General features: G+C 47.7%; 3 protein-coding genes and 1 long non-coding RNA gene across 5 annotated transcripts; 3 read left to right on the top strand and 1 right to left on the bottom strand.

Annotated features, from left to right (window-relative positions):
- Positions 1–12173: 12173 nt before the first annotated feature.
- Positions 12174–14579, top strand: LOC141040604 (uncharacterized). The gene has a single exon (XM_073506715.1). It carries the CDS (start codon positions 12174–12176, stop codon positions 14577–14579), a length of 2406 nt encoding a protein of 801 aa, XP_073362816.1.
- A 4979-nt stretch (positions 14580–19558) lies between these two features.
- Positions 19559–23241, bottom strand: LOC109776321 (uncharacterized). Of its 2 annotated transcripts, none has more exons than XR_012201594.1 (5): positions 22912–23241; positions 22676–22836; positions 21460–21560; positions 20551–20678; positions 19559–19733 (listed from the first exon to the last, which is right to left on the bottom strand). It is a non-coding gene; the product is annotated as an uncharacterized lncRNA (long non-coding RNA). The 2 variants fall into 2 exon arrangements; XR_002236054.4 differs by having other exon boundaries at positions 20574–20678; positions 22912–23239.
- A 7659-nt stretch (positions 23242–30900) lies between these two features.
- On the top strand, positions 30901–38409 carry LOC109776320 (uncharacterized). Its single transcript, XM_020334964.3, has 2 exons — positions 30901–31033; positions 36137–38409. Exon 2 carries the CDS (start codon positions 36167–36169, stop codon positions 38237–38239), a length of 2073 nt encoding a protein of 690 aa, XP_020190553.1. The 5' UTR covers positions 30901–31033; positions 36137–36166; the 3' UTR covers positions 38240–38409.
- A 29755-nt stretch (positions 38410–68164) lies between these two features.
- On the top strand, positions 68165–69445 carry LOC141040603 (uncharacterized). The gene is made up of 2 exons (XM_073506714.1): positions 68165–68532; positions 69079–69445. Exons 1-2 carry the CDS (start codon positions 68165–68167, stop codon positions 69443–69445), a joined length of 735 nt encoding a protein of 244 aa, XP_073362815.1.
- The last annotated feature ends 2644 nt before the right edge of the window (positions 69446–72089 follow it).

Here is a 72089-nt window from a genome sequence, read left to right as displayed (position 1 = left end):
ATGGCGGCGCAGGTTGATGTGTTTGGAGAAGCAGCGCCAGACCTGCGCGTGGAAGTCATCACCCATGGCGTCGCCAACTCCAAGGGCCACACGCAAGGCCCTGGAGGTGGGGGAGTCGTGCCATGAGATGGGGTCGTGGAAGGAGGCCGGAGCAGGGAGTTTGGGTGGTGGTTGAGGAGAGGGGGCGGCGGCCACGACGGCCGGAGTTGTGGGTTTGGTGGTGGTTGGAGGGGCTGAGAGGCCGGAGGGGAGGAGGAGCCATCTTCTCTTCACTGCTTGTAACTGAGTTACATCAATTATGCCATGTGTGACGATTTGTTTCATTTCAGTGCACTACAAGAAATATGTCAACTTGTGACCTGGACTATTGGTCACTGAATGGTCATTATTTTCCATTTGTGACCTTTTTGTGACAAAAAAACAGATGGTCAAAAGCTGGCAGTCGCAAACTGAAATTAACGACCTTCTCACAGAGAAGGTCATAGACGTTTACGACTAAAATATGCCAACTGTTCTGTTTTGGTCACTAGCTGTCTGCCCAGGCCACGTCGGATCCGACGTGGCAATCTGACGTGGCAAATTTGCGACCGATTGAAAAGGTCACTGATAAGATTCAGCACGGTCCGATTTGTTGTTTTACATGGGCCGAGCCCAATAATTCGGCCTTTTTGTTCCCTAAGCTTTGTTCGGTGTTTTTGGGCCTTAGCCTTTCTACGGTCCATTTCTTTTTTGGGTCTCATCTATTTTTCTTTTGGGCCTCGGCCTTTTTTCAGTCAATTTCCTTAATTTTCAGCCTTTCCTGTGAATATTATTTGGTAACTGGCATTTCTGATGCCAAATACTACTAGGTCCCACTTCTCAGGTTCTAATTAACAACGGCCCAGGTTTCAACTTCCACAATTTGAAACAATTATTTCAATGAGAACAGTAAACAAGTGAAAATTATCAAAACACATGCCAATTAGCCAAAATACTACAAATATACTTCTCAGGTTGTCTCAGGTTAGAGCTCTTGTAATAGCACAATCTTTACATCATTCATTTCACCAAGATACTATGATACTACAAATATACTTCTGACTTCTTCACTTCCAGGCTAGAGCTCTTGTAAATGTTCGTAGAGGCTGAACGAAGCAGCATCACCTTGTTGAGCAGCAGATCATCAGCATCATCCCAGGTTGGATCAGCTCAGCAGAGCATCCCCGGTCGTCGCCATGACTTGAGCAGCAACATCTCAGGTTGATAACCAGATCCTATAGCGAGCGAGCAGCAGCTGATCCAGCATTACTGCAATAGCAACAGCAGATCCGATTAGCAACAGTACAACATATAATATCAACAACATTAACTACTCCAAATCAACAGCAACTACAGCATATCAGATCAACAACTACTACAGCAGATCAGATCAAATCCAAGTACAACATATAATATCAGCAACATTAACTACTCCAAATCAACAGCAACTACAGCAAATCAGATCAACAACTACTACAGCAGATCAGATCAGACCAGATCAACAACTACTACTACAGCAAGATCAACATCACCTACTATAGCAGATCAGATCAACACATTCGTTTGAATGGAGTAACTTGGAGAATCAGTGCAACAGATCAGTAACTTAAGAGTACTCCAAAATGGATTTTGATTTAAATTGTACTCCAGCTGGTGAAGAGGACGTACCTGGAGGAAGTCATGATGACCCAAATGGTGATTTCAACATGGAAGAAGATCCCATTCAAGATTCAGGCTGCGAGTACTCGAAGAACATGCATTCAAATAGAGATCATGAGCATGTTCACTGTGATATTGTAGTCCAGTTACAATCTTATGAGTATGCATTCAAATGGAGATCATGCAATCAAATGGAGTAGTTACAGTCTTAACTAAGAAGATCATGAGCATGTGCATGAGTAAAATGAGCATCAGCATGTGTTAACAGGATCATAAGCATGTGTATGAGTAAAATGACAGAGATAAGAAGATATGTTTAGTTACAATCTTACAATTGATGCTTTGTAACTATAGATAACTGAAAAATGAGTACAGTAGATGTACAGAATTTGTAGGCTCCATTTGTAACTACAGTACTCCTCTCATTTGTTTGAAATTTTTAGTACATGTCACTGTAGCATGATAAAAATTCCAGTTGGAACTAAAGATGCAGTACACTAAATTACTCAAGTCGTGCTAAATAGCAAGGCTTATAGTAAACAACTGGAGTTAATTACTTACTCTACTACTAACAGCAAACCTCTACACTAAATTACTTACTCTATTACTACAGTAAACAACAAGATTAACCGAAAAGGTTTCCATTAGTTTTAATTAAACTAAAACCCTTCTTTAATTATAATTAAAGGAAAGGTTTCAATGTAATTTAATTAAACAAATAAATTTAGTTAATTAATTAGAGTTACTGGATTGAATTATGTTAACAAGACTATCAAGAAGAGATACTGGACTGAAACAAGCTAGCAGCATCATGACATACAGGGGATATCAATCTTGACAACAAACCACCAAGAGCATCTCAGAGCACCACATGGACCTCACTCGGTATGACTTTGTTGCACTAAAATATTACAGATCAAGAAGAGATTCTGGAAATTTTAATTGAATTCAATTAAATTTGTGCTACTACTGCTGTTATAAAACTACTAAAACTAATCATGCAACAATTAGCATGAGATACAAGCAGCACTAAGCACCAAGATTACTACACCAAGTCAAATTTAAGCTACTGAAAAATGGTGGAAGATTCATGACAAGAATAACAGTAGCAGAAGCTTCATGTGCGAAAATACTGAAGCTTCATGTGCAAAATTACTCAAGCTTTATGTGCAAAATTAACAGTAGGTGCTGGAGCTATTCCAAAATTATCACAAAATTTAAGCTATCATCCCGCTGCAGAAATAAATTCAGTCCAGGCCCCCGTCATCTATCAGGCTGCCGCCAAGCTCCAGCCCCTCCAGCAGCGACCACAAGGTAAACAACCATACCTGCAGATTACAGGTAAACAGTTAAGCTCTGTTTATGACATGTCATTGCGTGTACGCAAAGAGGATCACTGAGTTTATTTACATGATGGAGGTTGGACTTGTGCTTGAACCAGCGCAAGTTCACTGAGTCCCCCCCCATGTCGCTCGTGAACCCCACATGCATGAGCCAGAACAAGCTAGTAAGACACTAGCAGTAGAGCAACCATAATATGAAGCAAACAGAGGAACCACAAGGTAATTCTACTAATTTTATTAAAACAACAGTGGCAATTTTAGGCAGTGTGCTTGATCTCTTTATTTGATTGCTTTATTAGAACACGCCTTGCTGTTCTCTGAATCTCTGAATCATTTGATTGCTTAGTCTCTTTATTGCTTCCTCAATATTAATAGCAGGAGCAACCCATTTCAAAGAGAAGGGTTTCAGAGTAGCTTTGTTAGAGGCTGACCAAATGGCCCTGATATGTCTAAACTGGTGTTTATCAGAATCAAACTGTGCAGTGTAAATCATTGTGAGCACCATGCGTGCCATTCAGAACATGATGGGCAGTGGCAAATTGCCAACAAGCAAACATTAGGGGTAAATCACAGATTGAATTTCAGGTAGAAATACTACTATGAAGAACTGCACGTGCTTTCTGAAAGTAAATGCATGAAGAATTCAGGATTAACCTAAAGCGAGAGCTCCATTCCAGATACACGCAGCAGTTCACTCCTTCTGCCCCGCGTGGATGTGGTCGAGGAGGACGTTGCTGCAGTTGTGGTGGAACTGCGGACGTACTGCACACCCCAGGACGTAAATCTAGTCCATTTGAGCACTGTGAAGGCAGAGGCCGGATCAGGCCGGGGGCAAGAAGAGGGGTGGGAGACAAGATCGGGATGGGACGCAAGGAAGTACCATGACGAGGTCGTCGCTAAGCGCGAGCACGGAGTCGAGCGTGCCGGGACGCAAGGAGGGAGTGAGCCCCCCGGCCCCGACGGCGTAGAAGAGGTCGGCGCCCTGCCAGACGGCGTCGCCGACCGTGTTCGCCTCGGGCAGGAACGCCCCCGAGGTGGCCACCAGGACGGACGCGGCGGCCGTGACCAGCCCGGCCCGGTACAGCAGCAACTCGCACACGTCCGCGTCGTCCACGGACCGTGGCCGTGAGCAGCCGAGCAGGAGCTCCCAAATCTCTGTCTGTGTGTGCGTATGGATCGGGATGCGGAGCGAGGTGAGAGGGAGGGAGTTCCTGCCGGATCTGGCCACGACATGAGTAGCCCGAGTGGATCTAGGAGGAGAGGGAAGGGGCTGCCGGTGATGAGGTTGGAGGTCGCCGATGCGACTGGAGAAGAGGACGGCGGCGGATTGGGTTGGGCTACGTGGGGGTAGGGATTGGGTTGGGGCGGCGGCGGATTGAGATCTGAGGGAGGGAGAGGGCTAGGTTTGGCAGCCGTGGGTGCGTGGGAGAGAAGGGGCAGGTCGGCGTCGGTGGGTGAGGAGGACGACGAGGTCGGCGGTGGGTGGGAGAGGACGAGGAGGAGGTGGATCAGGAGGGGCCGGGGACGGGGAGGAGGAGGTGGCGGCGGCGGCGAGGAGATTGGGAGGAGGGAGGAGGGATGCGATGGGGGGAGGGGTTTGATCTAGGGTTGGGGTGCGTGGGGTATCTCTTTTTCTTTTTCTATTTTTCTGTAGATAGATGGATGGATGGATGTGGGATGGAGAGATGGATGGATGGATGGACGCCATGTCATCGATCCGTGGGAAGAGCCCTGATTGGTACGGAAAATCAGTGATTTAAAAGAGTTTCTAAGTACTAAAAATTGGGGAATTTTGTGAAGCAACTATCAAAATATTTTGCAAAACGGCACAACTAAATTTTTCACTCAAGTTAGACCCCATTTTTATGGATGATCACCGATTTGCATGCATTTTTATCCTTCTAGATATTTTTAATCATTTTCTTGTGGCAAAAATGGTTTTTTTGTGACGAACCTACCAAATATTTGTTGTAAAATTGGACCAAATAAATTTTCTAAAATACTAGGCCATATTTAATGCACAATTGACCAAATGGCTGGGTGTCAAACGTTTTGATCCACCTCTGGTGAAAAAGACAAATTCCCGCCGATTCAGCAATAAGCGGGTCGGATTTGAACTGTAGCTGCCTCATAGTTTGCTCTTTATTTTTTCCAAAAATCATTTCTAAGTACATAACTATCTATTTAATCAGAGAAACATCAAAATGTTTCCAAGATTCAACAACTAGCTAGGAACGGTCAAGCCCGCCGTTTTGACCGCATTTTGAAACGGGCATAAAAAATTCAAAAAAAAATCAAATAATTGGAAAACCTTCGCATTGTGTCATCATATGTGACCAAGTTTCCAGGAAAAATAACAAACTTGTAATACGGCAATTATTTTAAAAAAGTGTTCTCAGAAATGAGCTATCATGCGTGAAGATTCATGGCTTTCAAGCCAAATGATCAATCTTATGGCCATATCCATGGCATAGTTTGTTCAAATGATCTCATATTGTGCACAATGGTGCATCTTGGAATTCCAAACAATGTTGCCTATGGGGGTTTTCATTTTCTTTGCACGGAAAATTCATTTTCCATTTTTCGAGTGCCCGAAATGAGGTTTTTTTGTGAAGGAACTACCAAATAATTGTTGAAAAAATGGACCAAATCAATTTTATAAAATACTAGGCCATGTTTAATGCACAATTTACCAAGTGGTTAGGTGTAAAAAATTTTGGTCCACCTCTGGTGAAAAAGACAAATTCCCGCCGATTCAGTAGGAAGCGGGTCAAATTTGAACTGCAGCTGCCTCATAGTTTGCTATTTATTTTTTCCAAAAATCATTTCTAGTTACATAAGTACCTATTTAATCATAAATACATGGTTTGGTGGCGATAGGTCGAGGTTTGGACGGTGGCCGAGGGCCCCAACTCTAGAGCGCGTAAACTCGCATGCCCGCCGCGTGGTCACCGCGTGACCATGGCGTTGCCATGTGTTCTGGGCGGCCTAGGCATGTCTAGTGGGTTGGGCACTCCCCAGGTAGGTGCTATGAAGAAAATCATAACATAAGATTCTCACGAGGAGACCGATCGATGCTCAAACATGAATAAGCAGGTTTGATTAGCGGTACAGGAAATGCACATGGCTAATGGGCGTGAGTTTTGGCTGAGGATGATCAGTTACTAAGAAGACCGTCTTCACAAATTTTCAGCTCAAAAGGACGAGCCTAGGTGGTACTTGCTTTGCAAAGTACCACACTGGACATAAATACGAATGTTGAAGCTGGGCTCAAAATAATGAATGGATTGAGCTGGAATTTGGTGGAGGATGGTTATTTGGGCATAGGAAAGCACTTTAGAAAATGGATACCATTTGAACATGCTAAAGTGGTACTTCCTTCACAAAGTGTTTTTCTGAACAGAATAGGAAAATGAATATTTTTGAATTTTTTTTGAACTAGGCAAGGAAGGTTTTTTACATATTTGATGAAGGTATGACCCAAAGAATTTATGAGATTTTTTTGGAAATTTTGGGAATGACTGAAATATAGGTTGCTTCACAACCTAGGGCAAAAACTGCCACATGGACATGACACATAGGCAAAACTGATGAGGTGTCACCTAGTCATAGCAACCCACCACAATTTACAAGGTTATGACCATCTATATTGGTCATGATCAGCTAGAAATAAGGCAGCGGACCAGTTCTATCTGCTTTATGACCATTTCGTGTAAGGAAATTACGACCTTTCTGACCAAAATGGTCGTTATAGTTTAGGGTTTGGAGCCCCCCGAATAGCTTTTGACCAATTGGTCTGAAATGGTCATAGATCTATGACCAATTCTTCCAGGGTCACTGACAGAAGGTCACTAGTTGATATATTTCTTGTAGTGGTGAAGATGGAACCAGGCAGAGAGCCTGTTGATCTAAACAAAAAGACTAACAAAATTACAACGAGAAGCAGATCATAGCAAATCCCAAGTACCTTTGCTTATCCCAGAAGAAATGGAATCGTATGGTCCCTGAAATTCAGATAGTACTGGATTGTGGGAAACTCACTGAAGCGCCGCGGCGTGAGCGGCGTGGTCGGCCCTCCTCCGGCCGCGTGGTGTTCCAAGGCGGCTCATCGGAGAGGCGCCGAGGTACTCGGAGTCGACCCAGTCGCTCCTCTCCCATCCCATCCCACCCTTGCGTTGCATGCCCACGGCGACCAATCACAGCCGCGAGCATGGGACGGGGATGCTATGCGCCCAGAATACGGGCAGCTCGCTCGGCGACACGGTGGCCGGTCCGAGCGACGGCGGCGAGGCGCCGAGGATTGGTCGCCAGTCGGCCTCCGCCATCGCCATGGGAGGTTCGGGAAGGAGGAGATTGGGGATCGATTCCTACTGAGAGGCTCCGACGACTGGGCCCCACGAATCAGCCCCAATTTCAAAGTATGTTTATTATCACCTAAAAAAGTACTTATTTTTATTATCAAAAAACCATAGTACTAGGAGTAATAGGTAGTACATCATGAAATGAAATATGTTTTCAGAGTATGTTTATTTCGGATGTTGATACTATTCGTATAAATTTAGTCAAAGTTTTAAAAAATTGACTTGAACACGGTCCAAATAGTACTATATGATTTATTGACAGAGGGAGTATTCAAGCATGTAGGAATGCACGATTGTGAATCCTTAGGATTCTCGGCCAACATCTATATTACTTATTTAGATACATTATAACTAAGCACTTTTTCAGCCCTCTCAGCCATTAGCATTTACTAGTAGAACGCCCATGCGTTGCTACGGGCTATAATGCATATAATAAATCAAACAAATAATTAAGGTCGTCTCGAAGCATCTCTCACTCTCTCTATCTCTCTCATATATCTGGTTGTGTACACACACCAAACAGGCACCCAGTGGGCTCCTCAAAATCTAACCGTCCGGATAGACCATCGATTTTGAGCATTTTTTACCGTCAGATTTGCTATGAACCGTTACTAACCACTCGCTATCAACGACCGCGTCCCGTCCTGGGCCGCTGCTCTGGTGGCTTTTTTGGGCGTCTCGGGTTAATTGGGCCGAATGAGCCCGTTGCAGCCTCCGCTACGTGGTGAAGCCATCGTTCGCCTCCCACCCTTCCCCTCGCGTGGCGGCTCTTCGCATGGACGGCCGACCTAGGTCGCGACTAAAGTCGGAGCCACGGATCCCATGGCGACCGCACTGGGTTCGGACAGGGCCTCGCCGGGCGACGGCATGGGGTCACCTCAATTGCCTCGTCCGGTTCGGTCGAGCGGCGCGGCGGGATCGTGTGCGGTGAAAGGCCGGTAGATCGATGCAATCTCCAGCAAGGGAACGGGAAGCGGTGGTGCGGCTGTTCAGCGCGAGAGACGCCCCGCCGCGACTCGCTATTGCATGCAGGATTGGTAGAATCAGCGTCTTGCGCTTCTACTTTCCCTCCATCGCCCCCCTCTTATGCAGATGCCTACAGTTTTGAGGGAGGTCTCGTACTCTCATATCGTATCTTGATTTCAGTTTCACAACCCGTCCGCCCATGCATTTGAGACCATGTATGATGACCTTATTCTAGTTCGATGGCCAGCCATTGATGCATTTGACAGCCGCCAGCAGGGAGAAGGACAACGACTAAGGTGTATCGCGGAACTCTGCCCTGCCCACCTAATTCCAGTTCATGACCAAGGCTGCTAACGCTGATTCTGACTTCAACAGCGACCAAGCGTTAGGATTATCCCTCCGGTTCTACCAATTTTTGCAGTTGTTGTGTTCACGTTGCGTTTGTTGCTCGGTGATCAGTAAGCATCCATGTTTCCCTTCCCCTTTCATGTCAGATGTAAGATTTTTGGTACAAGGTACTGTGGTTGAGTTTCTAAATTACAATACTAATTTTCAGGTCAGTTATGCAACTAATTTTCTAATGCCGTGCAGATTCAGTTTCAAATATGGAGATTCTAATGTGGATATTTGATTGAAAAGAAAGGAACATGGAATGCCGAGATAGAGGGTACCGGGGAGCTCGGCCTACACTGCAACTTTCCGTAATGAAAATCATGATTACTTTCCTTTATCCAACAGGTTTATTCAGATGACACTATTTCTGATGGCGGCTTTTCTTTATGGGGAATTGGTGGAAAGGTTTATTCTGATGACACTATTTCCCATGAGACATAGACTCCGATACAAATCAACCTGTGATCACGCTTAGTGCTGTTGGAGCTGTCTTTTCGCTACTGAGTAGCTAGATATGTAACAGTAGTGAGTGACTGGTCCATATCTTAATTAATCAAGCCACTATGACATTACTTTTTGTTAAGTATGGTTGAAGGCTTCCATGCGCACCCCTTTCTTTCCTTTTTGTTTTCTAATGAAGGAAAAAGGTGCATAATATATATTCCAATCTGGCACACCTACTACAATCCACTTTCTAGTGCCATCCACCTCGTACAGCAGCAGTTGCATGATCTGGAATTAAAGCATTAGTTGTTTGGATAGAACCTTCAAAGTACACACATATCCTATTGTTGAGTGATCTCGTATGGTCCTAGTAATAACAAATGTTCATGACAATCATGATTTCTTCCACGCCAGAGTGAATAATTATATTTCCAAGGGGGACTGGTTTGCCAATATAAATAAATAGAGGAGGGCAAGGTTGTTCTTTGTGAAATTATTTCTGATGGTAGATTCGTAATTTCTTTTGGTTCTTGCGGGTGCATATTGAATTCATGCTCCACCCAACTCATCGAAATGTCCGAACTGATGGAGCGAGGTGTGCAAAATATTTCAACACTCCCCTCATGTCTAGCCTATTTTAGTCCTTAGATGTAGGCCGCAGAATCTTTTTTTTTATATTGCGATGGCAGGTCAAACCTCATAACTATGATACCATTTTTAATTCATGCTCCAGTCAACTAATCCAAAAGTCCGAACTGATGGAGAGAAGTGGGCAATATATTTCAACAGCTGAGTATTCTGTGGTGAAACACTGAAACTAGAGATAGAAGGCAATTGAAGAGGTTTTTCTTTAGAGGAAATTGCGGAGTTTTTTACGAGGATGAGATTTTCTAGACTCTGATGCAGACCAAGGTATCCTAATGCTTGAGATCATAACCTACTGCTGCTGCTGGAGCCATCTTCTATACTGAGTAGGTAGATATGTAGCAATCATGAGTGATTGGTACATGTTTTAATATACTAAACCACTGACATCACATTGTACATTGAACTAGCACATCGCTTTTTTTTTTTGTAATAAAGAAGAAATGGGTGCATATTATTCCAATTGGGAATTCTCGTACTTAAGAACCAGCCAGGCACTGTCCTAAATGCCACCATCTCTCTCTGCTGCGACTTCATGCTTGGACTTTGGTACTAGCTAGTGTTTCCGTTACAGGTATCGCCACTTCCTCTCGTCACATTTCACTGCACTCTATATTCATTTCGATTATTGATTGTACCTATGCCACTTACTTTGGCCTGTCTTACCAGCATATAGTTTCTTATGAGTCATTAAAACATTGCGGTAAATCCATTAGCTTATACTGATCTTCATGGGACCCAGTGTTGAGCTCCTGTTACCAGAAATAAATTCCCAATTTCCCATTGCAGCTACGCTCCTGCTCCAGGCCGCAGAGGGGGGATTCACCCTCCTGGCCTCCCTGCCGTTGGTCTGACCTGGCCAGGTGTATACAATGTAAAAATAATATAAAAAATAGAATCCCTGTAGCAAAATATACAGAATTGCACACCTGTCTTCTTACCAAAGGGATTTGTTGGTGCTTTCTTTGCTAGCTTGGCATCACTTATGACTGTAGTGCACTCCTGTTCATTTGCCATCTCTTCAGAATTGCCATGCATCTGTTTTTCGTTTTTCAGTCCTGTCACCAAAGTTGTTGCAAGCAGTGCGACTAGAATCAAGGATGCCATAGCCGTCGACACGAAGATGCCAATAAATTTTGACTGCTGTTGTCTGCTCCCTGTAGCAAAGGCTCCCATAGGTACTTGTTTGCCAGAGTGATACAATAGTTCAAACAATTTTGCTAATTCTCAGACAACCCAATATTATTGCAATCTCAGTGGCTAGGTGCACGGGTTGACACAAGTTAACATAATCACGACAGTGGTTGCTTCTCAGCCATGCAAAGTGTTACTCCCTCCGTTCCAAAATATAGTGCTTCCTCTATTCCCGTGCTTCAACTTTGATCATAAATTTATCCAACGAGACCGACTGCGGCGGGAGCAAAAGTTATACCAATGAATTCGTGTTTAAAATAAGTTTTCAATTAAATAATTTTTTCTCCCGACGCAGTCGGTCTCGTTGGTTAAATTTATGGTCAAAGTTGGACCTCGAAAAGCGCGGGCGCACTATATTTTGGAATGGAGGGAGTACTATCTTCTAACCATGGCGCCGAAAAACCCAAGACGATACAAATACAATTACTTTGATACTGGTGAATGTAACCCTAAATAGTATAATCCTTGTAGCAAAAAGGAAAACATACATAATTCCAAACAAGTCATTTTTTTTATTAAGGTACTCCCTCTGTAAAAAAATATAAGACCTTTTAGATTACTACATGTTTAGAAAATGTGGACTTGTAGTAAAAAGATCTGAAATCGTGTCTTCTGTAAGAGGTTTATTACAATTGTGTTTTTCATAGTACGGTAGATGTGCGGCTCATAGTGGCTTAAATTACAGTTCTGTATGAGGATAAGGATAAATATTCTGATACCCCTACTATAACAACCAAGATTGGAGCACAGAATCCTAGGGAGTATGCACATATCTCTATGAAATCTGCACATGCTTGCACAGTTGACTAGCCAGCCAGTGGATGCTACACAGCTAGTTGAACAGTATAAAAATTAGCCAAACCGTTTTCATGGGACAGCTTCCTTGTTTACGGTAGCTGCTATCATGATCACATTGTACATATTCCTTTCTAAACGAGCTTAACTCATCAACTCGTGGACCATCCAACCTGCACGCCGGCCTGTATGTTATCTTGGACCATAGCTCGTCCTGATCTCTCAAGCATGCAACATTCATCATCTAGCTAGTTGTAGATGCATTGGGTACGTGCCTAGTTAGATTGCATATGCGATATGTAATCATATATATGATTTTGATTGCAGCGCAGGAGATTGATCGTGCCACCGATTAATGGAAGAACCGGGATGGGAGAATCGGGTGGCCCAGTTGCTCAATTTATGGGAGATCCGGGTCGCGGTCCTTTCGAGCTTCGTCGCACATCTTCTACTCGTGCTCCTCTCCAGCATCCGTCGGCGTAAAGCCTCTGGAGTGCTGATGCTCATCCTTTGGCTGGCGTACCAGTTCTCCAGCTGGGTCGCTCCATACACTCTCAGCAACCTGTCCCTCAGCAACACTTCGTCGCGGAGGCAGCAGCTGGTGGCCTTCTGGACGACGTTCCTCCTGCACCATCTCGGCGGCGCTGATAACATCAGCGCCTTCTCCCTGGAGGACAATAAGCTCTCTGCACGCGAAGCACTTAATGTCATCTCCCTGGTTGCTGGAGCCAGCTATGTGCTATACAAGCATGTGTACATTGGTGGTGGAGGCGGGACTTTGATCCAGGTGTCCATCATCATTTTCGCCATGGGTGCTGCCAAGTACGTGGAGAGGGCATGGGCGCTGTGGCAAGGCAACTTGGGCAACATCTGGAGGTCCAGCAAAAAGAAGCAAGGAAGTAGATTCTTCACTAGTGACTCGGTGATCAGAAGAGGAACGGATTGTAACTTGGACGATGAGGATGCCCTTATGGTAGCACATGACATGCTCCCGCTTTGCAAGCGTGCCATGTCTGATTCTTCCGTCGACACAGAGTCACCTGACAATCATAACCTTGATACAAGCAGGAAAATATTCACTATGAGGTGGGATAACATGTGCAAGGTGGTGGAGATGGAGCTCTCACTCATGTATGACATCCTCTACACCAAGGCGGCCGTCGTCCACACTCCGTTTGGATACAGTATCCGTATTGCCTCCCCTCTCGCCATTGGCGCCGCAACTGTGCTCTTTGGTTTCTACTACAACAAAGAAGGCCAGACCATACCGGATGTGATTATCACCTATGCTTTGCTGCTAGTTACTCTCCTCCTGGATACTAGATGGCTGTTGGGGGCACTTGGGTCAACCTGGACCCACTCATTCTTGCATGCTAGGCCACATTCCTGGCTTCACCATGTGGTTTTGTGCTCTGGGAGATGGCGCCGGCACCGTCATTTCATTGTTTCTTTGGATCTTGGGAGGCTATGCCTCACGGGCCCTCCAAGGAGCCCGAGCAGCTATAGAAGGTGGTCCGGCACTATTGGGCAGTACAACTTGCTGCAAGAGTGCACACGGAAGATCGGTGTTTGTAGCAGAGCAGCGAAGGCGATTGGAGTGGAAGATGTTTGGAATGAATACCAGCACTCCAAAGGACACAAGTTTTCACGGGATGTCAAGCGAGTGGTGTTCACAAGGGTAAACAAAGTTCTGAGGTCAACATATGAGGATGACAAGGATGGCCGCTATTCCATGGAGAACATCACGATGTTCTGGGGTCAATTGACAACCAAGATGCGCCCGAAGGAACTGAAAAGATTTCGTCTGGCATTTGGTCGTGAGTTCCAGGAGGACATCCTTGTCTGGCACATTGCCACCCAAATTTTCCTCGTCTGTCGCAGCGATGAGCAGTTGGTGATCCATGACAAGAATGCAGTTACACATGCAAAGGCAATTGAGGCAATGTCTCAGCACCTCATGTTCCTGACGGTTGTGCGCCCATACATGCTACCCGGTTTTACACTCCGCAGCCTGGACGAGGTAACCCTCAAAGCTTTAAGAGACGTATGGAACAAGTCTGAGATGTCAGACATTGGTTCTAGTTGGACCACTGGAGAGAAGAAGCTTTCTAGGACCCTTGTCAATAGGAAGGAAGACGACGAGTGGGGTTTCGGAAATAGGGGAACTCGTCTGGTCTCAGACGGGGTTAATATTGCAGTGAAGCTGCTTACGGCTGATCGTTCAGAGATGCCGAAACTGCTGGAGCTTGTCTTCAACATTTGGGTGGATAAGCTGCTGTATGCAGCCACCCGATGCAGCAGGGAATCGCATGCCAGGCAGCTCGGCCATGGCGGTGGCCTCACGACCATCGTGTGGATTATGGCAGAGCATGCTGGCCCGTTTCAGATTGGCCAAGATGGTCCAGATGAAAAAGAGGAATCCGGTGGCATTGGAGATTTGGTTGGTGGCATTGGAGATTTGGTCGGACTGGCGTTTGACCTCCCCAAGCCATCACCGCCAGACCCTGAACGAGCCAAGGAGATGCCCCAGCCACACAAACCTATGTGGCCTCAACCGCCATCACCATGGGATCCGATGTATAGGCCAATGTTTGGAGACGGCGGACATATGATGCCGCCACCAAAAAAGGAGGAGCCTAAGCCCCCTCCCCCTAAACCCATGCCACCACCGAAGGGTCTGCCCCGGCCGGAGTCCGGTGAACGTGAAGACACCAAACCTACACGGGCTGGAAGGTATTCTACGCTCTATCCAGTGGACTGACGCCGTTCATCTCTCACGGGAAAACAATTGTGTCTCCTCCCTTAATTGCCTATAAGCTATCCACTCCAAAAAATATTGTAGTCATTTAACTATTTTTACGGGCTGGGCACCCAGGCAATTGTCTGCCTTATCTTGAACTTAATTATGATGTATTTTAGTATTTCGTCCATTCCAAAATATGAGGTGTATTAATTTTTCAAAAAGTGTTTTTTTATTACTGTAACTTTTTATAGAAGGTTGTGGATTCATTAACTGGTGATCATGTGTTTCCATTTGCAGTTTCTAAGTGGTACATACCTTTGTTGGTTCTTGCAGGTTAGGTGTATGGCAGATTGATTATTTGGTAACCAATTATGCGGCTGTGGCATAAAACGCTACCACCAGTGTTGGTAGTTTATTTGCGTGCGCGCAGTATATTGAATGAAACACGAATATCTTTGCTTTCTCTATACCGTAAACATGTCTCTCTTCAGTTCAGCACCCTTTGTTCTTACTCAACTTTTGGTCTCTTAACGTTAACTGCCCATTACTGTGGAATTTCCTGTTGTTTTCATGGCCGGAAGACATGAGGGCGTATATCCTCTCCTTGTACTTTGGTAACATCCACAACTTGACCAGAGTTGAAGCTGATTGTAGGCTTTTCTTGGATCATGGAAATGTTCATCATCTATATCTTGTGCCAGTGGTGGCTACCAGGTTATGGAGTCACTTGTCTGATACTACTTAATGTAGCGTTTGTTAGTTATGAAGCCCGACATAGCAGGCTTTGGTCGAATGACAAAAATGGCGGGCCGGCGACTCGGTGCGCGGCAACGCTGCTCCCTGGTTGGTGGCGAGGAGGCGGTGGTCTGCGGGCGGTGGAGGCTTAGTCGGCCGGCGAGCTGCAGCGTGACGGCAGGGGCTGTCTGGACCCTTTTGGGTCTAGCCGGGCCTCGGCGCCCGGTAGGCCCCTTGTCCGTGCGTCCGGTCGGCTCCGCGGCGGCGGCGGTGGTTGTCCCCTCACGTCGGCGATGTTGCGGATGCCCCCGAACCCACTATCTCTTCTCCCATCCTCCAGGTCTCATGCCGGTGACCTCAGGGAGACGGCGAAGTTGATTCGGTGACCGTGGTGGCACATGTTGGTGGGCGGCGTGATGGACGGTGCACTATGGTTCGTCTGGGGTCTTGGTGGGGGTTTGGGTTGGGAGAAATCTCGGGCGGTTCATCCGGCCCCGACGCGGCGACGCATGTGGGTGCTGCCGGACCTTCCTGAAGGGCGTCGTGTAAACCCTCCCCCCACTGCCCCCCGCGTACCGGGGGAAACCCTAGGACTAGTCCGGGCAGCAGCGCCGTCGTCGTCGCCTCCTTGTTGAAGGTGTTGCTTGGTACGCGGCGCTTCAGAGTGCTAGGAGCGTGGTGGTTCTTCTCCGGAGGGTGCAGCGGTTGCCGGTCATCTTCGTTTCGTTGATCTGCCGTTGTTGGCATTTGTTTCTCTTTCTTTTTTCTCTGTTTTTTCCTTCGTTTCGTTGATCTGCCGTTGTTGGCATTTGTTTCTCTTTCTTTTTTCTCTGTTTTTTCCTTGGGCTTGTTTGTGCTGCGGCCCCAGCACCTATTGTTGGTTGTATCGGTGGTTGCTTTGTAATACAAAGTGGGGGAAACCCTTTTTCGTATAATGACAAAAATGGCATGCAGTTCTAATTACTATTTCTTCTGTAGTGACATTTAGTTGCACAGTGAATGCAATGGACTTGGACCAACTGGGTATGTTTGCTTCAAAATGAGGAGTCTAGCAGTGTCATGCCAATAGTAAGGAGCTCGAGGTGGCACCAGATTACGTGTGTTCATGGCTCCTTTTGCAGCCACTGCAGCAGCAACATCAGAGTGACAATAACGGATGCCGCGAACGAGTGAAGTTGCTGCAAAAGAAGGCAAGGTAACCCCTTCCTTCCGCCGCGTTCCGTCGCGGGGCGGCACGATTCCGGGGGGTGTGCCTAGGCGGCAGCGGTCCGGCGCGGCGGCGTGCGGGAGATCTGCTGGACGTCAGGGTGGCGTGGCGGTGGGGACTGGCGGCGCTCGCTCGGCCCTGTTCTGGGCCCTTAGGGCCCCATCTGGGTTGGGTCGGGGTGGCGGCAGGGTGCGGCATCGACGTGACTCTCGGGAGGCAGAGGACGTCTATCGGGCCCCATATGGGTCGGGTCGGGGTGGCCTGGTATGCCCTGCTGGCATGTCCAGACGGCGCTCATTATGGTGCCGGAGGCACGGGCCTCACGCAAGACGGCGGTGGAGGTGGTTCCCTCCCGCGCGGCTCCGGTGCTACTGCTCCCGATGCCTGGCGCTTCTCTCTTCGTCCTCATGGCCTCGTTGTGGTGCTCTCAGCTCTCAGTGAGGCGGAGTGGGTGGCGTCCAGACCGTGGTGGCGCAAGCTGGTGGGCGGCAAGTTGGTTGGTTGGATCCGGGCCGGAAGCAAGCCCGTCCACAACCTCCAACCCGTCGCCGTGTCAGATCCACCGCCGCCACGGGAGCGAGCACCACCGCGAGACCCTCCACCACGAACCAGTAACCCCACTGCCGGACCGCGTAGCCACATCGCCGCTCCACGCCCCCCCCCCCCCCCCCCCCCCCAAAAAAGGGCAGCGCCGCTGCCCAGGCAAGGCAACCAGCACGGCCCATCCCGAGCACGGAGAGACGAATCCCCGCCGCCGCCGGCACCAGACGGGCTTCGCCCGACGGCACGAACGGGCGACAGCGAGGGAGGGAGACGGAGGGAGGGGGCCCCGGGCGGCAGCGAGGGAGAGAGACGGAGGGAGGGGGCCCCGGCCGGCGGCGCCCTAGGGTTTCCCCCCGATCGCGTGTGGGGAGGACCCGGGAGGAGGATGTAACCCCTCGGAGTTGTGTTATTTACTTCGTCTAATTTTTTTTCTATTTCATAGTATTGTTGGTCGACTGAATGCAGCTTTGTACACTAGGTACCATGGTCTCAAGTCAATTATAGTACCACACAATGGTGTGGTGTCCAGATGCATGTACATGTTTGAGATTGTATTGATGCATCTCATCTCATTTATAATGGATTATCCTTGAAAATATGTGCATCGAGCGTGTACCCTCACATGTGGTCCTCGCTGTCATCAGTGTTCCTAATTTCTTAGTTTCTTTGGATACTTGTTGAAAGTGGACAGAAAGCTAGTAGGCATACCTTGTTCGCTAGCTCTTGTAACATGGAAATGGATAGAATATTTTCCTACTACTACTACTATATCCTGCTGACTGTTTTTTCTTGGAAAATGTAATTGTTTTGGTTGTGTGGTGGCTTCCAAGTCATGCAATCAATTGTCTGGTACCCTTAGTGTAACATGTCTGTAGGTAGGTAATATAGTACTGAGTGACAAAAGACAGCAGTTGGTTCTGATTACTATTTCTTCTGCTGCAGTGACAATGCATTCCAGCCAATGCAGCGAACTTGGAAGCAGAGTTGCTGTAGAACAAGACGAGGTACGGCTGCCTCCTGCTGTCCTGACAGAATGACCGGGCTGCTCGTCGTTGCTCTGCCAAACTCTGCCCGGAGCATCTAGGCTGGCATTGAAATGAGGCACTCGCCAGTACGACTCGTAGCAACATCAGGTATTTGCGTTGCCATCTAGAGCTTTCTTTTGCTAGCAGGCCATCACTATGCTCCGTTCTTATACCGTTTCGTCAGAATTGCCATGCATACGTTTTTTACTTCGCAGTTGCATCACCAAAAATGTTATGAGCAGTGTGACTACAAACAAGAATGCCACAACCATCGGCACGAAGATCCATGGATGTCTGATGTTGTGTGCTCTCGTTGGAATAGGTTGCCGGCCATCAGATCGAACAAGCCTTCCGTGATGCAAAAAAGGTCAGTGCGCAGCTTTGTATGAGTAGGTTGTACAAATTCAGTTTCACGAGGAGAACCATGATGGTGATGGATGCTGTGACGCTTATGAGTCGCAAACCTAGTTGACATGACCAAGGTTGCCAAGAGGTGCAACAACTTGCGCGTCTTCTGCACCAGATCATGATCGTCGAGTTTGCTGCCGTGGTATAGTGGGATGAAGATAGCATGCACGACCATGTGGACAAGTATGGCACCCAGCAAGGCTATGACATAGGCGAAGACAAAGGCACATGGCACTTGTTTTGTAACGTGACAGTAGCAATATTTCTGCAAGTTCTCAGGCAACTGAACCTTTTCTCCAATCCCAGTGGCTATGCACAGGTTTGATGACTATTTATCCTAATTCTTTTTGGACATGATAGTGGTTACCTGCTTTCTAGACATGCTGAACAGTTCTTCTTTTTTTCAAGCTTAGCAAAACAACAAAATGGAATAGATAATTGCTGATTCACCTATATTTTTACTGAAGGTGCATGTGCAGCTGTAGTAGAAAAGATGTGCAATTGCAGTTGACTGTTTTAGCTAGATCTATGCCTACGGCTGCCGTCGGCATAGATCACGTCAGCGTAGTCTTATCAGACCGTCGGCGTAGTATAGCCGTCGGCATAGGGGCCTATGCCGACGGCCGGGCGTCAGCCGTTGGCATAGTTTAGCCGTCGGCAGTGTTTTTCGCCTGACGGCAACGGACGGTGCCGTCAAAAGCGCTGACGATTCACGGGAAGCCACGTGGCAGAGGTATGCCGACGGCTTGGCCGTCAGCATAGGTGGAAATCTATGCCGACAGCCGAGCCATCAGCATACCTCTGACACGTGGCACTCCCTGGTGCCTCCTGGTGGCAGGGCTATGCCTACGTGGCAGGGCTATGCCTACGGCAAAGCCGTAGGCATAGATGGAACCTATGCCGACGGCTTTGCCATAGGCATAGCCGTGCCACGTGTCATCCCCCGGTTCCTCCTGGCGGCAGGGCTATGCCGACGGCTTTGCCGTAGGCATAGCCCTGCCACGTGGCGCGCCCCTGGTGTCACGACAGCCATCTATGCCTACAGCATTGCCGTCGGCATACTTGCTGACCAGAACCAATAAAAAGATTAGCCAACAAGGCTAGCTATTTACAAATGCTTATACAGACATGATTCAACAGCCATGGATTTGTAAACACAGACCATAGTATATTTTTTATGTACATAACATTTCCATTCTAAGAATCCACAACAACATTATAGGAGGCCGAGGGGCGGTGGTGGGGGAGACAAGGCTGCAACGATGGAGGTGGCATACAGTCAGTATAACAAACCGAAGATCCTACATATGAGGATGAATATGTAATCTATACATTGAATTTACCAAAAGAAAATCGCCTAGAATAGGGGCATCAAACTAAAAAGGCAGAAAATTATTGCTTTTGCTGAAGATAACTTGTCATGTTGGTGCTTGAACCGAACAATACTACTAATACATACAGTACAGAGATGCTCCAGTTTCGGTTGTATCTATCAAGCATCAGTTGTTCAAAGCAAGCTTCAAAGAGAAAAAGAGTGGTGCTGATTCATATGTATATATGTATATACAGAAGATGCAAGTGTCATCAAGTTGGCTTTAGTCAAAGTAAAAACAAATGAACACATACAAAACTGAACCAAGGGTGGTGCTGATTCATGTGTATGTACAGATTGAGGTGCCATCCAGTTGGTTTCAGTCAAAGTTCAACCAAAAAAAATTGACATATACAAACTGAAGAAAAGTGTGGTGCTGATTCATATGTATGTATGTACAGGAGATGCAAGTGCCACCAGGATAGATAGTTTCAGTCAAAAGTAAAAAACAATTGGACACATACAAACTGAAGCAAACCGTCATGCTTTTTCATGTGTACATAGAAAAGATGCAAGTGGTATCCAGAATTTGGATATAGGTAGTACGCTCATGTGGTGAATTTTGTGAATCTATACTCTGCATCTACCAAAAGGATCACTCCCCTCACATGCAGATATAATTCAGTCCAATGGCTTTCTTCTCCCCTCACATGCATAAGACGAGAGCAGACCATCTAAACAGGCGGATCAGACCTTCACCTTGGGAGAGAGGCGAGCGCTACCTGTTGCCGTGTCGTCGTCGAGCTCGGGTGGTCCTCCTCCTCCTCCTCGAGCAGGACAAGGTTGTTTCTCCCCTACACTCCAATGGCCATCTTCTCCAAGGACATCTACAAGGGCAGAACACACCATTGATGCAAGTGTCACCAAGATAGTTTCAGTCAAAGTTAAAGCAAATGTAAATATGCAAACTGAACCAAACCGAGGTGCATATTCATATGTGTGTGTATGTAGAGATGCAAGTGCAATCTGAATTTTGGGGAACCAAAGCATGGTTGTTGTCGTTGTTGTTGCTACTTTAGCAGCAACAACATCCTTGAAATCAAACGAGGAGCAAGTTGTTTTAGCAGCAGCGCATACTAGTAATTAGCTAGGACCATTATTATTGAACAACCATTCGAGGACGGTGGCAGACACATCAATCTCACAAGGCTCTACTGGAGAAACAAAAGCATAGGATATGTGATGCTAGCCTCTCCGATAGAATGGATGGATGCATCATGCACAATCATCGGTTCCATCATTGCAGCACTAGTTGAGCAACAAATCAAATATAACAGTAGTTCCGTTCGTTCAGCCAACAAGTTAACAAAAGTTTACTTCCCACTACTAATTTTGCAACTTGTCATAATAAAGAAAACAGAGCTCGACATCACAGCAACAAAAGCGGTAGACTGGGAGCCTGGAACCATGCAAACCAAATCGCAGAGCAGAAAAATAACAGTACTACCTGGAGCAATAAGAAACTCAACGGACTAGGGCAACATTTGGAAGGAGACAAGCAAGTACTACAACAGCTAGCTGGGCTGAATTGAAGATTAACCAAAATCATATCAAGTATTTGTTGAGCATGATTATACACGGGAAGGGGAAAGGGTTCACGGCAGGGACCTTTAGGTCATGGCCTGGCTTCCATCTCTCCTCCTCATGTGCATTGGTTTGCATCCAATCCTTCCAGTCCAATCCATGGACGTCCCTCCCTCCCTGCATCTCTAGAACAACACGACACTTAAATTTCATCAACTTCCATTGCTACTGATAAAAGAGGAGCAAGATGTATATGCTGCATAAATCATACATGGAGAAGCAAGCTGCTTGAAAACAGAGGAGGTCCATGATGGTTGTTCTCATTCGCAACAGAAGAACTCAAAAAAATGCGCAAGTGTATGCTATCTATGGATACACCAACTCTATCAGTACCTAGCACCCAAACTAAGAAAAAAAACATTCATATGCAGCAGCCTAAACTCAACTTTGAGAGAGCGGACTGATTAACATTTTTTTTGTTGGGTCGAATTTTTCACAAATATAGATAGAAGCACTCCAGAAGCTACATAATAAATCATAGAGGCTGGCCGAACTAATTGGCGCACTCAAACGATACAAGAGAGCGGCCCGATGGACAACTAAGCAAGCATACACAGCAAGTAAAACTACATCACCAATATTATGTAATTAACTGGAAGCTCTTGTTCATCATACCAGTACAAATATACTATCTATATCTATACTTTAATCATGCAGTCAATTGAAGTAAAAGCTGGCTCGGCCAAGAATCAAGCCTAGGATGTGAATTTGTCACAGGATTTGTCACAGGATCCAACTAGGCCAGTGTACTTTACTTGTCAATTGGAGTAAACCGATTCTTCATGTACATTGTAAAGTAGTGCTAAAGTTCCCTTGAACGTGATTCCACGCGTACGTGCAGAATACATGTGAATATGTGTGTCCGAATAGGACTGGAAGTAGACATGGCTAGGGGCTATATACTTATACACTAGTAAATTATGGAATTGATCCTAAGCATCAACAAAGAAAAAAAGAGATTGTCACGAGCCTATGGCCAATAACAAATTAGAGGACAAACTTAAAAAAGGCTAACTAGAGATTTCCTCTCTGTGTGTGTGTACGTTGTGCTCTGGCCGGTAGGGGAATGATAAAAAAAGCAACTACTGCTATGTATGTTAGCTTGTCCGTCAGGATAGATCAAACTAGCTACCGGTGAAGGATATAGCCAGCTTCGTGTGGTGCAGTGCATCACATATTCCTCTACTTAGCAGCAGCAGTAGTGAGCAGAGGCAGGAGGCGGAGGAGATGGAGGTGCTACCTGCCGAGGTGGGTCGTCGTGGCCGTGCTTGAGCTCGGCAGCCCCCGCCTCCTCGAGCAGGACAGGGCGGCCAGCTAGGTGCGCCCCTCGTCCTCCGCCTCCTCGAGTAGGAAGGACGCGCCCTCCTGCCGTCGCCGCCGTCCAGACCGCACCAAGGTGACCTGCAGCAAGGGAAGGAAAGGAGAAGGTGAGGTGGGGAGGGTGGATCCGGGCGAGGAAAGAGGGGAAGGACGTACCTGCGCCACGCCCGTAACGGATCCGTCGAGCTCTGGCCTCGCCGTCGCCGGATCTGGCTGATCCCGACAATGTTAGGGGTGGCGGTCGAAACCCTAGCTAGCCACGGGGTCGGTGGAGGACGGGAGCGCCGATTCTGGACGGAGGGGAAGGTGGAGCGGACCTAGGGGAACTCGGGGGCGTGCTGCGCGCCGCCGGAGCTCGCCAGAACCGGCCGGCGTGGGTGGTGGCGGTGGCGAGGGAGAGGGGTTCGTGGGGGAGAGAGGAGTCGCGAGAGACAGAGAGGTTCGTGGGGAGAGAGCGAGGTAGGGGTTGGGTGGGCTCTTTTTTCTTTTTCTTTTTTTCTCCTTTTCTCTAGATGGATGGATGGATGGTTGTGGGGTGGACAGCTAGATGGATAGATGGATGGATATGCGCCACGTCATCGATCCGTGGCACAAACGTTTCCACGTTCTCCCTTTTGTTTTTCTTCTATTTTTTTCTACCCTCTTGGACCGCCCGTCGACGATCCGTGACGGGAGAGGAGGGCGGCGAAGAGGAGATGGTGAGGTGAGGTGGGGAGGGAATTGATCGGGGAATGGTGCGTCTGGTATGACGACTATGAGTCCGGACGGGGACCTACGGACAGTCGCACGGAACATCTCTTCGGCTTTCCCCGTCACCGTCGACGAAGACACGTGCGACGTCCCTCAGCATCGAACGACGGCACCAAAGGAGGGGTAGGCGCCACCATCGGGGGGCGAATGTACCTCGACGGCATGCCGGATCCAGCGGTTAAAATCGACCAAAAATCATACGATGTCGGAAATCCTCGGGACCTGGCATGGTGTCGTCATATGGCCCTTGTAGGGTGTGCTGAAAGTTTTAGCGTGTTTCGTAGAAGCCTGACCGGAAGTCGCTTGTAAACTGCACCATCTCCGAGGTACTATCTGGCTATCGAGAGAGAACGTGTCAAGTTTGTGAAGGAAGTGCGTTGCCCGTTGCTCCGCTGATCTCAAAACTTCTCGTGCTCTCAAAGGGGGCAATTGCATGACACGTGTCAGTACATGGCATTTTTCGGGCCCGCCTGCAATATTTGAGACATTTAATGCATCCATAGGGTTTCAATGCGGGAATGGCATATCTGCACGGCGGCCACCTGAAATGATGTCCAGAAGTGGTTTTTCAAATCATATATGATGTCTTTGCGGTATGTGTAGGCCTAGTGCAACCCAAGGGGGGCATGCCCCACCACCGAGAGGCGAATGTACCTCGGCGGCATGCCGGATCCAGCCGTTAAAATCGACCAAAAATCATACGATGCCAGAAATCCTCAGGACCTGGCATGGTGTCATCATATGGCCCTTGTAGGGTGCGGTGAAAGTTTTAGCGCGTTTCGTAGAAGCTTGCCCGGAGGTTGCATGTAAACTACACTATCTCCGAGGTAGTATCTGGCTATCGAGAGAGAACGTGTCCGGTTTGTGAAGGAAGTGCGTTGCCCGTTGCTCCGTTGGCCTCGAAACTTCTCGTGCTCTCAAAGGGGGCCATTGCATGACACATGCCAGTACATGGCATTTTTCGGGACCGCATGCAATATTTGAGACATTTACTGCATCCGTAGGGTTTCAACGCGGGAAATTGCAGATCTGCACGGCGACCACCTGAAATGATGTCCAGAAGTGTTTTGTTAAATCACATATGATGTCTTTGCGGTATGTGTAAGCCTAGTGCAACCAAAGGAGGGGCAGGCCCACCACCATAGGGTGAATGTACCTCGGCAGCATGCCAGATCTAGCCGTTAAAATCCACGGGAAATCATGCGATGCCGGAAATCCTCGGGTCCTGGCACGGTGTAGTCATATGGCCCTTGTAAAAGTTTGAGCATATTTCATAGAAGCCTGACAGGAGGCCGCTTGTAAACTACACCATCTCCAAGGTAGTATCTGGTTATCGAGAAAGAACGTGTTCGGTTTTGTGAAGGAAGTGTGCTGCCTGTTGCTCTGTTGGCTATTTCAACCCTCCATCACACTTGTATATATATGTTAAGACACAATGCAAGTTTTGGTGGCATTGCTACCCCCGAAGGCCCCCGACCGGCCTTACCCTAGCCCCGTTGACCCGGAGATCTAGGCCTTTGACTTACACCGGACGGCCTTTGACCAACGGACCTTTCCACCTGATTGTGATAGGTCAGCCCATAGGAACATTTCAGAACAAGGTCTGGGCCCAACCCACCATCAGACCCCCCTCGTGTCGACCCGGCGCGACTGTTTCCCCCGTCCAAGTGCTGGCGGCAGCGCCTTCCGTGAAGGGGGTCACACTCCGGAGCCGCATGACGGGTGTTTGCACCTGACAGCACACTTCCAGACATGTAAGAGGAGCCAACGCAAGATTTGGTGGCATGGCTAGCCCCCGAAGGCCCCTGGCCACACTCGTAGACACGCGAAGAACAATCCGTAGTGGGGGTTTTTTCACATACTCTTGCATCTTTAAAAAATATAAGAAATTGCCACACCTATTATATCACATGTGTCTGCACTATGTAAAAATTTCATGAATTGGTCAATCTCCGAGTGTTCAGAACTATTTCATGCAACGCCAAAACCGCAGAGGGATTACTTCGATTTCATTGCCGTCCGTGAGGGGGGAGGACCTCACACCGAAGCCGCGTATTGCCTCTTTATACGCGCCACCACACCTTAAGACATGTATGAGGACCCAGCGCGATGCTCTGGTGGCATTGCTACCCCCCGAAGGGTTTTTTCTCAAAATATACACAAAAAAAATTCAAAACAAAATGGTGTTTTCTGTAAATTTGAAGCAAACATGATTTAAGTTAGTTCAAATTTGAAACATAGTATAGCAACATAATCCTTTCAAGATTCTGATAAAAAACCATATAAAATTTGTCAAAATCGATCCAAGTATCAATTACTTATGCTTTTAACAAAGTATAAGGACATATATGCAAAAGTACACGAGGTCACATTTCTAACATACTCAAAAATAAAAACAAACTGGATATTCATAATCTATGGAAAATCCTACCCCAAGTCGATGTATAATTTGTGTATGTTTAAGTTTAGATAAGTTAGATTTAAATTATTCAAATTTTAACTTTTAAAAAATAAAAATAATTTAAAATAAAAAACAGATGATATCTATGCCTACGGCGTAGGCATAGTTCTCGGGGCTACCAGGAGGCGCCACGTGGCGGGGCTATGCCTACGGCCTTGCCGTAGGCATAGATGGATAACTATGCCTACGGCTTTGCTGTCGGCATAGCTCTGCCACGTGGCAGCTCCTAGTAAAAAAACCAGATGATATTTATGCCGACGGCCGCCGTCAGGGCCGTCGGCATAGATTTGACGGCGTCAGCCCGCCGTTTGTCCCCGAGCCACCAGGGCCACCTCTATGCCGACGGCCTAACTATGCCTACGGCTGCCGTCGGCATAGTAGGGCCGTCGGCATACATCGATCTATGCCTACGGCTGCCGTAGGCATAGATGAAGCTATGCCGACGGCTTTTCTATGCCGACGGTATTCGCTAGGCCGTCGGCATAGCTCCCTCTATGCCTACGGCAGCCGTCGGCATAGATATGGCCGTAGGCATATAAGGTTATTCCGGTAGTGAATGATGGGCGAACTGGATGGCGCAGTTGTTAAATTTATCGGAGATCCCGGCAGCGGTCCTTTTGAGCTTCGCCGTGCATCTTTTCCTCGTCCTCGTCCTCTTCGCCAATATTGGTCGGCGTAAAGCTTCCGGCGTGCTGATGCTCATCCTTTGGCTGGCCTACCAGCTGGCTAGCTGGGTCGCACCCTATGCCCTCAGTGATCTTTCCCTGTTCGATCCATCACCGAGGAAACAACGGATTGCATTCTGGGCGCCGTTCCTCCTGCGCCATCTTGGCGGTCCGGACAACATCAGTGTGCTCTCCGTGGAGGACAATGTGCTCTCTCGGCGCGAAGGGATGACGGTCGCCTCGTGGATTGGGGAACCAGCTATGTCATGTACAAGCATGTGTACATCCGTAGTGGCGGCGGCGGCGGGGGTTCTTTGATCCTGGCGTCCATCATCATTTTCGTCATCGGTGCTGCCAAGTATATGGAGAGGGCACTTGCACTCTGGCAAGGCAACCTGGCCAACATCAGGAGCTCGAGAAAAAAAGGAGAAGAAACCAATCACATCCTGCTCAGACTCACTGATCACAATGGGATGTCATCATCTGCTACTGGATGAGGAAGCCCTGATGGTCGCACACCAAATGCTCCCATTCTGCAAGCGCGCCATGTCTGACTCTTCGTCGGTCGACGCGGACGATCATGACCTTGATAGAAGCAGAAAAATATTCACTTTGAGGTGGAGAAGGAGCTCTCACTCATGTACGACATCCTGTACACCAAGGCGGCCGTCGTCCACACCTGGCATGGTTACCTCATCCGTGTGTCTTCACGCCGCTTGCCATGAGAAAATATAACACAGACGGACAACCTGCGATGAGAAAATATAACACAGACGATTAGTACAGTTAATTCTTGTGAAAACTTTAAAAATGCAAACTAGTTGCTTGCGGTGGCTAGGAGTATTGCACACGATGCGTATGCGAGTACTCGTGTGCGATGATTAGTAAGTTACACATACGTTACCTTATGTTAACACGTGTGCGATAACACATGACACCTCATACTTTTGTCGGGTTGTGTGCTCCAGTTAATCTTCCCGCGCTTCAATGAATGATTCCCGCGTTCTGCAGGGGTGAATTGTAAAATCCCCAATCCCCAATCCCCTAACCAGCTGGTAGCTATAAATAACCACAGCAATGGCCGATGGCGGCGACTCGCTACTGATCCACTTGCTAGCTAGTTACCCACACATACTATCATACCCCCGACGTCCGACGACAGGATGGAGTTGCATGACAGGAACAGGTGCCAGAGATCATAGTTTAGGTCAATTAATTATACTCCGGAGTTGGATGATTCCGGGTCTGGTGGCGGTCTACAGCTCCAAGCAATGCGCTGGAGTACGCCCCGTTTCCGCTCTAGCATCAGGATGCAGTTGTCGACTAGGGACGAAGATGGTTTGCAGAGAGGCTTTCACTGCTTTAGTAACTTGACCACCCTTGCCCCAGCTCGTTTCTATGCTTGACACAACCTTGGCCCCTGAAAACCAAGAGCATTCCGGACTACAGAGGCACCGCGTGAACTGAATAGCAGCCGGATGTGCGATTTTCAGAGTAGAAACCTTAGGGTTCGTGCAGCGATGATCAATAGACTGAGATACCTACACCAATCCTGCATCGAAAAATAGAACATACCCTAGACGTATTGCAACCCGTAAGTTACAGAGCAGGTGCCCAACATTTTCATTCTCAGAATAGAACATACAAAATTTTGATCGTAGTTTAGGTTGTTCTCGGCTTACTCGAACATGGATGCGGAGAGGCACTTGAATCTACTCTTTCTCTAAGGATTGGTGGGACACCATGCTTATATATGGTGCCGAGAAACAGGGAAGGATGAACGAAGTGTCTGGGGCGTCTGTTGTTCAATGTCATGTGGAAACATCTACAGAGAGCGCAACCGGAGGATTTTCGCAAGGAACAGAGAACGACCCACCTGGATTAATGCACATAGTCACCAACTCGAAACCACCCATTTAAGCATTGTTACGTATTTTCATGAATTTGAGCGTTTCTCGAGTCCGAGGATGGCTGTACGTGTTACACCTCAGTCAGCGTGAGTACAAGGACCAAAACCGTAGGAAGTTACTATTCCTATACGGTGTGTGCTTGTGCCTCTCTTGCCCGTGCGCACGCCGATCAACTAAGCTCCAGAGCGGGCAATGCTTCCCGGATCGATCGTGCGCCCTATCAATGCCGGAAGACCAGCGGGTCAGCAACGTTCGTCTTCTCCTCTGCTGCCGGCCAGCGGCGTGGGGGCTGCGGGCTCGGCCTGAATAAAGGTGGTTTGGCCCTGCTGTTTTTCAAGCGCCATGTCGTCGATCTGCTTCATACAAGCCTCCACGATCAAGACACCAACGAGTTCCGGTCCTCCTCTCGATGATTCCACCGTTTGGCACAAGGTGTCACTGGATATCTAGATTGGAATCGATTCGGTCGTGCGTTCCCTTATATTCAGCCAGTGAGGCTTCAAGAGGGAGTGACACAAAGCTTCGCTTTCTAGACAACGCCATGGGACATGTCTAGATATAGATTTTCATGGTACTGACAGAGGTGAAGAAGGTCATGGTGACTGCGATTTGAGGTTTGTCGTGGTGGAGAGGTGTTTTGGTGGCGATGAAGAATGGCGGCACATGCTTTTCCTGTGTGTCGGGTGTTGGTCACTTGCAGTAGCAACCTTGGAAAGAGGGGTGGCAGCACAAGTGGACTGCATTTTGGGTGGTGCTCCTTGAGTACCAAGTCGCGAATTCCAGGGTGAAAATCCAAGGTCTGGCCTTCACTGGTTTTGCCTGGCAATGGCCTTGTTGAAGGATTGTTTTGTGAACTCGGACTTTCTTCAGGGTGAAAACTCAAGATGTTTAATTGGGCGACGACAACACTTGTGCTTTGTTTCCTTCTTGGAGGCGTCGTTTTTGGAGAATATCTTGTGCGGTCCGGGTGTTGTCTTCGGTGGTGGTTAGAGTGTTGTTGTGGCGAATGATTCATCATTGCGACGGGGTCTTTGTTTTCTATATCTCTCTTTTTTTTATTTTTTTCTTGGCTGTGTGCATCCTTGTTGTTTTTAGACATCTTGTTGGTGCAGAGGCTGAGTGTAATTGGTATCTTCGCGATATTATATTCCCTTTATCGAGACATATTTCCTGGTTTGCATGAGAACGGCAGACGCGCCAAGGCCTGTTAGAGCTCTCTTCAACCTGCTGGTGACTAGATCGATCACCAGAACTTTGTCTCCCCCATTCAGCGGCCCTAGCCGCTTGTTTTTCTAGTAAAGGAACACCCTTTGAGCGATGATCTCCTACAAGCGAGTATAGTAAAGGTTGACTTTAATTGAGACAGTAATGTCATTGGTCTCAGTCGATTTCACCAAAGAAGATGGTGAGACGCAGCACTGAGACGACTCCGCAGGCTGCAACGTCCCGTGGTGAGGCCAAGCCGGAGGCAGTAGACATGGACTCCTGCTTGCAGTAGACATGGACTCCTGCTCGGCCATGGTGTCTCCTATGAGGTGACTCTGAGGGCTACCCAAAAACACTTTGGCCCAGCTTTATATGTAAAGCAACACGTCTCCGAGGGGGCGACTGAGAGTTGATGGTCGGGGTGGTGGCCGGGCTGGATTAGAACGCCGGAGATGGGGTGCGTTAGAGGGATGACTGGGGTGTGTTAGAGGGCGGCGAGGCGGCCGTGGGTGCAGTGCTGGCGGACAAATTGCTATAAATTCTTCTTTGGAAACAGACGTATAGTCGTTTTAATTAGTTCCCGTGTGTAGAGGCTCACCAATGGAATTTTGCCCTGACATTGACGGATTCGTCTCCTAGCCTCCCTACTTAGAATAAATAAACCATCGATGCATATATGTAGGGGGCACTATCATGCCCACAAATGGCGGCAGCATCATGACCACAAATGGGAATCAATCACGCATATATGCAAGTTGTTTCGTAGCCAACATGCATGTCTGAGACCGACAACATACCTACACAAATGTACTTACTCATCCCGTTGTTGCAAACTTAGCACTGTACAAGTGACAAGCTACGTACCAACCTACTCTCGCATGCGTAACGGGCGTGGTTCCAAATTTATGGTACTCTACCAATTGACAAGCCACCAACCTAGCTACTTGGCTACTCACCTTGTTCCAAATTTTGTTTGTCTCCGTTACCTAACGGTGAGTGGGTGCACACAAGATGCTGCCATTCACGTACGTACAAACAAGATAACGTGCATGCATGCGGGCTCTACATTTCGGTGCCGGCACGGCCTGGACCAATGTGTACACGTAGCACACAGCTATGCTTTCTATGCGCTGTTGTTGGACGCGCGATGTAGCTGATGTATTATAGATAGCTTCGACTTCGAGTCTTGAACACAACTGAAAGCATGCATGCATGCCCCCGCGACACTCTCTAGCTACTCTTCTCTTTAAGCGTAGCTGCTGGTGATCCAACTCAATCAAGTCAATGTAAGCTCACTATTTTTCTTGTCATTGCTTATCAATTTCGCACCACACGCATTAGCTAGAGCATCTCTTAGTTTAATTTATTTATCATACGTAGCCCATATGTAAAGCCTGTTTTTAATCTATGACGACAATCTGTTTTAATCTATTTATTTTATTGGTATACTTAGCCCATACGTAGCCCATCTGTTTTAATCCATGACCACAATCTTCCTTCATCATAAAATGTGTCACTTAATTGAGCCTAGAAGACCACTTTTGTTCTCTTATGAAAATCACAAAATTTAGGCGAATCAATGACGTTTCTAAGAATTTCATCACAAATTCAGCATAGATCAGTGAATTCCTGGTAGTGGGAGTGACGCCATTGCATGCGGTCTCCTCCATCCTAAATAGCTATCTCGTGACATCTTCTCCCCTCCCGCCACCGATCCATGAGCCACACAGGATCTTCGCACGCACCATCCAACCTTGGTCCCCGCCACCACTTCTTGTACCCATGCGCCAGCAAGCTCCATAGCTACTCTGCATAGCCCCACGGCCTCTTTAACCGCCTCTTCACATGATGGCACTCCTACACCCCTCTTCGCGGCACCTCTGAAACTCCTTGTTCGAGCGTTTGCGAGGGATAAGGGAAGGCAAAGGAAAAATTTGAAAAAATTACACGTTAATGGATAGACTTTAGTGTTAGTAAAATATGAGGGTTGAGAAACATGGGCTACTACCGAAACTAGAAGCAAATTTTTTAATGGTTGTAGAAGGGGGCCAGAGCATCTCCAACGGGCCCTCAAATCCATCCCTACTAGGGGTTATGGGGGCTGCCCTAGTATCACCTTTTGGATTACCAATACCAAACGAGGTGATTTTGCATATCCTAATAATTGCCACTTCATTCCACATTTGCGTGTCAAGACTATATTCAACTCTATTTTCTTATCACAATAACTCAAATAATTGTGTTTCCAGCTGCACATAATTCATTATCATTTTAGAATCATAATTTCCAAATTAAATTCAAAAATCAAATTCATATTAAAACATAATATATGGTCAAAATGCACGTAATCTAAATTAAACAATGCAAAGTTTACTCCTTATGCGTGGCCAGCCTGCTAGTTCCGACAAACTACCAAATGACTTGGCATAAAACCACCATGGCAGGGCCTCTTGTTGGTCATAATGTCAGCAAACAACATCATTGAAATACATCATCATGGTCCAACAATGAATCATCAAAAAAACTAAACAAGCAATCTCATACGCACAAAGCTATGTTGGCAACTACATTGACATTCAACACACATCACCCATTGATTGCGTCAATGAAAAATATCCCAAACACTAGAGGAATTTCATCGAGCACCTTTATAGCATAGAGGAACTCTGGCTCCGGGCAGAGCCATGGGGCTTGCTGTAGTGGTGGTGCATATGTCAATGCGACATGACTATGCCCGAGGTTGGGCAGCATGCCGAGTAAGAAGGGGCAGGGGTGCTAGAGTTCAATCCAGTGCCGGTCCGTGGCACGTTTAGCACACTAACTAGGCCATGTCTGGGGCCGGGGAGCGAGGCACACGGAACGGCACGTCACGGCCCATCTAGTAAACATGCCTGCATGGGCTGTGTCATGCCGGCCAAGCCTGTTTAGCCAGCTCTAGGACTCACCCGGAACTCGGAGATCGCCGTGGTCAATTCAAGCAGGACCCACTTGTGGCTGCATCTCCGTAGGAAGAGCGTGTTTGATTAGTGGCCTGGCCGCTGCACGCCTGGCCTAGGTTCTGCCTAAAACCTGCCTGATATTTGTTTGGATTGTGTCCTGGAAAACAAGAAGTCTGTGTGGGCTGGGAGTCCTATCAATATGATTAGTCTGGTCCTAGATTTAAAAATAAAAGATAGAAAAATACTCAGCCCAGGCAACATGATTAACCTGCCCGGGCGTACTTTTTCTTCAGCCTGGCCATCTGCCTAGAAGTGACAACCAGCCATGAGCCATACTGTTCATTAGGTAAAATATCTTTAGACGCTACTCCATTCCTTCGTTGAAAAGTGTACATATAAAAATTTTAGAACAAATTATGAAGTGAAGTAAAAAAATCATTAGAAAATTGCAAGCCATCATATCTTTCTTTTTTAATTCCCCAACCACCAATGAGTCAAATGGATGTAGAAATTGAGGAGACCATGCGGAGAATGTTATTGGTCTTGATTACCATGTAATGAGAGAGAAATATTTTTTTACTTTAAAGTTCATTGAAAAGATAGTAGTACACTCTTTTATGGAAAAAAAAAATTAAAGCGGAATATGCACATTTCACCGGACTGAGGGAGTAAATGACAAACTAGCCATCCAGAAAAGGAACCAAACAGATAAGCCCAGCCAAGTCTGGTCAGGCAGAAAAAGCAGGATCAATTTAGGCAGCCGTTTTTTACCATGCACAATGTTCAGGACTCTAACCTAACAGCCCTGAAATCCCCAAATCCCAAACTCCACGGTTTATCAATCTGTTCTACTGAGCCATGGCGGAGACCACGACCGCAAGCGTTCCCCGGCGCCTCCTGTCCATCGTTAGGACCGGCCGCCACCACAACCACCTGCACCATGTAGATACCCCATCGTTGCTCTTCTCGTGTGGAGCTACTGGCCGCCGACAGCCTTGACGCGCGGTGCCTAGGCCACTCGGATGCACCGGGGCCTCCTCCTCCAGAGGCCATGCCCGCTGTGCTGCCATGTGAGTGCTGCGAGTTGCCTTATTTAACCTCCGGATTTTTGCATTGGACATAACCCTTTGTGTTGTTGAAGACGACAGTCTGAACCTGCTGCCACATTGGTCAGGGAATATAATTGTATTGGCCGGTTAGCATATAGTATTGTTGGTTGATCGAATGCAGCTTATACACTGTTGGCGCCGCCTCTCACTGCGTCGCTCTTCTTCTACCTCAAGCTACCTCACACAACTCTCTCTCTCACTCTCTCTCTCTCTCTCTTGTCTCACACAATAACACATAATAACACACACAGACAATTCACCATGGAGAAGAAACGCTTTGCTTCTTCTCCGGGTGAGAACACATGTGCTACATGGTTTTTCTCTAGCCCTCTCGGCTTTATTCACCGATTCAACTTAAATAGTTTTTACAAGAGTATCTCCACTCCCAACTAATCCTACGCTCACGCCAGGCCCACCTAGTCAATTAACTAACTAGTGCATGAGCTAACTCTATGGCCATTTCTCCCGGCCACTAACAAACTCCATGACTTGACGAATCTTGCATGCACTAATTAAAAGCATTGCATATGCACACACGTGAACACGCCTATATGTGTACCCAGCTGTAACTTCTAGTGTACGACGCAACTACAAAATAAAAGATGATCTAATAACCTACTTTTTGCAAAAATAACAAGATTTGGGAGGTGAATATTTGTTCCAACAATCACCTCCCAAATCTTGTTATTAGTTGTGCCTCTCTTGAAGCCCATGGTCGTCGATGTCGTCAGTGCAACATGCAGGCGGCTGCCAATGCCATCTTGTCATTGCCGATTGCCACCGTTTCCGCTGGTCTCGACGAGGGCAACACCTTCTACGCCTTCATCACGAGTGTGCCACTGCGACACGCTCACTGCCGCATGTTTGCCACCGGTGCCGTAACTCGCCGGTGACTCGCATCCATGTTGTCGACGATGACATACCTTGTCGACGACTCGGGCATCGGAATCCTCGTGGCTATGGCCTCCGCTCCATGGCCATCACCTCATTGCCGTCGATGCTGCAACTTACCGGGCAACATACCTCTCTCCATCGCTCGTGACGTAGCTCAATGATGATGGAGACACGCACCGGCCGCTAGCAGTATCGCGCCGCCAACAACGTCCAACTTCCGCCGCCGGTCTCCACCTCACATGGAGTCCGCCGCGCCACCGCCGTTTCCTCGGATCGACACGGCTCTGATATCAATTGTTGGCGCCGCCTCTCGCGGCACCGCTCTTCTTCCACCTCAAGCTGCCTCGCACAACTCTCTCTCTCTCTCTCTCTCTCTCTCTCTCTCTCTCTCTCTCTCTCTCTCTCTCTCTCTCTCTCTCTCACGCGCGCGCGCGCGCACACTTCACCATGGTTTTTCTCTAGCCCTGTTGGCCTTATTCACTTACTCAATTTAAATAGCCATTACAAGAATATCTCTACTACCAACTAGTCCTAAGCTCACGCCACGCCCACCATGCACAGCTAGTCAAGTAACTAACTAATGCATGAGCTAACTCTACGGCCATTTCTCCCGGCCACTAACCAACTTCACGACTTGGCCAATCTTGCATGCACTAACTAAAAGCATTGCATATGCACACACGTGAACACGCCTGTACGTGCGTACCCAGCTGCAACTTCTAGTGTACAACCCAACTACAAAATAAAACATGATCTAATCAACTAATTTTTTTTCTCCGCAAAAAAAAACTCTCGTCCTTTATAATTTGATGATTATGTGGTATGCACATGTTTGAGACTGTATTTATGCACATAATCTCACGCGATTCCTCACCGCTTATCAGTATTCTTAAATGGGTCAAAGTGTACAGCTAGCTGGCACTCCTGGTTGGCTAGCTACTGCAGCATTAATAAACAGAAGAATATGTATGTTGACTTGACAGTGTACTCGATTAATTGCTCTGTGGTTACAGTGGGGAGTAACTTAGACTAGGAACATGCATATGTTACTAGTCTATATTAGTACCTCTATAATGAGGAGTAACATATATATGTATATGGTGTCATGTAACATTTTATTTATTAGGTTGTAGACTCATCTTGACTTGATATATGTGATGTTATTCATACTGCTAGTAACTAGCTATGTTACTATATGACTCCCTTTCTTCATTAAGTACTTGTCATATCATCTGTTTTGCCTAAATATGTGTGATATTACCACCTATGTTACTCCCACTGTGGGTAGTCTAAGATAGCAGTGCCATCTTCTGCAGTGCCGGTGATAACTTTGTCAGAGTTGGGTGTTGTCATGCCGCTTTGCCATGTCCTAGCTCAATACTATGCAATTAGGCTTTGATCTTAGCTTGTTTTATTGCCATTACTGATTTTACGTATATATCTACAGTTGCTGTGTTTCTGGATCAAGCCTTTAATAATGGCTGAAGGGCCGTTGGACTTCTGGATCAACTGGGGGAGCCAGATCGGGGTTCTCTTGAGCCTGGCCTTCCAGGTCATCCTTCATCTCTTTGCCAATGTACGTCGGCGTAGTAACTCAGCTATGCTGAGGGTTCCCCTCTGGCTGGCGTACCAGTTGTCGGACATGACCGCGATATATGCTGCCGGCCAGCTCCTATACAGCAGCAACACACCGCAAGACCACCAGCTCATTGCCTTGTGGGCACCATTCCTCCTGCTGCACCTTGGTGGCCCGGACAACATCACCGCCTATGCCCTCGAGGATAGCAAGCTTTGGAAGCGTCACTTGCTGATCCTTGTGGTGCAGGTTGCGGGAGCCGGATATGTGCTCTATAAGTACATCGCCGGCAGTGGGATCTTGCTCACACTGGCTGCCATCTTGATACTCATTGTTGGTGTTGCAAAGTATGGGGAGAGGACATGGGCACTCCGTTCCGCCAACCTCAGCATCCTTCAGAGCTCTTTCAAGGCGCAGGCACGTGATAAGCATCACAAACATTTTTACATTGAGCATCAAGACTGGCACAACGACTTGGAGGACGAGCTTGTCCTGCAGCGTGCTCATTCCCTGTTTCATATCTGCAAGCGCGGGATAGTTGATTCAGTGGTCGAGGTGGACCCAGATGGCCCGACTGAGGTGGAGTCTCAGGAAAAGGAAATAATCCGGGGCCTTAGGGGAAACCCTGAGCAAATGTGGAGGGTGATGGAGATGGAGCTCTCCCTGATGTACGACATCCTGTACACCAAGGCAGGTGTGATTCACTCTATGGTTGGCTACTGCATCCGTGTCATGTCACCGCTTGCCATCGCCACCTCGCTCGTGTTGTTCCAGTTGAGCGGCAAAGATAGTTACAGCCAACTCGATATGGACATCACGTACACCTTGTTCGGTGGCGCCTTGGTCCTAGAGATGAAATCGCTCCTTGGTGCACTAGGGTCAAGCTGGGCGCTTGCCTTCTTGTGTTCCACGCGATGGGATTGGCTCCGGCATTCAGTATTGTGCACTGGAAGATGGCATCAGGTCCGGCGCTCAGTCATTTCATTTCGCCGGTCCTGGCCTGGCAAGATAATTATGAAAGGAAGCTCGAGGGAGTGGTCAGGCACCATGGGGCAGCACAACATGCTGCGGTTTCGTGCCGGACAGGTGGATCCGATGAGTCGCCGACTCGGTAATCTGCTCAACATGCTGATGCTCGGTGGGCAGTGGGACAGGAGGTACTACTCATGCACTGTCGTTGTCCCGGAGAATGTCATGAAGGATGCACAGAGGGTGGGCAGGTGGGTCTCACGGGATGATATAAACACAATGGGCTTGCTCAGGCATAATTGGGGTGAATCAGCACTGGCTGACAGATATTACCCTGGGCTGTACAAGAAATTGGAAGAGTATCATGGAGTTGACTTCCATGAGAGCGTCATGTGCTGGCACATTGCCACCGACTTGATTCTTGCAAAGGAGGAAAAGGAAAAGGAAGATTTTGCAGCTGACAAGCGTGTGCAGACAGTCAGGGCACTGTCCAACTACATGATGTTCCTCCTCGTGAACAGGCCCTACATGCTACCAGGCCTTCCTCAAAATTGGCTGTACAAGCAAACCTGCAACAATCTGGACAAGATATGCAATGACTATGATCTCGTCGGTTCTCTGGGCGACAGCTTGTGGACTGTGCTCAAGAAATTGCTCGGACTGCACCATCACAGGGTCTTGGAATCTTCTGGGCTTGAGAAGAAGCTCGCTGACCTCATAATGAAGTTACCGAAGGAACATGCAAGCTCTTTTTCTGAAACTCCTCGACTCTTGTATGCACGCAGTGTTGCTGTTATAATACTTGAAAGTGGGGTAGTAGATAAGGTGCGTCTGCTGCTAGATTTGTGGATGGACTTCCTAGCCTATGCAGCCAACCGGTGCATCAGGGAGTCGCATGCCCAGAAGCTTAGCACCGGCGGTGAGCTCGTGACCATCGTGTGGCTTATTTTAGAACACCTCCGCTATTTAAAAGAAGACCCAAACCAGCAGCATGGCCATGTATAATTCTTGGCCAGATAAAAGAAGGAATGGGGCAGGACCATGCATAGTTTCACTCCACTGATGTGTTCCGTGATCCACAAATATTTTTACTTTCTGTAGTATGTATCTTGTAAGCATCTCTCTCATCAATTCAGCATCCAACTTTAGTTGTTACCTTGTTTGTGGCTTCTTATGGAGAATACGTTGGAGCACAAAATGTCCATCGGCATTTTAGTTAGGAACAAATTGTGTTGTGTATCTGTACAGGGTTTTCGTTGGGACGATGATCTGTGACCCAAATTATGAAGAAGTTCAAAATGGATGCAGGTCCGAAGATCCAAGCTGTGGTCACTAGTATGTGCATATGAATTGTGGGATTCATGGCTCTCCTTTATATATTAGTTGAGCTGTTGCATGCTGGTGTTAACAGGGTGAAAGTACAGCATGAAAGAAAACTGGAAATCACAACAGTCATCGATTGTGCACTCACAGCAGTAGAAATCACCTCGTCATTGATTTTGAGTCATGGATTGGTAGGGGGGACAGGGATTATGCACTTACAGGCAGTACATATTTCTGTTTTTTTTGCTTTGGCAATGCTCTGTGATCAGAATTATATATGTAGGCCGAAATAGATGCAGCTCTGCAGGCTTGAGCTGTGCTCAGTGTATCTTTTTTTTTCTATTTTTTTTTCGAACAGGGGAATCTCCCCGGCCTCTGCATCAAAGTGATGCATACGGCCATCTTATTAACGAAATAAAAGGTTTCAACAAGGTTTCAAAGTCTCCAACTGAAAAGTAATCAAAAGGCAGCTCACACAGAGCTAAAGAGGCTGGACACACAGACTAGCCAAGATAAGACGCCACAACCGGCTGGCTAAAGATAGATAGGTAAACTAATTGCCTATCCTATTACATGACCGCCATCCAAACCGGTTGAAGATATCCCGAGCTACCATCTCCCAGCGGATAGATCCAGTAACCAAATGCTCCCTGGCCTCCATCGGAGTGAGTAGCGACCATGAACGGATCACGGCCGTGGCTCGGAAAATAACCTGCAAAAAGTGAATACGTGATGTTCTGTTAAAAACCAAATCATTTCTGCAAGTCCAGATAGTCCACAACAAAGCGCAAACTCCAACACGAATATGTCTCGCTAATTCAGGCTCAATCCCAGTGAGCCATGTCCCGAATAACGTAGTGACAGAATTCGGTGAAGTAATATTAAAAGCAATGTGAACCGTCCGCCAAAGCACTCTGGCAAACGGGCAATCAAAAAAGAGATGTTTGATCGTCTCGTCCCGATCACAGAAGCTACACCTCGTAGGTCCTGTCCAATTACGCTTAATCAAGTTATCCTTGGTTAAAATAACCTGTTTATGGACAAACCACATAAACACTTTTATTTTCAAAGGAACTTTGACAGCCCAAACATGCTTGGAGGTAGGAATGGAGCTCGAATTAATTACATCAATATACATTGATTTAACCGTGAATACTCCAGACCTAGTCAGCTTCCAGCGTAATTCATCGGGTTGTTGAGAAAGATGGACATCCATTAGTCTCCGAACTAGACGGAGCCAATCTTCCCAACGATTGCCCACTAACGACCGTCTGAACTGAATATTAAGGGGGATGGATTGAAACACTGTAGCAACGAACACCTCACGTCGTTGAACAATGCGATATAAAGACGGATATTGAATGGCCAAGGGTGTCTCGCGGAGCCAAGTATCCTCCCAGAAGCGTGTACTAGCGCCGTTGCCAATAACAACCTTTGTCCTATTAAACAGAGATTGTTTGACTTTCATCAGGCCTTTCCAGAAAGGCGAGTCAGTTGGCCTGACTGTGACTTGGGACAAGGACTTTGTCTGTAAGTACTTGCTATGAAGGATTTGGGCCCACATGGCATCCGTCTCAAAAGAAAGCTTCCACAGCCACTTGCTAAGAAGGCATCTGTTCTTAACTTCAAGATTCTCAATACCAAGACCCCCTTGGTCTTTCGGTCTACAGATGATATCCCATTTTGCAAGTCTGTATTTTCTTTTTAGATCATCACCCTGCCAAAAGAAACGCGATCGATAAAAGTCCAGTCTTTTCCTAACACCAACTGGGACTTGAAAGAACGATAAGAGAAACATAGGCATACTCGTGAGCACCGAATTAATCAGAATTAATCGGCCTCCATATGACATGAGCTTGCCCTTCCAGCAACTCAGTTTCTTCTCAAACCGGTCTTCGATGCACTTCCATTCTCTATTGGTCAGCTTTCTATGGTGGATTGGAATACCTAGGTAAGAGAAAGGTAAATCCCCCAAGTCGCACCCAAACAATTGCCTATAAGCCTCCTGTTCGTCTTTGGCTCTACCAAAGCAGAAAAGCTCGCTCTTATGAAAGTTAATCTTTAACCCGGTCAATTGTTCGAAAAGGCATAACACCAGCTTCATATTTCTCGCCTTGGCCAGGTCATGCTCCATAAAGATGATTGTATCATCAGCGTACTGAAGGATGGATACACCTCCATCAACCAGATGAGGTACCAAGCCACCCACTTGACCATTCTCCTTAGCCCTTCCTATCAAGATGGCTAACATATCAACCACAATGTTAAACAAGATAGGGGACATCGGATCTCCTTGTCTTAGGCCTTTATGTGTCTGGAAGTAATGACCAATATCGTCATTCACTTTAATTCCCACACTCCCTTTTTGCATAAATGATTCAACCTCTTCATCAAAACCTTTCATACGCAATGCCTGTTGGAGAAATGGCCATTTAACCTTATCGTACGCTTTCTCGAAATCCACCTTAAAAATGACGCCATCTAACTTCTTGGAATGGATTTCATGGAGCGTTTCATGAAGGACGACCACCCCTTCAAGGATGTTTCTGTCCGGCATGAAAGCAGTTTGGGAGTGCTGCACCACAGAATGCGCAATCTGTGTGAGCCTATTAGTCCCGACCTTGGTGAATATTTTATAACTAACATTGAGAAGGCAGATCGGCCTGAACTGCTCAATTCTCACAGCATCCGTCTTCTTAGGAAGCAGTGTGATAGTTCCAAAATTCAAGTGAAATAATTGAAGCTGTCCAGAGAACAGGTCATGAAACATAGGTAGCAAATCCCCCTTAATAATATGCGAGCACTTCTTGTAGAACTCCACTGGAAATCCATCTGGTCCGGGAGCCTTATTATTTTTCAACTGTGCTATAGCATCAAACACCTCCTTCTCCGAAAACGGGGCAACCAGAATATCATTTTCAGCAGCCGAAAGGTGAGGCACATCCTCAGTTCTGGACTCATCAAGATATACACAATTATCCTCCGGAGGTCCAAATAACTGCTTATAATACTCGGTTATATATGTTTTTAGGTTATCCTGTCCTAAAATAGTGCCCTCATCTTGTTCAAGTTGGAATATCCTCTTCTTTCTGTGCTTACCATTAGCAATCAGATGAAAGAATTGAGTATTCGCGTCCCCTTGGACCACTTTGCGAACCTTAGCCCGCAAAGCCCACTTCAATTCTTCTTCGCGGAGAAGTTCTTTCAACCTCTTCTCTGCTTCAGTTTTAACCTGGAGCTCAGCAGGCATCAAAATCGTGGAGTCGGCCTTAACGTCCAGATTTTGTATAAGAGAGAGGAGCCTTTCCTTCTCAATCTTATATACCCCACTAAGATGCTTAGCCCAACCCCGTAAGAAGCTTCTCAAACTCCTAATCTTATTTTGCCAACGCTCGACCGCGGTCCTACCGCCTACACCTTTCGCCCATTCCCTAGCGATCAGGTCTAGGAACCCTTCGCGTTCGAACCAGGCCATCTCGAAAGAAAAGGTGTTTTTGTTTCCCACGTGGTTCGGCTCCCCTGAGTCAACGAATAATGGTCTGTGATCGGAGAAACCCCGAGAAAGAGCTTGAACCGTCACAAGCGGGAACTTCTGTTCCCACTCAACACTCGCAAGAACGTGATCAAGCTTTTCGTATGTCAGGTTGGGTAGTGAGTTAGCCCAGGTAAACTTTCTACCAGAAAGCTCTATCTCCCTCAGATCCAAGCTTTCAATAATAGTATTGAACATGAACGACCACCTGCCGTCAAAGTTATCATTATTCTTCTCCTTGCTCCTCCTAATGATGTTGAAATCTCCCCCAACTAAGAGTGGAAGCTGTTCGGACCCACAAATCCGAACAAGATCCACCAAAAATTCCGGTTTAAGCTCGGGCTGTGCGGCACCATAAACCGCCACCAACGCCCAGTTGAAAGCATCAACCTTAGACCTGACTCGAAACTTAACCGCAAAGTCACCCATGACTACACTCCGGACTTCAAGCGAATCACATCGCACACCCAGCAAGATACCACCCGATCTTCCACGCGGAGGGAGGCAATGCCAATCAAAATCAACACCACCCACGAGAGAGGAAAGAAACTGTGGCGCAAAATTGTCTCTACCAGTTTCCGATAGCGCAATAAAATCTAAACGATGCTCCAGAGATGCCTCAGCAAGGAACCTTCTTTTAGCCAAGTCTTTCAGACCTCTGCTATTCCAAAAGATTCCTTTCATCACTCATCATAAAATTTTTTAGACGTCCGAATCCTAGCACTCCGACGAACTGCAGAATCGGGGTAAATTTTCCGCTTCCACTTACGCTTGGGTTTACTAGGTCCAAGCTCCGGGTCCTCACAACCGGAGTCAGCGGAACAAACAACTGCATTCTCTATGGGCATATCTTCGTCCTCAGACTCATGATTGGATGGTGCTAGATCGACACACAAATTATTGAGCACTCTAACCCCTAAAGCATCAATCTCATTGTCATTCATGGGTTTAACCGCTGCAATATTACGAATAGTTTCTAAGGCACGCTCCGCCTCCAAATCTAACAAATCGTTCACCGAATTAGAAATCTCACTATCTGTAGCCCCGAGTGAAACTCCTAATTGGTTTGCATTATTTATAATCTCTTCATGAGAAAAATGCAACAAAGAGTTAGATATGTTGACGGACATACCAGAAGCGATTGCAGCATCCTGAAGCTTGGCGGCCCTCATAGCGCACCGCTGCTGCATATCATCCACCTCCGGGAGCTCATGGACGCGAGCGCTGAACCGTCTCCCCGTCGAGACGGGGTCTGAGATCCCGCCAAAAGCAACTACCTCCTCCCTAGTAAAGCCTCGCGCTGAATCCCTCAGAGGATCTACCGAGGATACTGGAGGAGGAAGCTGCGGGCTCCCCAGCTCCACGTCCACGGGGATGAACGGGTAGGAGAAGGCGGGGGCCGCCTGCCCGTGCCCTCCTCCCACCCCACCTGCCGACGTAGGGGTGGCGGTCCTCCTGACCGCCGGGGAAGAAGGGAGAGCCAGGGCCACCTGCCCCAGCCCCCCCAGCGCTGCAGCTGGCTCGGGAGTCCCCGCCACGCCCGGGGAGGTAAGAGCCGAGGCCGCCTGCCTCGGGCTCCCTTCCCCAGCGCTGGCCGACCCCACCAGGATCGGCGTCACCACCGGAGAGAAGGCCAGGTCCTCCTGACCCATGCGACCTCCCCCACAGCCGACCATTGCCTGCGTCACCGGTGTCGCCGGCGCCAGACAACGGGAAGGAGAGGTCGAGGCCACCCGCCCCGAATTCCCCTCCCCATACCGAACCTCCGAAACATTTGACACTGTCCGACTCGATACCACTGAGGTAGAAGGACAAAGCTGGCCCACCTGAGGCTCCACCTCCCTAACCTCTCCCACGGACGTCACCGAGAGCGGCCCCAACAAACCATCCTCCAAAGAACTAGCCACAGCATCAAACTCCAACGGCGGAAGCAGGCACTCAAAGCTATCATCAGACTCCACCCTGTCGCTCCATAGGCGGGGAGGAGCCGATGCTGGCTCGAAAGATCCAAACCGCAATGTATTCTTAGGTACCGCCGGAGCCGAGGGAGACTCTACTCCAGAACCATCACCGGGCAACTGAGCCTCCGGACTCGACCCATTAGCCCTCTCACGTCCCGCCTCATTATGCGGGTCCCCACGAGCACCGGCATCATCATCCCCCTCGTGCATATCCATAGCATCCCCGGAAACCACATCGGCAAACAGCTCCGAATCCTCAAACTCAATCTCAAGCGGAAACACCTCTCCCCGATAAAACCAGTTAACCATATCGGGGACAAAATCGATGTCCAAAACACCCACTAAGAGCCGGGCCACCCCATGAGAGCGGGTGAAGGCCATGTCCACATCCTCAGTCTTACCAACCATCATACCCAAACTCGCCACAACTCGAGCATCTGTCAAGGCCTCAGATGGGGCCCCTGAAAACCGCAGCCACACCTGAGTGAGCGGTTTTCCCTTAGGCTCCACCTTCGTCCACTCGTGAAACTCCAGGACGCACTTAGTACCCGGCACCTTGCACAACCCAAAACTCAACAACTTCTGCAAATCGTCCACCGTAGGGAATTCAACCCTAAACACATTGTCCTCAATCGGGATGAGCTCCCACTGAAAATCACCTGGAGCCAGTTCCTGAAGTCGCTGCACTATTTGAGCCTCAGACACCACTTCGCGGGTCGCTTTCACAAGCCCCGTCGTCAAACTTTGAGTCTCAGCTAGAGTCTCCCTCGCCGCCGGAGACTCAAAGAACGTCAGCTCAGCACAGTACACTCCGTACATCATGAGAGCAGGAGCCTGATCACGCAAAACCGGGCAATCCCCCATAATATGAGCCGTCTTACCACATGAGTTACAGAGTTCCGCCATGCACTCAGCAATAAAGTGGCCCTTCTCACCACATCGATAACAAAGCATCTTTTCTTTCTTACGCGCCCATTTGGACCCCCTCTCAGACTCATCCCTGTCCCTAGCCTCCACAGCGGCTCCAGATGCAGGAACATCCACGTTGTCCAAAGCCGTCACAACTTCCATAGCCTGGCTAGGCAACTCAGTCGACCGCACGGGATCCACAGCCATGTCCGAAACCTGATGGTCAACCACGGCCGTTGCCGGAGGCGGCTTGCGGGCCCGACCACGTCCACCACCGCGGCCACCACGATAGCCACGGAATCCACCTCTATGCCGGTTGTGCGGGCCAGTAGCCCCCTCGACAAAACCACCCGCCGGACCAAGGAATGATCTTTCAGCAGAGCCATCACTCTGCCAAGCGTATCCGCGTCCACCTCCCATAGACGACGAACCACGGTGCTGGCCAACCCCGTAAGCATCAACACCATCATCCCCCACTGTCCTCTAGGCGGCCCAGTAGTACCACCGTCCCCCACGTCGGGCCGTGCCGGCGATGGACCCGAGCGTTTCTGCGCCGGTCTCGCGACATAGTGAGGCAGTGGCGCGGCGCTAGGCACAGCCGGCGCAACACCCCGCCCCACGGGAGCAGGCACCGGAGGTCTTGGGGGAGGGGCATCGCTCCCCGCAGCCGCAATGCCCGGCTTGGGAGGCCGCAAACCACCACGCCCTGCAGTCGGCAAGGACCCAGTCGGCACCGCCGGACGCTGTAGCGGCGGCCGGGCACTAGGACCACCACCCCGGCTCGCGGCAGCAAAAGGAGCAGGTCGAGGCGGACGGATGCCACCACCCCTACCCGCGGCGGCTACAGGGACCGGAGCAGGCGGGCGGGCAAGAGCACCACCTCCGCGGCCAAGGGCCGAAACAGTAGCCCCGCCGGCACCAGCGCCCGGCGACGGGGCAACCCCACCGCGGCCAGTCCCCGGCGGCGGGCCGTTCCCACCGCGGCCAGTTCCCGGCGGCTGGCCGTTCCCGCCGCGGCCAGCACCACCAGCGGCGTCACTCTTGCCAGTAGGCACCAAAGCTCCTCGGCCAGCCATGGCCCGGAGTGGGGGGATGCGCCTTGCACGCCCCGCACCACGATCACAGAACCCCGGCCGGCCACGTCGCAAAACCCTATATCGCAACGACGGTAGACTGACTCGATGATCGAACGTGCATGGGGCGACAGGAGGAAGCGAAGTAGTGATCAGGTTAGACTGGGCCTCATACCCAGCTAAGTCCGGCCCAACAACACGCAGGCCCGGCTCACTCAGAACCGGCCCAACCCCAGGCGCACCCAGCTCGCGGCCCAGGAGCGATTTCAAACGGTGCGCCCGCACCATCGAGATCTCGATCGCTCGCCCAGCCGGCAATGCCGCCGCGGCCGCCGCCTGCGTCCGGGAAGCACTTGCACGGTGCACAGGTCTCTTTTTCCTCTAAACCGCAATCCAAGAATCCGGCTTAATCAAATCAAAAAGAGTAAGATTGGGAAGACTAACCTTCGGGAGAGGACCCTTCCATGGCCTGATTGCCGTCGCCGCCGTTCTCCGGTGAACAACGCGACGGACCATCTCCTTCCTCTCGCCTGCGTGGAGCCCAACCCTCGCCGGATCGTCCACCGGCAAGATCTTGTCTACCATCGTAGCAACCCCGTCTTCGTCATAACCAGAATTGAAAAACTCGCAAAAAAGGTCGGACGGGGTCGGCGTCGGCTGTGAGGCCGCCGGGTCATCACCGTCACCGTCTGCATCCTCCTCATCCGATCCGGCCAGCGCCCAGAATCGGCTGCCAACGCGCGGGCGGGGCGCAGAAGCCGAGGACAGCGCCCCGGTGGCCGCCGCCCCGTTCGCCCGCGGAGTCGCCCATTGGCCCGCGGAGTCGCCCATCCCGTTGGGGCAGTTTTTGATCCTATCATGCTCAGTGTATCTGCATGTTGGTTGAGCATCCTTAATTACTAATTCTACTCAACAGGGTACATGTTATCACTATGTGTATCTCATAGCTTGCTTGCTTGAAATCCCTTTTATTCGTTGCAGCAGAGGGGCGCATGGGAGGAAACTCGGCAGCGGCGGCGGACCTGGTCCTCTCCGCCGATGACCGTCCTCCGGCTTTATGTAGAACACCTCTGCCAATTAAAAGAAGACACAAGAAAGGGGCAGGACCATGTTCTTTGTTTGACTCTAGTAATGTTTTCTGTGCTCCAGAGATACCTTTAGCTATTGTAACTATTTTGTAATACAAGTTTTACAGTAGTTGGCATTTTTTGGAGCCGTTCGTTTGTCGCGATCTAATGGCGCATACATACGTAGTACTCGAAAGTACGCGGATGAAAGTACTCGAAAGTACTATTAGTCTAGGGGCATTTTAGTCCTAGGAAATATATGACAAGGTGGGGCCCTCTCGTCCAATGCAAAACCGCCGCCCCTCTCCTCCAATGCAAAACCGCCGCCCCTCTCGTCCAATGCAAAGCCGCCGCCGTGCTCCTTCCCCTCTTCCATCACCATTGCAACCGCGGCCATCTCCTAGCCTTCTCCTCCTTCTCGCGGCCGCAACTTTGCTCTTCTCATCTTCCACATCCACCCCCCTCTTCCATCCACGCAAGATCCTCGATGGAGCAGCAGATCGAGCACATCGGCGGCGGCGAGAACGCCGACTTCGTGGAGATCGCCGGCGGCGAGAACACCGACTTCATGGAGATCGCCTGCGGCGACCAGGTCAAGATGGCCAGGTTGACAGAGATCCGTTCTTGGTTTCACAACATATTGCAGATGAACTGGACGGCAATGGCCACTTTGAAGCAAATGACGAGGAGGGAGAGGGCAAAGCTTTCCCCCCCCACCCGCACAACCGATGCACAAGGTTGCGATGGAGTAGGCCGATTCGTCCAGCCCGTGGACCAGGCGTAGGTTGTGGGCGTTCAGATCCAGGGTAGAGCATCCACTGGATCAGGAACCCACGGTGCACGAGGTGCCGTTGCAGATTGTGGAGCCTCCAACCGAGTCGGAGATGACTCCGAAGCGCAAGAGGAGGAGGACAGTGGTCGCGACATCACTTCCCCGCCGTTCTCCACGCTTCCCTCACCGCTCTCCTCGTCTGAACGGCGGCCGTAGCTATGTTTAGGGTAAGATTGCTGAATTTCATTCATCATTACTTGCCACTTGCTTAATTTGATTCTCTGCAATATGTTCTTGCTACCTGTGTACTTGAATCCGTAGCCTCTGGATGGCAGCTTAGTTTGATTGACGAGGCTGTAATGAGTCTAGGCATATAGCATTGCTATGTTTACTTGCTACGTTTTGATGTGCTGGAGTTGTATCCATGATAGGAAATTTTGTCTGTCACCTCAAGAGTTGTGTTCAAATTACGTGATGCAATCTGTGTAAATTGAACTTGCAATATTTTGGCTGCAAGCAGTGCCTCCAGAAAAGTTCAGTACACAGTTTAGAGTGATAGACTCTGGGTTGACACTGAAATATTTCAATATTGCAAGTTTAGTAGATAGTTGTAGGCATTGAAATATTTCAGTACTGACAGGTTCACACTAAAATATTTGAGTAGTGCAATTGCAGTACACACGGGTACACACTGAAAATTTTTTGTAGTGCAATGCAATTTCAGTACACACGGGTAGACACTGAATATTTCAGTACTGCAGTTTCAGTACACGCACGCAACCCCAGAAATATTTCGGTGTAGCAGTTTCAGTACACGCGCGTAGCCACTGAAATATTTTGGTGGTGCTGTTTCAGTACAAGCACGTAGCCTCTGAAATATTTCGGTGGTGCACTTTCAGTACATGCACGTACCCACTGAAATATTTCAGTGGTTCACTTTCAGTACACGCACGTACGAAATGAAATATTTCAGTGGTGCTGTTTCAGTACACGCATGTAGCAACTGAAATATTTCAGTGGTGTTGTTTCAGTACACACACACGTAGCCACTGAAATATTTCAGTAATGCACTTTCAGTACAGAGATGTAGGCACTGAAATATTTCAGTAGTGCCATGTCGGTGATCTTGCATCCAAATATTTAGGGCTTCCTAATGATTCAGCAAGACTCCTATGAATTTGCTCATGTTGGATGTTTTGTTCTCCATCATTTGTACTAGCATTCCGTGCGATTAGCTGCCATGACAAGACCCCTGGCAAATTTATTTTCTTGCCTCCAACATCCCAGGTGTGTTTTGCAGGAAAAAACCTGGAGTTCACCAGGCTGGCTGCAGTTGTGAGGCTGGGAGGCTGATGGTGCTGCTACTGGCTGATCCTTCTTCTTTCAGCTTTTGTTCGTCCTTTCTCATGCCGTTGGACCAGGGCTACTTCCCTATGTGCTGTTAATGTATTAAGTAGTTCCTTCGAATTTGTAGTATTCAAATTACGCATTGATGGAATGTGTGAGGATGAACAATTATCAGTAACTTTACGAAACCCCTTGTAATATAATTCATGACAGCCAATTTGGAACATTACCAGATTCAATATTTGGTATAATTGGCACATGCGCACAGCATGTTGCACTTGCGCACAGCATAGACAAGTGTTGCAGCATGTCTGAAGCAACACTGAAGCGCCATTTGTGATCATTGCACCATCAAAACAACAAGTAAACATGAAGGAAGCATTCACCACCAATAAAGTTAAGGCCAGACATATATAGATAGCATTAGGTACCAGGCAGTTCACAACAGATCCAGTTAAGACACACAATACATTACATTACATTAATAGAGGTAGTTTTTAACCAGTTCAGACCCAGATGCAGCTTTCCAAAAGTACGGCTTCCGGCTTCTGATGATCAGCATGATGTAGGACTAGAGGTTAGGGTTTCTCAGGACCTTCAGGAGGGCAGAATTCTCAGCCCTGATCTTGTACTCATCACTGGAGATCGATGTAGCCCGGCAATGTTCCATCAGATGCTCCAATAACCCAGACCTGGGCTTGGGCTTGCTGCAGAAGGGGCAGCGGTACTTTTCCGTCCTCCAGTTGTGGTACATACCAGGTCCTTGGGTCCTGATCTTCAACACCACCTTCTCTTCAAACGACTCAACGTTCCCCTCGTCCACATCATCTCCAGATTCATACTGCACACAGTAATGACCGACATTAATACATTATGCATTCAAATACTATAAACACACTAACTCAATGCACAAATAACATTTCAACTAGGCCTTACCTCATACGGCTCATCTTCATCAGAGTCATATGGGTAGAACCCAGTCTTGTCCCACTTCCTCTTGTTGCCCACAACCGCAAGATCCTCCTCCTCCTGCTATATTGTCAAACAAGCACATCAATTACAATGAATTGAATTGCAGTTCAAAGAATGTCATTACGCACAAAATTGTGAATGTGAACCACATTGGTATGTTGCAAGTGACCAAATGCTTTCCTTATAAATACAGAATCTAAGCAATCAATCAACAGACAAATGCTTTCCTTCATAAATGCTAATGAAAATCCAAGCTGGATTCTTGACATTCCCTGGATTAACCCAACACTTTTCTTTTGAGGGAATCCCCCCCACACTACTTAATGGAAACATATAGTATATTTTGTTGCTAGGATCCTGCCTTGGAATGTTTACTTCACTCTTTACATATAGTATATACTAATTACAGAAGCCAACTACAAATTTCAATATGCACAGATTACTATTTTTGGGATAATGCAGCAAAGCTCCTACACATATTAACATAATGCAGTAGTTAATTAGGTACAACTTCAACTATAAATGCATACATCTCCAACAAACATCTAAAATTTCATTACTTACCAAAACAACAACAAATTATACTATAGATGAATCTTGTATCATCTAAATCAATTCATTGGCACATCAAAATTAATGCATTCCAAATCAAATATGTTTCCATCCAGTATCATTGAACCACAGATCAAATCAAATAATCATAAATGTCAGCAGCATTGAACTACAGATCTAATAATCATATGACATCTATCTGACCTTAAATTCCCCCTTAAATAAGCTATTCAACCTCATACTAATTAAAATCTAACAAGCAAAAATTCAACTACTAATCTAATAAGCATCTGAAAAAACCCCAAGATGCTTTTATCTCTGAAGCAACGGCATTGCAGAGGATGTTCAATGCTGTCAATATGTCTGAAGCAACAACAAAATTCCACAACTAACCCAAACTAAATAAGCATAGACTGCCCCTTCCCCTCGACCACGCTTCCCCTCTCCTTCAGAAGCCCCAATCCAGCACAAAAAAATCCAGCCCTTGAGAAGCTCTTTTGGACTAACATGACAACACCCAGTACATGAGCACATCCTTCACTATATTTACAACCAAACTAATGCACCATCTAATCACCTCAGGTAGAAAATTTCCAAATCACAAGGCCATGCACAAATCTAACCAAACAAAGTTCTGGCCACAAACACTACAATCTAAAAACTACCAACTAAAAGTGACAAGCAGATACCTTCTGCTCCGCCTCCTCCTCGCCGGAGCCGGCCTCCACCTTCTCCACCTTCTCCACCTCGTGCGCCTCGCCACAGCCCGCGCCCACCTTCTGCGCCTCGACAGAGCCCGCCTCCACCTTCTGCGCCTCGCTGGAGATCGCTAGAGCGGGCGCATCTGGCTGGACCGCGCTGCTGCGGCCCGGCCCCGCCTTCTCCAGATCTCCAGCGGAGGGAGCACCGCGCTGGACGCCGGCACACCCCCTCACAAAGGTGCCCGCAGCGACCTGCCGCGCCTGCTCCACCAGATCTGCGCCCCAATCGGGGCGCTCGCCTCCTGCGTCCGCCATGGCGATGGAGAGGATGCGGTGAGGGAGATGAGGAGGTTGGAGAGGAGAGGGTTTTGGGGAGTGGGGAGTGGAGAGAGGGAGACGATGCGGCGGGGGGAAATCACCAGTAGAAAAAGGGCTATAGATGGGATTGACACTAATGGCGCACCAGACAAGTGGTGCGCCATTAGTATATACTAATGGCGCACCACCTTCTGATACGCCATTAGAGTTGAAACTACTAATGGCGCACTTGGCCCAGGGTGCGCCATTAGTATCCTAAATTTTTTTTTTAACTAGTGCGCCTGTCCAAACATACTAATGGCGCATCTAGACGCAGTGCGCCATTAGTAGTTGAAACTACTAATGGCGCACCAGGCCTAGGGTGCGCCATTAGTATCAATTTTTTTTAACTAGTGCGCGTGTCCAAACATACTAATGGCGCATCCGGACACAGTGCGCCATTAGTAGTTGAAACTACTAATGGCGCACCTTGCCCAGGGTGCGCCATTAGTATCAAAAAAAAATTAACTAGTGCGCCTGTCCAAACATACTAATGGCGCATCCAGACAGAGTGCGCCATTAGTGGTTGCAACTAGTAATGGCGCACCTGTCCAAGGGTGCGCCATTAGTATCAAATTTTTTTTTAACTAGTGCGCCTGTCCAAACATACTAATGGCGCACCGCCAGCAGGTGCGCCATTAGTAACCTGGATTACTAATGGCGCATTTAGAGTTGGTGCGCCATTAGTAAGTGGGCAGCAACAAGATATTTTGGACAGCCTCTCCTACCCACACTCACTTTCTCCCCACTTCATTCTCTCCACCTCCTCCTTGTCTCGGGTGCCTCCTCTTTTTGACCTCATTTCCACCATAGATTCATTCAATTTAAGTGGTTAAATTACCTTGTTTTGATAGGTAAGTAAGGGGGGAAGCTATATTTATGTTGTTCTCCCTACAACAATGTGCACATGCACTTTTTATGGCCTAGCTAGATCTATGTATGTTCGTGGTGTTGCATATGTTTGTGGTGTTGCATATGTGTTTGTGTTTGGAGGTGTACCGGTATTTGAAATGCGATAGTTGCCAATATTTTGCCGGAATGTTGATTCATTTCCGTTTCGGCGAGAATTTTGGCATTAAGCATTCTTTTTGGTCCTATTTTTAGGGAAAGTCATGCCAAATTTTTTCTTGGTTCTAAAATATCGTTTTGCTCTACCCCGCAGGCGACCATGGTCCGCATGATGACCGAAGGCATCGTGAATAGGTTTTTGAGGTCCGCGAAGGCCGAGATGCTTGAAAAGAACGAGACGGAGATAAGATGTCCGTGTCGAAGATGCAAGCTGAAGAGCCTTATTGCGGACCCGGAATCCTGGCAGGTGCGGGACCACCTGCTCTTGCGTGGTTTCATGGATGGCTATCGGTGGCAAGGTGATGAAGATGACTACGAAGTCGTCCATGGGGGCCGGGCAAGAAATGAGGAAGGGCAGCAAGACAACCACCGCGGCTCGGGCGGGCGAGAAGACGAAGAATCCCCAGGAGATGATCACGACGGTGATGCTGTACACAGTCATCATGTAGAAGATGCAGGACATGATGATGAGGAAGATGCCGGAGCAGACGACGGGCATGATCATGAAGATGATGATGCCGGCGGAGCAGACGACGCTGGACCATCGATGGGCTGGGTGCAGGACCCTCATATTCAAGAGCTGCTTCTCAAGCAGACGGATAACGCAAGAGCTGCCGCCCGAGAGAAAGCCAAGCTGGATCAACCGGAGATAGACGCGATTACTCCATTGTATGAAGGATGCAGGCCCGAGGATACCCGCCTGAAAGTAACGCTCATGGCTCTGGAGATGAAGGTAAAGCACAAAATGACCGACGCATGCTTCGACGAGAACATGTCATTCTGGCACGAACGTCTTCCCAAGGGGAACAAGTGCCCGACCAGTTTCGAGGAGGCAAAGAAAATCGTGTGTCCTCTGGATTTACCGCACGTGAAATACCATGTGTGCATGAACAATTGCATCATTTATCGGGACGAGCACGCGGAGTCTACCATATGTCCGGTGTGCGGCGTCACTCGATAGAAGAAGAGGAAGAAAGCTCCTCGAAAAGTGGTGTGGTACTTTCCGATCACTCCTCGTCTGCAGCGGTATTTCGCGGACCCTAAGGTAGCAAAGCTCCTGCGTTGGCACGCGGATAGGGAGGAGAAGAAGCGAGAAGATGACGCAAATGATCCGGAGATAGATAAAAAAGACAAGATGCTGAGTCACCCTAAGGATGCGAGCCAGTGGCAAGCGTTGAACTTCGAAGACCTAGAATTTGGGAACGATCCAAGGAACATCATGCTGGGCGCGAGCACCGATGGAGTCAATCCGTTTGGCAGCCAGAGAAGCACACATAGCACCTGGCCTGTGTTTGTGTGGATGTACAACCTTCCCCCTGGTTATGCATGAAGAGGAAGTACATGCACATGAGTATGCTAATCGAAGGACCGAAACAACCAGGGAACGACATCAATCTATATCTGGGGCTGCTGAAAGAGGAGCTAGACACGCTGTGGAAAATGCCAGCCAATACGTGGGACGCCGCAGAGAAAGAATATTTCCCTATGAGAGTCGCGCTGCTCACGACGGTGCACGACTATCTCGGTTACGGATATCTCGCAGGGCAGGTGGTCCACGGATTTTCTGGATGCGTCAGGTGCATGGATGACACAACGTATCGCCAGCTAGATAGAGATCCCGGGTCTTCGAAAACCGTGTTCATGGGACATCGAAGGTGGCTTCGCGACGATGACCCGTGGAGAAAACGCAAGGATCTATTCGATGGTGAAACCGAACCCCGAGGACGCCCGCGTACGAGGAGCGGCGAGGAAATAGACGAGCTGTTGAAAAATTGGAAAGACTGCCCACTGCCGGGAAAGAAGCAAAAGGCGCCAGAGCCAGGACAGAAGCGAAAGGCGCCAGAGCCGCTGCTGAAGGTATGGAAAACGAGGTCTGTTTTCTGGGACTTGCCGTACTGGAAGATCCACCGTGTGCCTCACAGCCTTGATGTCATGCATATCACGAAGAACGTGTGCGAGAGTCTGCTTGGTACCCTGCTCAACATGCCAGAGAGGACCAAAGATGGGCCGAAAGCAAGGGCAGACTTGAAATCAATGGGCATCAGGCAGGAGCTTCACGCTATATATGATGATGATGATGATGAGGCGAAGCAGGACACGGAAAGTCGTCGCAAAGGCAAAAAGGCCAAGAAGACCGGAAATGACTACCCTCCCGCGTGCTTCACTCTAAGTCAGGAGGAGATCGAGCAGTTTTTCACCTGCCTCGTAGGAGTAAAACTTCCTTACGGTTACGCGGGGAAGATAAGCAGATACCTAGACCTAGCGAAGCTGAAGTTCAGCGGGATGAAGTCTCACGACTGTCACGTGCTGATGACGCAGATACTTCCAGTTGCAATCCGTGGGATCATGGACGCGCACGTCCGTGAAACGCTATTTGGCCTATGCAACTTTTTCGACGTCATCTCTCGGAAGTCTGTTGGCGTGAGGCAACTCAGAAGGCTACAGGAAGAGATCGTGGTGATACTATGCGAGCTTGAGATGTACTTCCCGCCCGCATTCTTCGACGTTATGGTGCATCTGCTGGTCCATATCGTGGACGATATCATCCAACTCGGGCCGACGTTCCTGCACAGCATGATGCCGTTCGAAAGGATGAATGGTGTCATCAAAGGATACGTTCGCAACATGTCACGTCCAGAGGGAAGCATAGCCAGGGGCTTTCTGACCGAAGAGTGCATCTCCTACTGCACGAATTATCTAGGCATCGAGAACCCCGTTGGTCTGCCCGTCAACAGGCACCTCGGCAGGCTCGCTGGATGGGGTCACCGTGAGGGTCGCCGCGAAATGCATGTCGACTTCGAGGGTCGACTCGCCGACTTTGAAAGAGCAAACCTAGTCGCACTACAACACATAGACGTGGTCGATCCTTGGGTGGTAGAGCACAAAACCTTTATTAAGAAGACGTACAATGACCGAGGCCAACAGAGGACAGACGGAGATATACTCAAAGAGCACAACTCATGTTTCACGCGTTGGTTCAAGCAGAAGCTTCTGTCGTACCCTTTACATGAGGATTCTTCCGCGGAAGAACAACTCATATTCGCCTTGTCACAGGGCGCCGAGCACAACCTGATGACCTATGAGGCGTACGATATCAACGGCTACACATTCTACACCGAGGCCAAGGACATGAAGAGCGATGGTTATCAGAACTCCGGGGTAACGATGGAATCCTACACCGGTAACGACAAGGACGGATACTACGGAAGGATCGAGGAGATCTGGGAGCTGAGCTACGCTGGAGAGAAGGTCCCGATGTTCCGTGTCAGATGGGCCAAGAGCGTCCTAAAAGAAGACCGGTATTTCACCACCATGGTTATACCCGAAGCCAAATCCAAGACCGCAGGCGCAAACGTCACCGCGAAAAATGAGCCATGGGTACTGGCTTCCCAAGTGGACCAATGCTTCTTCATTACCGACCCGTCAAAGCCCAGTCGTGTTGTCGTGAGGAGAGGCAAAAGGAAGATCATCGGAATGGATGGAGTAGCCAATGAGCAAGACTTCGACAAGTACGGCGACCCGAGAATCGAACATGACGACGATGATGAAGTACCAGCATACACCACAAGAAGAAGCAGGACCACCCTACCTAAAGGACGTCCGTTCCACAGAAGAACTCCATTTGCGAAAAAGAAGGGCAAGAAGATTGTGAACAGATAGCTAGCTAAGAGATCGATTGTATTTAAATCGTAGCCTTCATTTCTCGATTGTATTTCATGGGCACTTTTTGAACTATCATGAATATTTTTAAATTTCATGGACACTCGATATTGATCCCCCTCCATCTCGATCGCTAGCTATCCCACCTCGCCAGATCCGGTCCCCCTCGCCGCCGAGCACCCCCCGGTCCACCGGCCCCCCGCACCCCGCGCACCCTCCCCCGCTCCACCGGCATTACTGTTTGATGATATTTTTAAAAAAATTATTATTGTCTTATAAAAAAATTATTACTGTCTTATAAAAAAATTATTACTGTGTTATAAAAAAATTATTACTGTCTTATAAAAAAATTGTGGAGCCTGGGAATCGAACCCAGGACCTCCCTGGTGTGAGAATTGGCTGCTGACCAGTCGAGCTAGTAGAGGGGACTTGGTGTGGATAAGGTAAGGTGGAAGATAACCTGTTGGCTCGAGCAGAAAAAAAAATACTAATGGCGCACCAGGGTGAGGTGCGCCATTAGTATGGATGTACTTATGGCGCACCGAGGGGTGGTGCGCCATTAGTATTGTGCCCTCGCCCTCGCCTATCCCCGGCCCAAACCGGCCTCTCTCTCCCTCGCCCTCGCCCTCGATCCCCTTCCCCTCTCCTCTCCCGACGCCGCTGCCCCGCCGCCTCGACGCCGCCCCGTCGTCCTCGTCTCCGCCCCGACGCCGCGACGCCGCGACGCCGCTGCCCCTTCCCCTCTCCGCCCCGTCGTCCTCGTCTCCGCCCCGACGCCCCGACGCCTCGACGCCGCCCCGTCGTCCTCGTCCTCGCCGTCCTCCTCCAGTGACTGCAGCGCCGCCGCCGTCGAGTTCTCAAATCCTGCTAGGTTCTCTTCTCCCCCTCCCTCTCTCTCATGCGTTTTTCTTCTTCAACCCTAACCCTAACCTGAACCCATTGTACAGCGGCGCGCCTCACTTGAGCCACCCGATCAGGGGACTTGTTGACGATTCCTCCGCCTGCCCTGCGGAGGACTAAGGAGCTCTTGGTCTGGGAGCAAGCAGGGTATGTTTCGCCTCTTCCAATCAGAGTGCTTCTTCAGTTGGTCTCAACTACTGATGCTAATGTTAGGTAGCGCCTCACCTGCAGCAATTGTTGCATCATCTGTTTGTTTACCTCACAACTATCAAGAGTGCAAACTAGATGTTGATTCATAAATATATTCATAGTCACAAATTGATGATGATTAACTGCCAGCCCAACTGGAATCATAAAATGGACTGCACATATAAACTAGTATTGGGCACTCAGATTCAAAGAAGAAATTGCAAAGTTCTTTTGGATTCTTGTTTATAAGATAACAATGGTCAACCATTAGTCCTAGTCTCTTTCTTCTGTCCTGCCTTGTACCAAATGCTTAGGGATCCTATCGTGTATTGTATTGTAGTGGGAATGTCGCAATTATTATTGTATTGTATTGTATTGTCCCCCTGTAGTTTGTACTGCCCCTGTAGTTTGTTTGTAAAAATATGAAGTACTTCTTGCTTGATCGATCACTGTAGGCCCCTTATCACTGTAGTTTGTTTGTAAAAATGTTACTGCTGCTTGTCATTTTAGCAATCTTGCTTGTCATTTGATCGATCAGTTCTTCTGGATCCATGTCACAATGCTTACTTTTTTCAGTAGATCCTGTAGTACAATAATCAGTAATTATAAAGTCATACTAAAGAGAGGTAGAAGAATAATGTGACTTTGAAACAATTGAGCACATATCACTTGGCAACTGTTGGATGATTTATGACACTTCCATATCATATCTTGCTACATGGGTTCAATTTATTTTATCCATTTTGGGCAGTTTTCATGATGGTGTATTGTGTATGCCCTTGCTATATTTGATTCCATTATTTCTTAGAAGATTACTTGAACCTAATCTTTTGCATAATTAGATGTCTTCATCTGTACATCATATACATACATGTGGTCAAACCAAGGGAGATCATGTTTGTTTGTTGCTTGCATTGCTAAAAAACAGTAGCTACAATTTGTAAAAAGCATGTTATAGAAACTTTGCCATGTTATAGGAACTTTTATCTAAGAGTTTGTTACTTGCATTGCTAAAAAACAGTAGCTACAATTTGTAAAAAGCATGTTTGTTGCTTGCATTGCTAAAAAACAGTGGCAAATTTTTATCTAAGAGTTTGTTCTATTTGTATTTATCTAAAGATTAGCATGGCAATTTTCTACATGGCACAATCTTTTAGCATGGCAAAATATAGGATGATAGCATCCTAATTTTTTCATATGGCAAATATGAAGAAAAGCATCAACCTATACCTGAGGAAAAAATCTGCAGCTAGTGACCTGTGCAAAAAACAGAAAATTAAAAAATCAACGGCTAATATTAACTCAGTAGTGTCTTAAAATTTCTCAATTTTGTTTGCCAAAAAATAACCTCTGGGTGTAATGAGCAGATAATGAAAAACATATTTGTGTTTCCAAGTAAATACAGTACCTCCTGCTGTAACTGCTGAGTTCTGAGACAGCACTCTTTTCTTTTAATTTTCAGAACATTTACAGTCTTGCTCACTACTTTTTATGATTGATTTGTCGTTTTGTAGTTGGTTGTTACAGAATGCAGTACCTTGGTTGTGAAGATAATAAAAATTATGACAATGTTGTGCAGGAGTAGTAATAAGACAAGATCGCTCTGAGGTGAAGGAAGCAAGTGAGAGGCAAAGTGAGTTATTCTTTGGTCGTGTATTTAGTTAGTTACTTACTCCTGGTAGCTAATAAGTGGTTACTCTTTGGACTTTGGTGGTGTATGTATCAAAGCATGTTGTAAATATAGCAGCTCTGTTCCTTTTGTTGTAATGCCTAATGCCTTCATATTCTACTTGTATCACTGTATCATTGTAGCACAAGTACTGAGTTTCTGCTTGTGTATCATTGTATCACTGTATCACTGTATCACTTGGGCATGAAATGGTTCCAGAAACCAAAAGCCTGTTGTACATTATAGCTAGGACAAACTTCAGTCTTTTTTTTGTTTGTAACAGAAACTACAGTAGTAAATATTTCCTGAAGTAAATATTTTCAGTCATTACAAATATGATACTGCTTGGAGATGATACTGCTTGGTGTATTTTCCATGTTGTGATGGAGGCCTTTTTTGCCTTGTCCACCCGAGAGTCCCTTGAGTTTGCCGGAATGTCGATTAACTTCCGTTCCGGCAAATTCGGGTACTCCATATGTCCTATTTTCAGCAAAGGTCATGCTGAAATTTTCCGTGAATTTTAGCATGACTTTGCTAAAAATAGGACATATGGGGTACTTGTGACTAATGCATGGGCCGGGGTATCTTAGTAGTTAATTAAGTAGGATCAAGTGCCCCGGCGTACTTGTGACTAATGCTTGGCTTTTATGGTGCCTCGGTGTCGATAAAAACCGAAATGATGAAAGCTTAGGCTTTTAGGGTGCCTCGGCGTCGAAAAACCCTCAATGATAAAAGCTTAGCTTTTAGGATGCCTCGGTGTCGACAAACCCTAAATGATGAGACCATGATCTTGTTCCTTGACAATAACCAACTTTTTGACCAAACTTTTTTCCTATTTAGAGAGAAACATGGCCAACAACGATGAGGCCGGGGGTTCGAGCGTCAAGCCATTCTGGATGCTGTCCCATGAGATGGAGGAACAACCTCACTTGTATGAGGACGCCGCCTTCCCCACCGATCCTGAGACCACTGATGCTACCGCCGAGGATGACCCCACTGATGCCACCACTGATGGTGCCGCCGAGGATGCCACCACTGATGGTGCCGCCGAGGATGCCACCACTGATGATGGCGGCGCACGCACAGATGGCAGCCAACCGAAGAGGCAACGGAAGGACCGGCGCCCGACCGTGCTCCGCACCCTCAAGGAGGAAGTTACTGAAGTGGACTCCGACGGGAATCCAACGGCGCCCGAACGAATAGTCAAGGGGTACTCGCTTCAGCTCGGATGCATTCTCCGGAGCACCGTCTCGATCAACACCGAGAACCTGAGGCATCCTGACCGAGGGAATTTGCGCAACCTCCTCTTCACGAAGCTGCACGAACGATACAAGTTCCCCGCTGAATTTGAAAACACAAGCCTCAAAGGGAATAAAGTGAACAATGCTGCCCTCACGAAGATGAGCAAGGCCCTGTCTACTTGGAAAAGCAATGTGAAGAGAATGGTCGAGAAAGGTGAGAGTTATGAGAAGATCAAGGAGAAAAATCCTTCGATCACCGAAGATGACTACAATGACTTCAAGATCAATTGCTCGAGCACCGCAAACTCCGAATCAAGTAAGTGGGGGAAAGAAATGCGGGAGCTGAACTTAGGGGAACACACACTCGGTCCCGGCGTTACAGAGTGGCGGAGCCAATATGGGACAAGGAGGAGGCGGACCGTGCCGAGCAAGGCCTACCGCCCCTCTTCGATAAATACGGTGAGAAGCAGACCAGGAACTTTGTCAGGGCCCGGTACAAGAAGGACCCGAAAACAAAGGAGCTTACCACGGATCCGAAGACCAGGGCACTTGAGCTTGTTCTGGTAAGGAATACACCCCCTCGTAATTAGCTCCATATGGTTGCATTCTAATTAATGAAGCCAAATTTCTAAATGGTTCACATTCCTTCCGCAGGCGACTGAAAGCAGTAGCGCTGGGTCGACTAAGAGCAACCCTTGGGACACCACTCTAAATAGGGCGTTGAATGTAATGAAGAACAAGGATAAGCTCAGTAAGCCGACGTCAGCTGGTCGTGTGGCCGGCAAAGGCTTGTCGACAAAATGGTCGTCATACTATGACACTGCTGGGCGAAAGGAGAAAAAGACCAGCTCGGAAAGCCAGGCGCGCGAGGTTCAAGAACTCCGGGCACAGGTGGCGCAGATTCCGGAGATTGTCCAAGAGCAAGTGCAACAACAACTCGGTGCGACGATCACCGCCATTGTGCCTACCTTGATCCAGGGGATTAGTGCGTGGATTGCGGGCGGCCAACAGGGGCCGCCCCCGATTCCTAGCTTCATGGCCAGCAACTCGCAGAACGCGATGGCGGGGCCATTGGTGTCTCCGGCGGAGCCGGCATTGGTGTCTTCGACGCTGGCACGGGAGCTTAATGCACCCGGGTGTACGCCGGCCGGCACCTCTGCAGCAAGCGGCCCCTCCGTCAACTGCACGCCCGCCGTTGGCGGTGCCTCGACATTAGCCGAGCTCGACGCCATCATCACGGTAACTAATTAAGCCTCTCTCGGCCGAGGACTTCATCTCCTTGCCTTTGACTGGGCATCCCTAACGCCCTACATGTTTTCGCAGGGCGCCGCCGATGTTCCGTGCACTCTCCTGCACTTCGTGAACAACGAGTTGGTCGATGTCGCCAAGGGCAAAATCGTTCAACCGGGCAACCCCTTGTTCCACGGTACCCAGATGCCACCCAACTTGTTTAGGGTTCAACTGGTTCGGGTGCTGCCAGGCTGCGACATGGTGTTACCTCCGATTCGACCAATGGGGGCCGACGATGATGACGTGATGAACCTCAGCGCCTGCCTGAGCTGGCCCCTGCTTTGGCCGAAGAGCCAGATTCGTTTGGGGGCGGGGGACACCACCCCAAAGACAACACCGCCAGTCGTGCCGGCGCCAAGTCGGCCCCATGGCAAGACCGCCGCAACGGTGCCGGACATCCCTATGCCACTGGATCCAAACATGCATATGGCACAGGATCAGAACGACGACGACGACGATACATTTGCCAACGTCGATCAGTACTTTGCCGATCATGGGGATGGTGGCGACTTCATGGGGCCTCCTTCTCAAGAACCCAACCCAACAAAAGACGTGTGCGATCTAGCTGGTACCGCGGAGAAGCCAAGTTGCAACAGGCGTCGTCTGCAGTTCAGCTCTCAGGAGACGCCTCCAGCTGCCGACTTCACCGAGCCTCAGATAGGCCAGGTGCCAAATATGATCAGCCCCAACACACTCAAGAAGGCGGTCTGTGAGCAGAACTCGGTCCCATTACAGGAGATCAAGAAGAAGGCACGCAAAATAAAGACTAACAAGGGTGTGGGCCAGCCGGCACCGAGTACGATCCGTGCTCAGGACGGGCCACCTTCAACTGCGGATATCTCGAGGAGGGTGCATGTGGCGGGTAGGCCGATGCTACCGAGAAATATGCTCGATGCTGCAACCGGTGCTATGCGGAGTCTGCATGACAGTGTGCTTTCTTTGGAGAAGCGGCGTCTCCGAGAGAAGGATGTGGCATACCCGGTTTTCGCGGCCAAGGTGCCAGAGGGCAAGGGCTTTGTGGATAACTCCATCGGGGGTACGATCGTCCTGCGGTTTGATGACATCCACGCTATGTTGAACCTTCATCCGCTGCACTACACCTTCGTTCGGCTATTTTTGCTGAGTATGGAGATGCGGATCATTCGCGACAAGACCCCGGACATTGTGATAGTCGACCCCTTCTACATGCGTGCCAAGATCTTGGGCAGCGCTGGGGACCGGCAAGTCGCGAGTTCTTACCTCGAAGGCGTCATTCTGGCAAACCAAGATAAGGACAACTTCCTCGTGCCTTACTTTCCCGAGTAAGTCCTCCCCTCAACCGCCCCGTAATATATGAATTCTTAGATTTCGATCGTTTTTCTTTTAACATTCCGTGTTTTCTGCAGTGACACACATTGCACGCTCATCCTCCTAAGCCCCAAATATTCCATGGCCACGTATTTCGACCCGGACCGTCAGTCGAACGTAGACTACACAAATGTCAAGAAGGTTCTTGATGATGTTCTCCCCGGCTACGTCAAATCTGGAGGCACCTTCACCAGGCCTATTCGTAAGTACGGCAAGCACGTGTTCTCCCACAACACGACGTTCTGCTGCGTCAAGCAGCCGCCTGGCGGTCAGAAGGGTGCCTACTACGCCATCCATCACATGCGGGCGATCGTACGGGACCATCATCAACTACTGCTACCGAGTAGACTCAAAGATTGGGCCGCGAGCGTGTCGGCAATCCAGGACGCGGACATCAGACAAGAATTCTTTCGCATCCAGTCGGAGTTTGCGGAAATCATCCATCAAGATGTCCTTCGTACCTCGGGGCAGTTCTACCTCAGAAATCAACCATCCAACAGTGACATCGACACAATCCTACAAATGCAGGCTGACAACGCCCGTGGTTTCATGACTCCCACGATAGACGGCGGCTTCATCCACGCTCCGGTCCCTTGAGTCGAGTCGAAAGCAGTGATGCTGTGTCTAGTTCTGAAACATCGATTGGCTCATGTTGTAATTAAACTTTAATGAACTTGTAGTATGTCTCTTTGGTTTCGAGAGTCCTTCAACTTAGATGTAATCGATGCTATTAATGTCTTGCTTTTCTCTTCCGATCGTTCTGTTGCATACTTATATATTGCTGATGTATTGTCTGTGAATTGGTACTAATGTTTCGTTCGGCTACTGCATAGCGATGCCGTGGTATGTCGTGTACAAGGGTAAGGTTCCCGGAGTCTACGACGACTGGGAGGAGTGTCGGAGTCAGGTTCACCGATTCAGCGGTACCAGTTACAAAGGGTACGCCACTAGGGTCGAGGCCGAATCTAGATACGCCCGCTATCTAGCGGGAGAGGGGAGGGAGCGTTGGAGGAACCGGATGAAGACGAGTTTCATCGTGACGATGCTCATCGTGATGACCGCAGCTCTCTTCTATGTGATGGTAGTTTAGATGATCGATATCGACTTGTAATGTGAAGACAAACTCGCGGTCTCGAGACTTGTAATATAATGATTCATACTTATACATTTTGTTCGGTCTTTTCAATTCGGAGACTAATATGATGAATTGTATTCGGAGACTAAAATGATGAATTGTATTCAGAGACTAATCTTTTATTGTATTCGATGAATCTGTTGTTGATGTGTGCTGTCTATATTTTGTCCAATTATACATTTTGTAACCTGTGCAAAAAACAGAAAATTAAAAAATAAAAATAAAACTAATATTCATACTAATGGCGCATCACATCATAGTGCGCCATTAGTATGCCAAAGGATACTAATGGCGCATCACTAAACAGTGCGCCATTAGTATGCCGAAGTTACTAATGGCGCATCCATCTGTAGTGCGCCATTAGTATGCCAAAGCACCTGGGTATACATGGCCCCTGGGAGGCATACTAATGGCGCACTGTTGTATATACTAATGGCGCATCCGGGGTTCGCCATTAGTACTAATGGCGCACCAGTGGTGCGCCATTAGTAAAATATACTAATGGCGTGCTACTAATGGCGCACCACTGATGCGCCATTAATGGCCAGATTAGGTGCGCCATTAGTAGCCCTTTTTCTAGTAGTGAATGGTGGGCGATGCGGCCGGAGGTGGTTGCCGTCCACATTTATATGATGGGACAGTTTTGGCAACTACCCGTGACACGTGCTGCCCCACGCGCGGGCGGCTTCACGCGTGCACGAAAGGCCGCCGTATACAAACAAATACGTATACGGCCGGGCATACGATCCTATATGACGACCAACACGCCCGAAACCAAGGAAGCGTGCACCCGCCGTCCCTCGTGCGCCCTTAAGGCCAGCCCATGTGAGGGGCGGGAAGCCCCTTTCGTTTTTCCTTTTTATTTTTTTCTGTTTTCTATTTTTCCTTTTGAAAGTAATTCAGGATTTCTACAAAGTTGCAAATTGCGAAAAAATGTTCGCATTCCAAAGTTCTTCATGGCTTGAAAAAATGTTCAGGACATGATAAATCTCACAGATTCAAAAAATGTTCGTGATTTCAGAAAGTGTTCATATGTTAAAAAAATGTTCATGAATTTTTAGTAAATGTTCAAAATATTTTGAAAAATGTATGAATTTTTCAAAAATGTTCATGAATTCGTAAAAGATATTAGGAAATTTTAAAAATGTTCACAATTTCAAAAATATATTTCTGAATTTGGAAAATTTTCCTGATTTCAAGAACAGTTCATCGTTTTAAAAATTGTTCCTGAATTCAAAATATGTTTATGTTTTTCTTAAGAAAGCGTGAATTTTAAATTTTTTCGCAATTTCTTAATATTACGAATATTTTTTGAAGTTGATGAAAAAATATAATTCATGAACATTTTTTAAACGATGTATGTAAAATTCTTCGGAAGCTTCAGCAAACATATATAACAGTTACCATGTAACACAGTGGAATAATCATAGGTAGTAGAGCATTAGTTACCAGTTAATAATAGTTGCAATCCATCATAAGCAATAGTACCTAGATATGAGTAGATATAGGTACGGTAATACACGACAAGTACTTGCAAACAAGAGCTAACATAATAAGTTCATTTCACATTGATACATGGCCCACCCCAGTTCTAAATGAGGTGGATGGTGATCATCATCCTCAAGCCATGGCGACGGGTGTTCGCAACACTGAGTAGGATGGCCTGTCCTACCCGAAGATTCTTGGCACGAAGGAACTTCTTTCCACCCTGCCCTGCTCAAGACAGTGCGACCGCCCGTGTCCACTGCATAGGCACAGCTGGTGATGGAGCCCGTTCTGGTAAGGCGTAGTCCAGCAGCCATGCCTTCTTCGTCCGGGTCGATGCCACAGCTATCAAGTAACCTCTTAGGTAATTTCTGAAAACAGTTGACATGATATATGATCATGTCACGTGCAATTATCAACAAAGCATACACTTCAAGACACATATATCATTGGATTCAACACTGAGCATATATATCATCACATCACTACACTATACGCCAAGCATCAAATTACTACAGTAATTAGGCATATCATTAGATTACTGCGTACACTAAGCATATCATCGCATATTACTACACTACATGCATGTCATAAAATTCTTCACTAAATGAATTCTAAACTAGGCCTCTCATCACAGTACTACAACATGCATATCATATGAACTACTACACTAACTAAGCATGCATATCATGTAATTACCACACTAAGTAACATACCATGATATGCCGTTTAACATTCGTCCTTGTGAGGCGGGTCACGAATGGCTTCCCTAGGTAGTCTTCACGTAGCGGAAGCATGTCCCAAAGGTTGCCGATTTCCTCGTCGCCCAGTCTGAGTCCTTGGGCATACAGGTATTCAACAAGTGGGTTCTCATCATCATCTGAATCGTCATCATCAGAATCAGCACCATCTTCCTCCTCATGAACTTCATCCTCACTATCCGGAATCAAATTTAGATAGATAACAGAAATCCTGGGCCTATCTGTTCTGAAGGAGAACCTGATCAATTCACCCCCACTAAGACGCATGCGGGCGATGAAACGATCCCAATCATCTCCTCCTATCTGGGTTATCTTTCGCCCCTTCTCGACCTGCATAGTGTATGGGCCCCCAAGAGCGTCGAAGGTCACGGTGTCTCCGATGAACTCATTGAATGCCAATCTCACATTGCATGGTACGATCTGTGTAAGATAAAAACAAATAACAGACACAATACATTAGTGGAAATAGCAAAAAAAAGAATGTACTGTCAGAAGGTTCATATAAATTGTTACCGCTGCAACAACAATAGAAGGCTGGAAGTAGATGCCGAACAGAGTGGCAGTAGAAAGGCTGGTCCGACACCGTGAGTTGCAGCGTCCACATGGTGCTTCCTCCATTCTACACAGAACATGTTGAACTCTAAGTTGAATTGTACATAGTACAATACAAAGATCATACATATAATAAATCATAGTGATAACCTATACTGGCAATGGCCAATCAATCTATTTACTATCATCTACGTAATAAAGCAATGCCAATGACAATGGCAATGCCCGTCTCATCTAAACCTGGGAATAGTTCGGCATCCAAACTAAAACCAGTCCAATCCACGGCACACATCAAAACCAAACCAATCCAGATATTTTCATTTAGAATCTAGACCAAACCGAACTATACATGCTCGTCATCCAACCCAGTCCAAACCGTTTTCAACTTTTGGATTGAATCCAAAGGTTCAAACCATAGAAACCAAATCAAGATCCAACCCAAAAACTAAGTTTCAGTCCAAACCAATCGGCTCAGATCCGCCTCCGTAGGGAGACGCGGTTGGGGAAGGGAAGAAGAGGGGAGATCTCACGTACTTGCCGGAGTTGGCGGCGGCCGCGCACCGGCAGCGAAGAGAGGGGTCGTCGGGAGATGGCGGCGGCGGCGGCGCTGGTTGAGAAGGGGAGAAAGAAAGATGTGGGGTGGTCGAGACGGGGAGAAAGAAAAATGTGGTACATGTGGTGGCGCGGTTGTGTGGATGACAAGGGGACCCACTTGTGAGACCGATAGCAATTGATGGCAAACCGCAGGAGGTGCACGACCGCGTGCACTTGTGAGACCGATAGTACTCTGTTTTTTGCTCTCTTTTTTTCATGTCAGAAGTGTTTTAAGCATTTTATCGTTGCATGCCCGTGGGTGGTTACAGAATGGAATACGAACAGCACGAGCCCCACGACCCCCACGATCACGATAACGACGAGCGCCTCCCTCACGCGACGAACCGCCTCCCCCAGAACTCAAAAAGGCACCTTCTCCTCCATTCCTCCCTCATTATGCGAACCACGTCCATCTACTCCAGAAACTGCAACCACCGTCTCTGTCTCAAAACCGCCGTCGCTGGAGAAGGGCAATGGCGGATGAGCCGTCTACCAAGCGTCACTGTGGCGAGACGTCCGACCAGAGCATCAAGCAGGAAGAGCAGAGCATCAACGAAGACGACGTTCAGGTCCCCGGTGAGAAGCGCGACTACACCACCAAACTTGACAAGGTGGAACTCCACGGCAAAGAGACGCTGGAGGTCGTCTGCACCAGCAATCCAGACACTGCCGATGAAATGCTCACCAGGCTCTTCATGAAAGCCGTCGGCAGGTATCCTAGATTCGTCGGCGTTGATGTGGAGTATACCAGGGATGACGAACCTCCGCAGTACGCAGCAGTTCTGCAGTTATGCGTGGATGAACTCTGCCTGGTCTACCACATCGCTGCGGCCACAAAATGGTGAGCCATCCTACTCATATACCCTAGTTTCTCAACTACATCTACTAGTGTATATTGTGAAGTGCACGCACTAGTGTGGTTTCTCAAGTACATGGACTGGCATAGATTTTTACCCTGATGCACTGGATTAGTATCTTAAAATCTTGCACCAGATTAATCACCAAACTTGATATACTAGTGTAGTTTCTGATCTAGATGCATCAGTGTTGTGTCTACCGCCTGTGGATGCATTAGTGATATTTTCTGAAGTTGATGCACTGGACTAGATGTATTAGTGTTGTGTCTACTAGTGTAGTTTCTGATATTGATGCATTAGTGTCATGTCTACCGGTGTGGATGCACTGGACTAGATGTATTAAAAGTTGTTTCTGAAGTTGATGTAGTGAAGTAGTTTGCTGTAGTGTTATTTTCAACTGTATGATCCAAAAAGAGAAATAACATCATGTACTTCATGCATTCATCTTCAAAATGTCTCTCCCCTTGAAGGCCCAAGCGCCTCAAGAGCTTCCTCTAGGAGAAGAAGTTGTTCACCTTTGCCGGTTTCAGCATTCATAATGACAAAGAGATGCTGAAGATGTCTGGTTTGGAGATCAATCCCGAAAAGTACATCGACATTCAGAAAAACTATAGAGTTCCATATGCCGGCAGAAAGAAGCAGTACGACTCCTTGGCTGATGTTGCAGCCAGCGTCATCCACCCATTTTACCAAAACATGAAGAAGAAGATCAACAGGACCGAAGACCATAAACTGTGGGGGATCAGCCCGCTGCCAGACTACCTCATCGAGTACGCAGCGAAGGATGCGTACGCCACCTACAAGGCTTGGAAGATAATAGACAACATCAAATCGGGTGTGGAAATTTCAGAAGCACAGGAGGCTGACCCCTACTACCACTGCCACTACGCGGCATGAAGAGAGATCAAAGTCTGCCTTCAAGTTGCTAGCGCAGTGTCCTTTTATGATATCTATGTTTCTTTGTTGTTCGATGTGTCTGAACTTATGTCCTATGGTGTGTCTGAACTTATGTTGTGCGGTGGTTGATCTGCCGTTTATCTTAAGAGTTTGCTGCTACTCTGGTTTAGTGTTCCAAGTTGTTAATACTATTTTGGTGATGCATGATAAGCCTTGTACAATGCTTGATGCGTACGGTGGTGCTTAAAAAAAAACAGGGTTTTTCTGAAGCACTGGTGCCTATTTCTACAGGAGAGACGCCTAGTTATGCGTCTACCCTGTACAAATAAGCACCTGTGCTTAAGAAAAGCCTGGTTTATGACTATAGTAGTTATAGCTTGGCATGATTATGTTTAGTGTATAACTCAGCATGATTATAGCTTCACAAAATTAAACCATGCAAATGATTGCCGATTCCACCTATTGCCAAATCAAGCTTTGTACTGATGATGCATTAGATATTGCTATAAGTAGAGGATGCTCATGATTGCCAAAAGTACCTATTTCCACTTTCTGATAAGAACTAAACGTGTATGAAATGATGCTAAAAGTAGAGCATGAGCATGAGCATTTATCAATTGATGATCAATTGATGCAACCTATTTGTGTTTGAATGGGCTCAATAAAGCTGGTGCTGGTTTATGCTCTCTGCGTGACCGTGATGGAAACGAAGACACTTGGTTGGCTATGGTCTTGCTGTCAAATTTAAGTTTCAGTTCTTTAAGACTCTTTGTTTTTGCTGCTTCCTCGGGATTGACTAGCTTTCTCGGGTGTCCACGTGCTCTCTTCCTTTTTGGGGAGTTGGGTGCACCACTATTGGGGGAGTTGGGTGCACCAGTATCCTTCTGGGAGTTGGATGTGTCGGGTTCGTTGGAACCATCAGGATTGTTTACTAATTGCACGTCGTCTTCTGAACCATCAGGTAGAACTGCTTGCTGGGCATCGTACACCTCCTTCTGTATAAGAGAGAGTGCTGCGTTAGTTCTAATCATGAGACTTATGAAATAAATGATATATTCTTGATGTAGCACTAACCGTTATGGGGAACTTATATGATTCGAGACGAAGCGCGTTGCAATTTGAATGCAGTAAGGCTGTACATATTTTCCACCTGAAAATATCTATCCTTGCCTATATTTGATAACCGACACTTATGTCAGCATAGCTTTCAAGCTAAACAAAGTACAAATGTTAATTAGGCATTCAATTACCTGGTTGAAAATATCGGTCATTTCATCCCCGTTCCATGACAACATGTACGGCAGTGTCCAAACCGCACAGGAAGTCCTGCGATGTTTAGTTAAAGATCAGTAATCTTATTCGTGTAGGCAAATAATAATTTATGAGGCCATGCCTACCCATCGGTCTGTTGTGGTATGTTCTCATAGCGTTTTTTTGTCCATTCGGCAAAATTGATGTTCTTAGCTGGTGATATCAACCCATTCTTGACAGCTTCGTCGATGCAGAACTGAATCGAGTCCACCTAGGGTACGACGAGTTATACATAGGGTTACGGTACTTTGGGAGCTCATGTGCCATGCGGATCAAAAGAGGCAGCAAGAGAACACTTACAAGAGAATCTTCCTTGGTCTTGTCGCAATGATAATTCATGGAGTTCAGAGTCTGAATTTATTTTTTGTCAAAATTAAACATCATTAGCATCCAATGGTTTTGGTGTACATTCAGTGGGACATGCACCTGCAGTAAAATTTGGGTTGGGTTGAGAACTGAAATTTGTCGTGTACAGTGTGTACATAAACTATGAAACTGAGGAAAACATGTACCTTTCGGCGCCCTACAAATTTTTCTACTACACGAGCTAACCATGAGGCTGCACGTCCAACAGGAACCACCCCCTTCATTTGTAACAGCTTTTCGGTTTCTTCAGGGGATATGATTGAGGTAGTATCATTCTCAATTTGGCTAATGCGAGCATATGCCATAATAACCTGCCAAATTTTCATTCATACAATAATAAGAAAGTTGTTGCAGTAATGATGTAGACTAGAGTATAATGGGCTTACATCACCATAAATGTATTCCTCGTCCAAATTTCGCTTCAGTTTTTCTGCTGTGAGGGTAATGTCTCCGATTCTAGCTATTTCAACAGGGTCGTATGTTCCGAGGATGTAAACGGCTGTCTCTATGTCCTCATCCGTGAACTTGTAATCATTACCAAAGACAGGCTTCATCGGAGTTAATTCTAGATTCTCATTGTTTTCCGTCACATGTCTTGCACGTGGTGTAGTCCAAGTCCCTGCCGTGAATTGGATAGCCCTAGGAGTTCCTGTCAGTGATGAATTGCACACATTGACTTGATCCTACAAAGAACAAAGGTAGTTCATCATTAGTTTGTTACTTTTAGATATTAACGTGTTGGGCCATAAAGATCACCTGCACGCCTCCTTTCTGTGACACTGATTGTCGGTTGCTTCTAAATTCGTATTTTAATTCCTGTAACAATGCAAACAATAATGAACATGCAGGAACATATTCATACAAAATACAAAATGCATAGTATGACATACATGTAGTTCCCTCCTTAAGTCTTTAATTTCGTCCTCGGCCTTCGACAACCTAGGATTAGTGCCAGTTTTAGACTTCA

The sequence above is a fragment of the Aegilops tauschii genome, chromosome 2 (assembly GCF_002575655.3).
Source record: "Aegilops tauschii subsp. strangulata cultivar AL8/78 chromosome 2, Aet v6.0, whole genome shotgun sequence".
In the NCBI taxonomy this organism is placed as follows: domain Eukaryota; kingdom Viridiplantae; phylum Streptophyta; class Magnoliopsida; order Poales; family Poaceae; genus Aegilops; species Aegilops tauschii.
The sequence above is the reverse complement of the archived record's forward strand: the minus strand, read 5'-3'. Positions and strand labels throughout refer to the sequence as shown.

What these genes read in the sequence shown, in the direction of transcription:
- LOC141040604 (XM_073506715.1), top strand. Translation starts at nt 12,174, where the DNA reads ATGGAAGAACCGGGATGGGAGAATCGGGTGGCCCAGTTGCTCAATTTA.
- LOC109776320 (XM_020334964.3), top strand. Translation starts at nt 36,167, where the DNA reads ATGGCTGAAGGGCCGTTGGACTTCTGGATCAACTGGGGGAGCCAGATC.
- LOC141040603 (XM_073506714.1), top strand. Translation starts at nt 68,165, where the DNA reads ATGGCGGATGAGCCGTCTACCAAGCGTCACTGTGGCGAGACGTCCGAC. An exon ending in ATCGCTGCGGCCACAAAATG is followed by an intron (nt 68,533 to 69,078) that starts GTGAGCCATCCT and finishes TGCCGGTTTCAG; the next exon opens with CATTCATAATGACAAAGAGA.